This window comes from Notolabrus celidotus, chromosome 21 (genome assembly GCF_009762535.1).
Source record: "Notolabrus celidotus isolate fNotCel1 chromosome 21, fNotCel1.pri, whole genome shotgun sequence".
In the NCBI taxonomy this organism is placed as follows: Eukaryota; Metazoa; Chordata; class Actinopteri; order Labriformes; family Labridae; genus Notolabrus; species Notolabrus celidotus.
Genome location: NC_048292.1, coordinates 6217772 through 6289860, shown reverse-complemented (window position 1 = coordinate 6289860; position 72089 = coordinate 6217772). Strand labels below are relative to the sequence as shown.

Below are 72089 nucleotides of genomic sequence, written 5' to 3'. Positions count from 1 at the left end.
GGTTGCTTCATTGTAGATGTTCCTTATTTTATTAAAAAAAAAAATTAAAAAAAATTCTTACTTATTTTTGTGTATTGCCTTTACACTGCTTGGCAGTACCTGCACCCAAATTGACTTGAAGCACTGTGTTACTCTTACTGATCTTGTTTCCTCTTGTCTAGATCTTTGCTTGTGTTGTTTTTGTTCTTGTATGTACCTCTCTTTGGATAAAAGCATCTGCTAAATGACATTGTAACATTGTAATCCTGTGATGGACTGGGAGCCAAATATCTTAGCCTTTAAAAAGGCTGTTGAATGAATATGTCTGTCTCTATGGGGCTCATAAAGTCCAAAGGTGTCAGACCTTCTTGTGAGTTTTTGCAGGTGAAATTCTGAGCTGGTATTGTTGCAGCTGCAGGTGCAGGACAGCAATCAGTCCAAAGCTTGAAGCCAAGCCGGTAGCTCAGGTGAGCTACATCAGGCTCTTTGTGGATCTCTAGGATACCACTGAGTGTTTGTTTTGAGGTACCCTTTAGTTTTTCAAGATTAAGGTTAGCTTAAACTCTAATGGTGCTCTGTAGTCTCGGCCGCTCCCAGCCATACAGACTCCGATACGAACAGTACAATAAAACAGACTACCTTAAAAATTTGCACATTGTACATTGCACATTCAATTGCACTATGACATAACAACTCAATCAGTCCATGCACAATATTTATATTTATATTTTTATATTTACTACTGTTGTCTTCCTTTTTAATTGTGTGTTCTTTGTGGCTTCATGCAGGCTCTGAGAATCGAAATTTCGTTCCATCTCATGCGACAATAAAAAACCTTGAATCCTTGAAAAGTTTCTTTTTAGGCTTTCCTTAAAATTCTTCGGGCCCCTTTCTAATCTAATTTGTTTTAGGTTACCATTTAGCCCCTTCATTGTTTGTTTTAAGGTACCCTTCAGTATCAGTTTCAGGTTACCTTCTATGTTCACGGTCCCCTCAGGTACCCTTTGGCCAGCTTTATAAATCCTTTGGTCCCTTTGGCCTCTTCAATACCTTTTTGGTGTTCGTCTCTGTGTACCCTTGGCCTCAGTTTGGCGCTACCCTTAAGCATAAATTTAAGGTGCATTCATAATTGGTGTGAGGTTTGCATTTGAGCTCATGTTTAAGTATTTATTGAGCCTAACACATGTCATTAATAATTAACATTCAGTCTAAATAGTAGCATGCTGCTATATGTTTGTCCATTTGAATCCCATCGGCAGAATCAGTCTTAAAATAACTTGCAGTTTTTGCCAGGTGTGAACAGCTGATGTTCCCAAAGTGAAGAAAAGGTGATTGAGTTCAGGAGTGTTTAACAACCTGCCTCCCTCCTCCTCCTCCTCCTCCTCCTCCTCCTCCTCCTCCTCCTCCTCCTCCTCCTCCTCTCTCTACTCCTCCTCTGCCTCCCGGTAGCCATCAGCAGCCTGCAGCGGTTTGTTAGAGCAGAGCTCATTTAGTGTTTTACACACTTCTTTAAATGACTTTGAGCCTGGCTGGTTTCCTGTGAGCGACCAAACCCGCCCATGGAGGCGACAGCTTCGCCCTGCGCCTGTAACCACAACACCACAACAGCAGCATGAGTCACTCTCAGGCTGCTAATATGGATTCCTCTCTATATGAGGGCCATAAAGGAGATTAAAAACAACACTTGACATGTTGTAGTTTCAGTTATGGTGTAGACAGGATCTGAAACTACCAATAAAACCTGTCTTGGGGCAGAAATTGTTGCCACGTTGGGATGTTAACATGAACATGGAAGCTCATCCCTGACTTTCCTATTTAGAGAGACCACATCTCCAAGTCTTCCTCTGTGAATGGAGCTCACTTGGCGGCTTTCCAGAGATCTGAATTTAGAAATTCACTTCATAATACAGCAGTGATTCAAGAGCGTCAATTAGCCTCTGTTTTAAGGTACCCTCTTGAGTCGGTTTAAGGTACCCTCTTCCATCTGTTTTTCAAGGTGTACCCTCTAGGGTCTGTTATAAGGTAGCTGATACCTTCTGTTTCAAGTAACCTTAAGTGTTTGTATAAGAGTACTTTTTAAATTCTGTTTGAAGGTTTTTTTAAGAAACTATTTTGAGGAACCCATTAGCTTCTTTTTCAGAGGACTTCAAAAGTACTTTTTTAAGGTACTCCGTAGCTTCTGTTTTAAAGTACCCTTAAGCCTCTTTTTTGGTTCCTTTTCTATGTGTGTCGTAGGTTACCCTTAAGTCTGTATTTAAGCTAGTCTGTCACCTATTTTGGGTTGGTGTTCAGTGGGTGTCTTGAGGTACCCTTTAGCATCTGTTTAAGGGTACCCCTGAGAATCTGTTTTGGGGCCTTTATGCATTTTTTTTAACTTTGTTTTAGGGGCTGACCTTTGGGCTGACTCTGGTGTGTTTTAAGGAACCCTTTAGCAGCTACTGTCTGGAACCTATTATTTTAAGGTTCCTGTTATTCTCTGTTTTAGAGAAACTCTTTGTGTCTTTTTTAAGATAACCTTTTGAAGGTAATCTGTAACCTTTATTTGTGTACTTATTAGTGTATGTCTCAGAGTACCCGTTTTCATTTTTAAGGGTATCCTTATAATAATAGTAATTTTAAGCATTTGCAAAGAGACACTATTTTGAAGTACCAATAAGCAAATGATTCAGTCTCCCTCCAGTGTCTGTTATTAGGTAACCTTAAGCATCCGTCTCTAGTTACCTTTAAGGAATCTTGTAAGGTCCCTAATAACTTTAAGCCTGTGTTATAGTTGCCTTTAACATTTCATCTAAGTTACTCTTTGTGTCTGTTTTGGGTACCCTCCATATTGGTTTTAATGTACCCCTTGTGTCAGTTTTGCTCCTGTCTAACATGGTTCATGAACAGAAATGAAATGCTTGCAGTTTCTTCATTCTAACTTTCTTCAGATTGAGTCCACTTCTACGTTTCTGTTGCCCCATAAAAACATTTTGGTGTTTGTTGGTGCTTTTGACAACTTTTTCTTGAAAGCAGCTGAAAGCAACTTCAGAGGCCTTACCATCAAGCATTTCCTCAGCTTTCTTTTATCAATATTGTCATTTCCAGGTGTTTTCATTTGAGTTTTTCTAATGCACAAATATAAAAATGTGCATTAGAACCTGTGTGCAGAGACTTGATCTGAGTCGTGAACGTGCTGAGTTTCAGCATCATGGTTTCAGTGCAGGTGTGGCAGGTTGTTGAGGGCCTCATGCTGTACTGTTTGCTTCAGCAGGGCCATGTGGGGGAAATGCCCCATTTGTAAAGTGACCATCAGTCATAGTGACAGGCCTGAGATGAGTGCAGAGGCAGCTGAGTGAGGCCAGTCAGGTCACCGTGAGAGGAGCGAGACACAACCATCTCTGTCTGCAGCATTGACGGATAAACAAGTCGTGGGCTTTGGCCAGCGCTGCCTTCTCACCACTTCAGACCTCACACACCAACCAGGAAAACACACACCAACCAAGTAAACACACGGCAGTAGGTTGACATGCAGCTGTGAGACATAGACCCAAATCTGAATTTAAATAAAGGCAGTAAAACACAGAATCCGTTAGGGTGGATTATTTAATCAAAGTTCAACATTATGTATTTCACTGATTCTTTTGGTACCAAAATGTAGACACAAAAAACACGTACTGATCCTTTACTTCACTGTAGGCTACCTGACATGTCTCCCATTGGCTTAAACCTGTCTTGCTGCAGCACTATGAACCAATTAACAGACAAAATTTGACTTCATGACTAAAAAATAGGTTACAGGGATGCTGAAATGTATCTACACCATGAAGTGGATTTTTGTAATTATGTTTATATTTTATTTTTATTTGGAAAGGGTAACAATGCAAAATTTACAACCCTTCGATAATTGTATTAATCCTTTTCCAGTCTTTTATATGCATATGCATTGGGAGAAAAAGTGTCCACATAGCCTCTCAGTCCTAAAATGTTTCTGTCCTCCATCTTTCAAGGTGAATGCATCCATCCATACTCTTGACACTGAAACACATACATATACATTAATCCTCACCTCCTCAGTCAGTAATCAACACTCATTTTCCTGCATACATCCATTACACAAACCATCACATATATAACTATTTACATAAGAACTAGGGGAGCTTACATTTATGTTTTATTCTCTAAGGAGGGGGAGGGTAAATACATTGTTGGTGGAGTTATACAAAATCTGCTCGCACTGGGGTTTTAAATTGAATCCGCTCATTCCAAATTTGATAAATGTGTCCTTTCGGATCCTCATAGAGAAAGTCAACTTCTCCATTTTAAATATTTCCAAAATTATTCCAAACCAGTCATCCACTGTTGGTGCTGCTGGTTTAATCAATCAATCAATCAATCAATCTTTATTTGTATAGCGCCAAATCACAACAAACGTTATCTCAAGACGCTTTTACAAACATAGGAGGTCTAGACCACTCTATGTCAAATTATGAACAGAGACCCAACTTCAAGACAGGGTAAGACTCAGTCTGACCCCACCTTAATCCATCATGAGCATTGCACATCGCAGTATTTAGCTAGTTACAGTGGTGAGGAAAAACTTCCTTTTAACAGGCAGAAACCTCGAGCAGAACCAGACTCATGTTAGACAGCCATCATGCCTCGACCGAGTTGGGTCTGGAAAGACAGATAGAGGGGAGTAAGAGAGAGAGGTGATAGTGATGAGACGAGTCGTAGAAGCTGTTGCCGCTGGAGTCCGGCACGTCCGTATCAGCTGGAGTCCAGATCGTCCACAGCAGGAGGACGTCTACGGCAGCTTCTGGTGATTGATTTTTTTACTGGCTGCTAAAAGCACTTGCAGCAGCTTTGTATCACTCCTCTCTAGTACAGAGCCTCAAAGGTCATGGGTACTTGAGAACACCTTGCCTAGCGTCTTGTGGATATCATTCCAAAAATAAACTAAGTTTAGGACAGTCCCAGAATAAATTAAAATGATTTTCCTCTGTTGAGCCACATTGTCTCCAACACATCTGTCCTGTATCCCTATATTTTTCTTGGTATGGGGTCTTAAAGTACCTGATGATATTTTTCCAGCAATGTTCTCTCCAGTCTCTGGAGTTAGTGGAAGACTAGAAATCTGCTCCCAAACCTCCAAGTGGATTTTAGTTTTTTTTATAAAGTCATGTTTTGTAAGTCTATCTGCAAGACAACAGGCAAACAACCCTTAAAATGCATGTTTCTTTAATGGAGTTTGGTTTAAATGTTCTGATTTAATGCCGAAATGACATGAGATCTGAGGAGATAGATGCTAAGCTTTTGTGACACTGTCCTAGAAAATGTTAACTCATTTTAGACTAAGCAATCTCAATCTATATTAACTTTTGCATTGACTTTGATTTGAATTGTGTGCATTGAGGATTGGCTCCATTTTTCGTGTCTACAAAGACCTTAACAATTCTGTGGTTTGAATGACTCCAATTCCACGACAAAAGCTGTACTATCAGCTGAAAACCAGAGATGTCAAACCCCTGATGGTGCTAGAGGAAAATACAGAGGAATTTCAAATTCAGCAGGATTCATTCTCCCGAGACGTTTAACATCCAAATAAAATTTCATGGTGATCTGTCCAATGGTTGTTTACAAATTTCAGTCTGGACCAAAGTGGTGCCATTAAATTAAATGACATTCTTCTACTGTCCAGACAACATAAAAAGTGGGTGAAATAAGAAACCTCTAAAAATAGATCTACCCACAGTACCTCACTGAACTGGACCACAAAAAAAACACAAAGAGTCAGCAGAGAAACACACAGATCTCTAATAACCAGACAAACACACAGCAGAGTTTATACCCAGAGAAATAAAATGTAATGGCAGTGGTTGTGCCCTGTTTGTTGGCTGTGGTGTTGTGGTGTGTTCCCTCATTAAGTCTCTGGACTCTGCTCTTCACCGAGTCGGCTCACCCCATCATTAACCTGTCAGGTCTGATGAGTGTGTGGCTGCAGACTGAGAGCTCCTTCAGAGCGCGCTCAGAGCGAGCGGCTGGAGCTGAGGCCGCAGAGCAAACCGACGGTGGTCCGAGCTGTGAGACCCCAAACCACAGCTTCAACTCCAACCGCCCTACACCTCCACCTCTGACGGGAATACACAGCACCTGCCACAGTCAGCAGAGGCTACACGCACGAGTAAATACACACAGACACACAGCAAACAGTCTGTACTCTACAAACATACATGTATACCAGAGAGAAGTAACAGAGGACAGCTAATACTGAACTTCTGTACTGTAGCTAACATTAGCCTTGAGCTAGCATTAAGAAGTAAGGCATAAATGTTCTTCAGTTAACCCTCCTGTTATGTTGCGGGTCAAATTGACCCTTTTTAAAGTCTATTTTAGGTAATGTATGCCTTCCAAACCAGCTAAATGCAGCATAAAAATCTGGGCAGCATGTGACAGAAGAGGTGTCGAGTTAATTTATCAACATCTCTTCATAAAAATAAAAAAGAAATAAAAATGTAAAATAAAATACATTTAAATCTGTGTCATGCAAAACTATTGTATTTATATTAAATCTTTCCAATGTACATTACATAAAGTTTTAACATTAATTTTAATGAAAAACAAGTGAGTTATCCTCATTGAACCATGATCTGAGAATTAAAGAACACCAATGGACTAAATCTTGATTTAAATGGTTAGTAATGGAGTTAAAAATTAGATTAAAAGAATGTTCATTTGGGATTGTTTTTGGTTCTGACACTTTTGGATAATTGAATATGCCCCGGGTCAAATTGACCCAGGAACATTATTGCTGTTCCAGAGAAACAAACATAACAGGAGGGTTAAAGCCTAAGTTGATATTAGCTAAGAGCTAAGACAACTTATCGTCTTCTCTGCACTGTTATATCATAAAAAACATTGGCTTGGATTTAAAGTTGCATTGTATGTGTTGATAAGTAAGAATGTTCTTTGAAAGTTAAGCTAACATTAACTACAGCTTGGATTTAGTTAGCTCAGGCAAGTGAAGATGTCCCTATAACTTTTGCAAGTGAGGCTCATGTTCACTGAGAGCTAGCATTTCAAAAACGTGGATGTTCTTTAGATAGCTTTAGTATAAGTATATTGAGTGATAATATTCTTTAAAGAGTTAGTGTTTTACATTTAAGAGCTGCTTTAAATATTAAACTGAAGCTAACAGTAATGTTTTTAGGAGTCCTGAGGAAATGCTATATTCAAATTCATGCTAGTTTTTCCGTGACTACCAACCCTAACTTTAAAAGTGACCAATGAGTCTTTTTTAAATTGCTCCTTATGTTTAACATCCCTGGATGGGTTGGAGATTGAGTTTGTTGACAGTTACAAATACCTAGGGATCTGGCTTAACTGCAAACTTTCTTTCGAAGCACACATCAACACACTGCTCACTAAGGTCAAATCCCGCATTAGTTTTCTTTATCGCAACAAATCCTCCTTCACACACTCTGCTAAACAGCTTCTGGTTCAGATGACAGTCCTCCCTTCTACACTCTCCTTCACAAACTGGATGTCATTTACCAAGCTGCTATCCGTTTTGTCACTGGAGCCCCGTTCACCACTCACCACTGTCACCTGTACTCTCAGCTGAACTGGCCTTCACTCCACTCTCGCAGACAAACACACTGGTTTCTATTCATTTACAAATCCCTCACTGGTAAAACCCCGTTATATCTGCAGTCACTAATCAAACTTCACAGCACAAACCATAGCCTGCGCTCAAGTAGCCTTATCAAACTCATCCCACCCAAAGCCCGGACCTCCTTTGGTCGCACCTCTTTCCAGTTTTCCGCTGCAAATGACTGGAATCACCTTCAACAATCCCTAAAGCTGACCTCTCTCATTCCACTGGCCACTTTCAAAAAACTAATACACCCCATAACTCAACATCACTGCACTTGCTTTTAAATTGCTTTTAAGTTGTTCACTGCTGTCATATTTTTGTATTGTATTGTTCTGTCTCTAGGTTTCTCTGTATGTCCTCTCTGTTTCTTGTTTTGTCTTTTATGTATTGTCATGCCACCTGTGTTGCCTCCTCGCCCAGGTCGTTATTGCAAATGAGAATTGGTTCTCAATTAACTCACCTGGTTAAATAAAGGTTAAATAAAATAAACATGGTTTTTAACACAGAGGCATTTTACAAACACATTGTTTAGAAATATAAATAAATCATTTCCTGGCGTTAGCAGCAGCTCTACACCTGGATATAGAGAACTAAAAAAAACATGGGATGAGTTGCTTCTCTAGGATTGTTGTTTATAAAGTCGATGTTGGAAGATTTGCCCCCCTTGATTCTGATTGGTCAGTGAAGAAGTCAGGAAACTGTGCAGTGAAAACTTTGACTTGCATTACTTTAATGTATTTATGTTGAATATAGGCGCTGCCAGCACAATAAACAAAGTTAGTAAAGACCCATAAGCAGTGGGTTGTGGGAAGTTTCTAGTTCTGTAGACAGTTAGACTTTAAGCTAATGTTAGCCAAGGATCTGCAGTGGATTGTTACAGTTTACGTTCAGCTTGGCTAATAGGTAGCATACTTCTCAAAGTAGCACCAAATGTGGATTAACATGCTTGAAAGTGGTCTAAACAATTGCACTAATTCCCTCTTTTGATATAAACTCTCGTAACCAGCTGTTTAGGAAATAACTGTCTTTAAATACCTAAATTAAATGTTTTACATGTTTTTTTAAGGCTTACGATTTTCAGTAGGAATCGTGAGCTTGTAGCTGAGGTTCAGGAAATAGGAAAGTATTGAAAATCTGATCTTATTAAGAGTTTGTTTGTAGAACCTAATGACCCATAATCCTCGGCGAGGCTGAATGTGTGGACTTCCAGCCTTGAGCCTCAGTCTGGTTTGATGTTTGCAGGGTGGAGTCTGCTGCCTGCTGAGAGCAGAGGAAATAGGTTAACAGGATTCAATCACACGCTGCAGCCAATCCAATTATGTAGTTAGCTGAGCTCAGGTGCACCTGGCAGCAGCGCGAGAGCAGCTCCTCGTCTGTGTTTGGAGGAAAGAAACATGAAATGGAGAGAAAGTTTGGCGGTCTTTTACATGTGTGTGAACCACAGCGAGACCCTGACTGACTGTGATTGTTCAATAAACAGCCGGCTCTAAGAGACACTTCTGGTTTTACTGTGTCTGAGACGATAAAACAAACAGGTTGGCAGGTGAATTGTGGTTCTGTGGACCTCAGATCAACCCTGAGGTCTTTCCAAAAGCTTTGTAGTTCATGCTTGCTCAAATGATGCCACTTTGGTCCTGACCACTGACTGTGTTTAAAGATGGAGTCTCCACCTTCACCAGATGTACAGAAATGGAGCTCCTGCAGCTAGTTTGACCCATGCCACGTCTGTTAGCATGAAAAGTCAGGCTTTATGACCTATGCTGCAGCCAGTCAAAAGGAGAGAGCTTTAAGTGTTTGGCCTCAATTTTAAGGAGCTGTCACGTCGTCCATCTTTTAAACAGTCTGCGGTCAACACTGAAATATCACAACAACTTTTTTAATGTTTGCCCTGAAGATGTTTACAGTCAATCATGTTCCCCAGAAGATGAACCCTGCTTACCATACCATACCATGCCATACCATACCATCTTCTTCCGCTTATCTGGGTCCGGATCGCGGGGGCAGCACTCTCAGCAGGGAAGCCCAGACACTCCTCTCCCCGGCCACTTCCACCAGCTCCTCTGGGAGGATACAGAGGCGTTCCCATGCCAGCTGAGAGATATAATCTCACCAGCGTGTCCTGGGTCTTCCCCGTGGCCTCCTCCCAGACGGACACGCCCGAAACACATCCCCAGGGAGACGTCTGAGCCACTGACCAGATGCCCGAACCACCTCATCTGGAGCCTCTCCCAGATGTCTGAGCTCCTGACCCTCTCTCTAAGGCTGAGCCCAGACACCCTGTGGAGAAAGCTCATTTCGGCTGCTTGTATTCGCGATCTTGTTCTTTCAGTCACAACCCACAGCTTGTGACCATAGGTGAGGGTTGGAACGTAGATTGACCAGTAAACGGAGATCTTTGCCTTCTGGCTCAGCTCTCTCTTCACCACGACAGACCGGTACAGCGTCCGCATCACTGCAGACGCCTCCTGGTTCCGCCTGTCAATCTCGCGCTCCCTCTTCCCCTCACTCGTGAACAAGACCCCAAGATACTTAAACTCCTCTGCTTGGGGCAAAGACTCTCCTTCGACCCGGAGAGGGCAAACCACCCTTTTCCGACTGAGCACCATGGCCTCAGACTTGGAGGTGCTGATCCTCATCCCTGCTGCTTCACACTCCCAGTGCGAGCTGGAGGTCACTGTTCGATGAAGCCAATAGGACCACATCATCTGCAAAGAGCAGAGATTGAATCCTAAGGCCACCAAACTGGACATCCTCCGCCACTTGGCTGTGCCTAGAAATTCTGTCCATAAAAGTTATGAACAGAACCAGTGACAAAGGGCAGCCCTGGCGTTTCTTTGGCGTTGCATTTGGGATATGATTCACATAGACTGGTTGTCACAAAGAACGTGTAGGCCAAAGGTTCAAGTTACAGATGTTTAGCTAACCTACATTTTCCCCACCTGTGTGAATGCCCTGGAAACCGGTGTGTTGTTAAGTTAGAGCTGCACACACGTCATCATAAAATCAGCAGTAGCAGATAAGATAGAGTTTGTTCTTTGGGTCGTGACATCTGTAAGAATCTGCAGTTACCACCGGAATGATTTGGGGAAATAAACTTTATCTAAACTTGACAAAGGAGCGACAGAGTATCAGCCTCCTGACTGAAACCTGCAGTCTGAACTGAGGGCAAAATGTTTCACACAGGTATGCAACACTGTGTAACGTCAACTGTTCACACTGTTTATCAGTTGACCTTAAAACCACTCAGTGACACACATAGATCTGATTTAAATCACTTCAATGGGATGTCAGACTCTGTGCGTCAGTATGTGGGTCTACGAGATAAACTTGATCCCAGGTGACAGGAGGAGGTCACTGTGTTACCCAAACACTGATTGTCTACATGTGCTCTCTGCTTTGGGTGAAGACAAAAAACTTATTTTATAATGTTGAATGGTCATTTTAGGAATTGAAAAAATAAACACAAAATTAACTAACCAGTTCTTGGGCTGAAAATGAATGTTTAAGGAATTTAAATTATGGTAAAATCTGCATCTGTTTCTAAGATGCAGTCTGTTTTTAGAGGGTTCTTGCGTGAATACTTCCCTTGCAATTCCCTGCAGCAATGTGCAGTTTCTATGCAGATGTGTAGCACCACCCTGCCAGTTAGTAGTCAACCTTAGCCCACAGTGGTGCTGATAGTTATGCGTTGGGCTAATGGTGGACCAACTGCCTACAACCAAGTCTCTGAGACTCATGCCAGTCACTGAGGAGTCTTTTCAATCGAACCAGCACTCTACAAGGTTTATGCACTTAACAGTATACCACTGTTTTCTTTAGTATATCACTGTTTCCTTGCAGGATTATGACTTAATGAGGGAGAAAAGAGTGAAAAGGTGGATCCTCCATACTGGAGCCTCTTTATTTATTTGACAAGGACCATGCACAACACAACTGCTTAGCCAGATTACAGGAGCTAATTTACTGCTGTACCTCGTTATGTTTCCCATATAGGACAATTTACCTTTTTGCCTTTTATTAAACGTAATTTTTTGTAATTTATTTAAATATAAAATAATTATAAAGAATAACTATGTAATTCAATTAATTCAGTAATGTATAATTATTATTTAATTTAATTTAATTAATTTTGTAATTTATAAATAATAATTATTAATTGATGGTTTAGCTTGTATAGCAATGAAAATAATTCATTTATTGTATTTTGTTGTAATTTATACATTTAAATTTAACCTCTGTTTTTGTAGTAAACGTCTGTTTGAGGTCTTACATTACTATTACATTAGTGCTATAATAATGACATCAACAATTCTTTTTTAAATTGTATTTTATTTACTGTTTGTTATTTAAACTCTGTTTGTTTTAATGATGTAAGGTGACTTTGAGTGTCAAGAAAGGCGCCTATAATTTATTATTATATATTATATATATATTATAATTTATTATTTATTATTATTAACAAAAAAAAACTTCCTTTTGGTCCTCAGTCATTAAAAAGTAGATGAAGTGAAGGCTGTTTAAGAGAATAAAGTTGTCTTAAAGGCACCTTTAAGTAACTAAGCAGGAGCTAGAAGCAGAATAAAAGAATAAGATTCAGTATAAATATGATAATGACAATAATACCGAGCAGGAAATGTGCTTCTTCTGCACAGTACTGTTCTGCTAGTTTGCCTCTGTGTGGGAGAGACAGACAGAAAGCAGAAAGCGGACTGGCTGCAGATCAATAGTCACATCATTCACAGACGATGTGAAGTGTTGAAAGCAGGAAAACTTGCGGTTTGTGGCTCTCCTTTAAAGATAAGCAATTTAAACATTAGACAGAGTGGCTGCAGTGTGTATTAGCCTCATTTTCAGGAATGTGTGTGCAGTGAAAACAGCTCAAACACTCACGCACCGTCGTCAGCGCTCCCTGCCAGCACCGACGGGCAGCCTTGAGATGTTTCCAGAGCTCTGGTATGCATTATTGTGGAGGACGGGATCAAGGCGGTTTTAATAAGACGTGACATTTAACCAAGTTGTTAGTTAAAGAAAAGAAAAGGCTCAGAACAACAGCTTGTTACCATACTGAAGAAATATTTCTTCATTCAGAAGAACAAGGTCACAGCAGTAGAGTTTACTTTGATTTCATAACGTACTAACATTTTTTACCCCCACAGGTTTTTTACGAACCTTCTGAATGTGTTTCTAATTCTTTTCTGCTTTAAAAAGAAAACTGAGACTTGATAGTTGTTCATAAAACTGAATGAGATCCTGTAAAATGCCCCCAGACTGTAAAGGCCTCCCTGCAGACTACAGTCTAACTGCAACCTGCAAACAATCTTTCCAAATGTCAGTATTCCCCTAACTGTGTCAGAGCTTTACGTTTTTCTTTTTTGGACCCACACCCATCTAAGCGCTGTCAGAGCCAATCCCAACATGCCCACCATCCAGCAGACAAGAGTTCAAAACCAACGCAGAGCACACAAACAATACAAAGAAAAGTGCAGAGGAAAGAGGTGAGAGGTGTTCACAAAGCAGCTGAACTGGTTTCTGTCTTTGATCTGGATCCTGACCCGCGGTTCAAGCCAGGAGCGCTCAATAAAAGTGATGAAAGCAGACTCAGCTTTACAAAGCTTACTGTCAGATTTATAAATAGAAGAATCGCAGCTTTAATTGAAGTCACAAACTCACTCAGCGTAACACAACTCAGCTTTAATCACTGCAGACTGAAACATGTTTGTCAAGTCCAGTGAGGAGTTCCCCTAGCTGAACTAGACTGGTCTGGACTTGACCACATTGGCCTTGACATGATTGGACTCATTGCCCTGACTGGACTTTACCTAAATGGACTGTTCCAGAATAGACTAAACTTGAACTGACTGGAATCAACTAGATTTCATTTGACTTGACCTGACCTGCAGGTCTCACTTGAGCCGACTGGTTTTGACCTAATTGGACTCATCTTGACCCTGCTGGATGGGCTCTAACTGGACACTTCCCTGACCCTGTCTTCACTTGACCTAACTGGACTTGACTGTGATCAGATTTGTATCCAATTGGACTTTGACTCCACTGGATTTTACTTATGTGACCTATCCTGACTGGACTCAACTTGACCCAACTAGTTTTGACTTGACTGGTTTTGACCTCCCTGGTCTTGACTGGACTTGATTGGATCAATCTGACCTGACTGGCCTTGACTTTACTGGACCTGAATTGTTTTAATTCAATCTCATTAAATATACCTGACCTAAATGGACTCAACTTGACCCACCTTGACTTGACCAGTCTTGATTTGGCTGGATTGACCTGACTGGACTCAGTTTGATCTGGCTGAACTTGGCTGAGCTGGCCTTGAACTGACTGGACTCAACTCCACCTGACTGGATTTTACTTGACCTCACTGAACTTGACTGTTCTGGTCTGACCTGAATGGATGTAGATCTACTGACCAGACTGGATTTGTCTTAAATTACCAATCTGATGGGCCTTGAGCTATCCAGACTTTGCCAGGACTTGACTCAACCTACCTGGACTTGACCTGAACGACTCAGTTTGCCCTTCAGTGTCCTGACCTGACTTGACCGGCTTGAAGTAATTGGACTAATTCTGCCAGACTGGACCGGACTGGACCCAACTTGCCTGAGCAAGAGTTGTCTTGACTGGTTTTGACTAGACCTTGTTGGCCTTGACCTCGCACAACTTAACTTGAACTAACTGTACTGGACCTTATTGGACTTGTTCTTAATTAACTCAACCTAATCTGACTGGAGTCAGCTTGCCCGAACATGACCTAACTTAAGTGACCTGATAGGACTAGATTTGACCCTGCTGACTCAGCAATCCTTGATCTTTGCATGACTTGCTTGAACTTGACCTGACTGTAATACTTTTGATCTTACTGGACAGGACTTGACCTTACTGGACATTGAATCCCACATTGTACAACAACATTTCATTCTTTAAAAGTGGTGTCAGCCCTGGAATAAACACACTAAACATAGAGCACGCTCTAAAGGAAAACAGAACACATTGGACTCTGTAGTATTTGGTTCAAGTAGTATCTCTAATCATGACAACATGAGGGAAAAGCAGATTCTGTTTTGCTGGACTCAGCTGGATCAGAGCATCAGAGAGAAACTCTCAGGAGAATCGTCGGCGTCTCTGTCGACTGCCGACCTCCGGCTCTGATGATCGACGAGCTGCATCATGGAACCAACATGTCAAACATGACGTCAACCCACTGAGGCGTCTCCAGGCCCCGGGTGGAGACTCTCTGCTGTCTCAGCAGTCTGGCCCCCAGTTACCATCTCTGAAACCCCCCACCCGCCCCCCCACATAACAAACACACCACCCAGGATCATCACACGACGGGACACCCAGAGTGACGGTGTGTCTAGAGAGCAGCTCAGATGTAAACAGTCCAAACACAAACACAACATCAAGACGGAGTGAGGTCACCACTGATAGGGATCACACACCCCTCCCTGTGTTCAAAGCAGAGACACACACGGAAATACTCACACACTTACAAGAGGTGTCCTCTTTCATAACATACAAAGTGAGGTTCCACCCAAATCTGTCGAGAACATTTCATGTTTGAGTTTGGTTGTCACATAATACATAAAGGGTGGATCACATGTTAGAAATGTTCCATTATGTGAGGCCAAAAACTGTTTTATTGTCTGGCTTCAAATCACAGGACAATACAGAGACTTCACTCAAACTACTTGTAATTATGATATAAAGGATTTTTTTCTGATTGATACTCATAGTTTACTTAAAGACAAAATTTTTGGGCCTATTCTCTTCTGAGTTTATATATTTCCCCTGAAGTTCTGCATATGAGAGTGGGGGGGTTTGTCTTTTAAGATTGCAAGGGGCAATCCTTCCTGTTCTCCCTCATTTCTTTGCATTTTTCTTTTTTTTTTACAATATAGTTTTGGGGTACTTTTGCCTTTTTTGGATAGGACAGCTGAAGAGAGACAGGACATGTGGGGAGTAGAGAGTGTGGGAAGACATGCAGCAAATGGTCGAGGCTGGAAGTCGAACCAGCGACCTATTCAACAAGGACTATAACTCTGTACATGGGGCATGCTTAGACCGCTAGGCACCAGCGCACCTCCCTTTTATTTTCAAAGCAGTTCATTTTGTAGACTTCTGAACTCAAGTGGTGACTAATTATGCAAACATGTATTTGTCTGTGCTTCCACATATAAGTCTACAACTGCACTAGTGGTGTTCCTCAAGGCGCGATTCTGGGTCCTGTATTTTTTTATCAATTAACAGCTTCACCTTGGCCATGGGATCAGGAGACATCTTTCGATTTTGGTACTGACAACGTGCAATTATTTCTAGCTTGTCATCTGCATAAAAAGACACTCACATCAGAATTCCCCAGTGTCTAGTTCAAATTTTTGGGGTTTTTGATGTTCTTCAAAAAACATACTTGTGGTGTGCCCAAAGGCACGATTCTGGATCCTTCTCTTTTTCATTTGCATGTCACTTAAACCGGCATGCTACATGCTTTGGCCAACAAAACTAGACATATTACATTTTTCTGAAAAAAACAATTTGCAGACAATATGCACTTATTTCCAATTGTCCTTGACCAGGTCAAAATGCTCCATTGTCAATCCAGAAGTGTTTCACATTCAGCTTTAAACCCTTTTGAACTCTCCACCCACTCAGAGGTTGAGATGTACAGAGTTTGCTGACAGGTGAATTAAGGGTATAGTGGTTACTCCATGTGACCTGGTTTCACTTCAAACACGATGTCCCTTTCAGACTGTGGAGACCAAACTGCAGGTCAGCTCAGGACAGGACAGGTCAGGACATCAATGTTTCCAGTCTGCTCAGCTTTGGACTTCGCTCTCTGTCTCCTCTAAGTCCTCTGGCTTCGAGTCCTCGTCTCTCAGACCTCCTGAGAAGACGCCGTTGCCTCCAGCTGGCAGATTTCCCAGCAGCCCCTCCTTGGTTGATGTCTGGGGGGTCCAGATGCTGCTGAAACTCTCGCAGGCAGTTTGACAAACTCCTATGTGAGGAATTTAAAGCAAAACCTGCAGGATTAGAGTCCTGACTGCTTAATCATTATGAGACGTCGAGTCTACGTTTAAAAGGGCATCAAGCGCAGTTTGTCTTTTACAACCAAATCTACAACTAATTAATTTCACATGTGACTCCTCTGCTGCAGAATCATGAGGTCCTGTTGGTGCTAAAAATACACTGAAAATTAGTATATAAAGACATAGTTCTAAATGTGCACAATGAGAAGGATAAGCAGCATTCACAATTAACTTTGTTGCATTTTTTGTAATGTCCATAAAGTTCACATGATCACGTGAGGATGCGAAGTCACACAAATGTTCCAGATTCTCCTCTGAATGTAGAAGCAGCTCTTTTCTAAATCTTGACCTGGTGGAATAAGTTGCAGGACTAAATCTAAACCAGACATTAGTTGTAGCAGCATTATGAGTTTGCTGATGTAAAAGAGCTGCGAGAAGATTACATTTGCAAGATGATCAGAGGTGGGTTTACTGCGGCTGATAGACCTTTAGATTTTAGATCTGTTTTATCTTAAAAAAATATCCCTCCATGAGCCGTTGCTGAGCAGAACAGCTGGTTGTTTTTATCTCTATCTCTTTCAGATCAGTAGCTCCCAACATGTCAATTTTTGCTGTTATGTGTGTGATTGACAGAGACAGCTGCAATGAACTGCAACGTCCTCTCTTCAAGTCCTGTTGGGGAACTCTTGCATGTTGTACAACTTAAGATTTGTTCAAACAGAAGACCTGCAGATGGCTTAACCAATATGTCTGGTTCTGTCTGATGTTTCTGCCTGGGAATAAGACGTTTCTTCATACCATTAGTTGCCAAGTATTTGCTCACTGGTGGATTTATGTCTAGACTGTGGAAGTGTTCTGAGAAAACTGTTATTGTGATTAAAAGCGATAAAAATACCAGTGACAGTGACCGTCTGAGAGACAGAAAGAGAAGCAATAAACTTTCAGAACATTAATGTTTACGACTGTTAATCATGACTGCAACACAAAAACAGTCTGATGATTTTTCAGCTCTGATTGATGATGAAATGTGTAAATATCTGAATTTAACAGTGTTCTCTAAACAACAGGAACTATGAGAGTCTAATGACAAACTTACAAACTGGCCCTGAGGGACCGTTGAGATTTACTCTGCTGCTAATTGTTGAGGACGGTTCACACGGTTCTTATTTATTTCTCACGTCCCCAACACCCTATTTGCTTGTCTTTTCCTTACAACACAACACAACAACACCAACACGGCCAAAACATGTGACAGCTGAACATTCCCTGGATGATCTTTATTTCATCCTTAGTGCTGGCCATGGTGCAAAAATGGCGTCATAGAAGTTTTCTCATCTTACTACAGAGCTAACAGTTCACATCTCTTAGGTTTCCTGTTCTTGTCATTATTCTTTTCTTATTTGTGTCTTTCTTGGTGGCAAATTTGGTAGTCCCATTTCGCCAGCACTCTTGCTGGCTTCCTATTTTGCCTTTCAGAAGTATCCTCATGGCTTTGCCTGTCGTGCATCATGGGGTTATGTCAGATTAAGAAAAAAGGGAGCAATGTGACCTGCTGCTTAAAGAACTCTTAAAGGCGAAGATGGTTTTTTGAAGTGGGGTTGTATGAGGTACTCTGCAGGTGCAGGAACACATATGTGTCATGTATACTGCTACAACAAAGTGGCTCTCTGACGGCGAAGTAAAGGGCTGAAAAATGTCCAAATGGAGTGTTCACTTACACCGACATCAGTGTTTGGGTCGGATTGTCATTTGCATAGCCTCGCTTCCTTTCTGGTCTGCTGACCGGGATCCCCTTATTATTGACAAGTACCTCATACATCCACACCTCTAAAAAGAAAAACAACCGTCCCATTATCATTGTGTGATTTTGGTTTGTCTGAAAGTTTGACGGTTGTGAGAAGAAATCTGTCACCTTCAGTCAGAAGAGTCTTATCTTTCAGTGACACTTGGTACTTTGGCAGCCAGAGCAAGCCGCACATATGACTGCTGCTACAGCCCACAAAGTCAATCCAACCTATCAGCATAAGATGATGCAGGAGCCTCTGACAACATGTGCAAAACAGGCATAGAAGTGCCAAAAACTACAGTTCCTGAAGTGTCCACTAGAGGCTGTCTCCAAACGTGAGACTATCCCCATGGAGCCCCATGTTAACATGTCCAACTTTACAGCACAAATAAAGGTTTTAATTTTTATATAGCTCACCTGTTTGAATATATATATCCAGGCTTAGAGTTGTAAATTAGGGGATTGGCCATGGGAGCAATTTCATAATTAGCACTCTAGTACCCCTACTGATGGTCGGCAACTTGTCGTAATATCTAACCTTCTGTCTCAGGAGCTCAGTGTTTAAATTCATAAAGACATAAAAAACAGACAAAATATTGACCTCACAGCCTGAAACTGATGTGGATTTATCTGTATGCAGATGATTTGATGAGATTTATCTCACACTGTGTGCACGGGTGACTCCAGGGCTCCTCTTGAAATCTGATTGGGCACCCCAAAAATAAACTATGAGTGGCCTTTGTGTGATTAAACACGAAACGGACTCTTCCTTTGCTGTTGTACATTTTTTTGGAGCCCAAACACGGCAAGAACAATCCATGTGCGCAGGTGATCCACTTACTCTTAATATAAAACCATAAAGGCCGGACAAAATATCCTGCATACACGTCAATGAGATGTATTTAAAATTTTTGAGCACTTCTGCATCTCCACAGCTATTTAAAGTAAAGTTCAAAAGTTTGAATGCAGCTTGGAAATATTTAAATGTGAATCAGGGACATGTATCTCTGAGCAGTGCGTCCCTCAGGTCTGAATGTTAATGTAAGCCGTGTCTCAGAACTGGTCTGAGATCAGACTGAGAGTTTGCAGAGCGACCACAGAGCCGCGCTGGCAGACGCTCCGGCCGTGTTGGTAAGCCCGGGCTTACTCTGAGGCCTCTGACGTGAGCCAGAACTGTATTCTTTGCTACTTTGGTATCAAAACAAGAGAAGCTCTCTGGGTTTAGACCCACACCACACACATTATCCACAACACAACGCCCACTGCTGCTTTTAATAGCACGCCTGTCACATAAGCAGATTCACCATGAAGGCCCTGCTTGCTCGCTGTGATCATCAGGGACATTCAGGACGACAGGCTGAGGTAATGTGATCAAGACTGAGAGTAATTCAGCTCAATGAGACACAGTTTAACTAAACGTCTAAATAAGAGTGCAGAAGAAGAAGAGATGGCGGCTGTGATGTAAAGAATCTGGACCACATGCAGAATTCCCATACTGCACTGGGCCATGTCCCACAATGATGACACAGCGGCCTCCACCAGCCCGCCCACACCAGCCAGCAGCCAATCAGCGCGTCAGAGCCCACGGTCTGACACTGCGGCCGCTCCACAGACGATCCGCTGACATCACAAACACAAAGTGGAGTTTTATTTAGCAGCGTGTGGAATCCCGCCTTCGTCAAACGGCGTGCGGCCCCCGCTCGCAGTGTTTACAGCGAGCAAAGGCCGAGTGAGAGTCAGACTCGCAGCTTTTTTGCTCTGTGTTTATTGGCAGCCGCCGCGGGCCATTTGTGGCCGTGCTGAGGTTTGGAGAGCAGTGGGGGCTGCTGGGAGCTCAGAGTCTGGTCTGTGTGGGCCTCCAGCTGGCTGACACTAGGCACCCAGGAGAGAACAGGAGGGCCTCACTAAGACCAGGGGCCCCCGGGGACCAAACACCGGCTACTGTGTAGGTCCATAGACTTGAACCATGTGAGCACAGCTGGACCTGAACCAGCAGCTGCCGGAGAGCCTCAGGTCACACACATGCTACAAAAGTGAAGGCAACTCTGAAGACCCAAAAACTGCAGTCCAAAGCTCATGTCTCTATTAAGGATAACTGAACTGGATTAGATTTCATATAAGTTAAATCATTTTTTAAAGTTTTGTAGGCCTATTTTTGGGGGTGTGGCCTCTTTCAATCAATCAATCAATCTTTATTCGTGCAGCGCCAAATCCCAACAAACGTTATCTCAAGACGCTTTTACAAACATGGGAGGTCTAGACTGTACTCTATGTCAAATTATGAACAGAGACCCAACACCAAGACAGGGTAAGACTCAGTCTGACCCCACCTTAATCCATCATGAGCATTGCACCTCGCAGTATTTAGCTAGTTACAGCGGCGAGGAAAATAATCCTTTTAACAGGCAGAAACCTCAGGCAGAACCAGACTCATGTTAGACAGCCATCTGCTGAGACTGAGTTGGGTCTGGAAAGAGGGATAGGGGAGAATAAGAGAGAGAGGGAGCGGTGATAGTGATGAGACGAGTAGTAGAAGCTGTTGCCGCTGGAGTCCAGCACGTCCGTATCAGCTGAAGTCCGGGACGTCCACAGCAGGAGGACGTCTATGGCAGCAACTCAGAGGAACCTACGAGGCAAGGGAGCTCAGGGACTCCAGAAAGGTCTATGGTTAGTAACTCTCAATGGGACAGGCAGAGCTAGTGTAAGTGATGGGGGTATGGGGGTAAGGGGGTGAGACAGGATCCCAGTGTGCCAGTGTGTCAGTTCCCCCGGCAGTCTAAGCCTATAGCAGCATAACTAAGAGCTGGTCCAAGCCTGAGCCAGCTCTAACTATAAGCTTTATCAAAAAGGAAAGTTTTAAGCCTACTCTTAAAAGTGGAGAGGGTGTCTGCCTCCCGGACCCTGACTGGTAGATGATTCCAAAGGAGAGGGGCCTGAAAACTGAAGTCTTTGAGTGACAGGTGGGAACTGCTAACTGTCTGCTAGGTGTCTCTTAAGCTAACTCAATCGGCTGTATTTGACTGTATTAAACACTAATATTCTTCATGATCCTAAAGCAATGGTGGAAAGTAATCAACTAACTGGAGTACTTGTTACTTTCCACCTCTCTTATGAGCACTGATTTAAGCTCTTTCCTCCATGTTTGAGGTCAGCTGATCGTTAACATCTCCAACAGAAGCCACAAGGTGTTGGATCTGTTTTTGTCATTTAAACTGTAAGTTATGAAAAAATAATTTTGGTCATTTCAATAATCCAGCAGAAACACAAGTAGACATTTGTTGGATTTATGAGCCGATTTTCACACGGTGGACTCCCAGATTACCGAGAAATGAAACGCTCTCATGATGATTTTACTGTCAGCACAGAGGCGTTTATTATTTATTGACCTGCAGGATTTTATTATCCCGCCGTGTGAAGACTTCAGGCTCAGCCAGTTTGGGAGCTTTGCAGTTTTTTTTTAATGCAGAAATAATTGAAAACATTAAAAAAAAAGAACTTTTCTGGGCGACTTGAAGTGAATATAAATCTGCCCGACGCCCTCTGGTCTGTTTGGCATGACGGAGTGTGAACTGTAAAACAGGACAGTAAACATGTCACGGAGGGAAATACATGTTCTTAATGTTGCACCAAAGTATGAGAAACAATCAGAGTGAATATTAAAAAAAAAAAAAAAAACAGGAGTCCTCAGCGGCCTTAGAGGAGAGGAGGGTGTTGGGTTTGATGAGTCAATCTGAGAAGAGACTTTCACTGAACAGCTTCAGAGTTTGAGCCCTGAGTGAAGTCGAAAACTCAACGATGACCACTTGTGAAGCAAATACCTGACTTATATCTGCAACAAACAAATCTATGTTACTCCATTTTATCCAAACTAGCATGTTTTCATGAATACAAAACTCACCAGCAGCTCAAAGAGGCCACGCCCCTAGCAATGCACAACTTTTTCACAAAAGAATCTTAAGTAATGTAAAAATTCAGTGGCATGCAGTGTGTATGAAAAAATAAATAAGCCATAAAAACCAAAGCTGTTTTTGTACCAGGCTGTAAACATGTTTAATTCTGCTTTAAAGTCAGACTTTGTAACATGGGGCTCTATGGGGATTGACTCACTTTTGGGGCCAGCCTCTAGTGGATACTGAAGGAACTGCAATTTTTGGGACTTCATTTTCCCAGTCCCCAGAGCATTACTGTAGACGAACATTTTAGACTCCTTAAAGTAAATGTCAAATATGCTTGTGATTAAGGGTGGGAATTGTTGTGATTTTATCATTGCCAATGCCTTTGTCCCTTCTGCTTATCAATCCAATTTCTTATCAATTCTCCTAACGATTCCTGAGTATTTTTTTGAGGGGAAAAAAAGTAGTTCTACAGTCTTCTGCACCAAAAGGAACCATTTTACTTTTTCCAAAATTATGTCTGCACAAGACTGAACATGAACATATTCAACTTGAACATACTGAACAAAAGGTTGACCTCATTCTCTGCCGCATGAGTCCGGATGTGGCCCCTCTAGACTAGATGAAAAGACTTTGAATTTGGAGAGGAAAAACCTCCGGGGGTCAACGCAGAGGTATTTTACCCACTCTTGGTGCCTCATTTTCGGCCGTGTGAATCCGGACGTGGCCCCTCGAGCCTGAGGGAAAGCGTCCCCACTCCGAAAGGGGAGAGGTAGGCGGGGGTTCGCCTCCCCAACGGGAACATGTTCACATGGAACCCTTCTCCACTTCGGCCCGACGCGAACCCCAAGCTTCGAGGCCGAGTTGACAAATGATTCAGCATATTCAATTCAAGATTCAAAGGGTTTTTTTATTGTCAATTTTCACTGTATATACGAGACATACAGGAAAAAGGAGATGCTGTTTCTCTCTTCCAGCTTTTAAATATCTAAAATATCTAAAATTTAAATATAAAATACAATAAAATACATTTTTATAAAAACAGCCTATGTGTTATATTTGAGGTATTTGCACCTTTACATGAGATGACAGCATTGCACTGATTGCACACGGCATTGGTCTCATCTCTTTTACTAAAATGGAGCCACGCTTTAGACCGCTTCTTCCTCTCCATGTTTCCTCGTTGTTGAAGGAGTTGTGCGTGGCAGAGTGTGTGAAGTAATGCAACGTATCGTGATGTTGTGCTGGGAAATGAATCTTTAAGAAGAATCGATAACATCTGAGTTGTACAATTTCGATGGAATTGATCAATTGGAACCGGTTCTAAGTCGGATCCAGTTTTCAATTCCCTCCCCTAATTGTGATTAATTGAGTTTTTTGTTTCTTGTAGTTTGTACGATAGAAAAACAAGTTGCGTTTTTTTCTGTAACCAATGATACACAGATTATTTTTCATCACAGTTTCTAACCAGGTCACAAGTGCAGAAACAGAGTGAACATGAACCAGAGTTCCTTCTAAGTTCAGCAAAGTTAAGTTCTTTCCATCCACATGTAGCATCTCCAGAGACCTGCCGTCATTATGTAACACACCTGCGCACTGAGAAGCCATTTTAATAATACACAATGGTGTGCAGAGCTGTGAGCTGCCACACTCAATCACAAATGTAAGTACTCAGGTGGGCTGCAGAACCAGGCGTCTCTCAGCCTATTTATGACCTTTCATCGATCATTACGCAGAGAATCATCTGAAGACTAACTTGCGGTTCGGTAAATGAGTCGTAGCGGGGGGGCTGTTTGTCTGGGCCCTGAACAAGCATGAGCTCACTCTCACAATGTCGGCCTTGTCACCCATCAGGAGAGTGTTTTACTCACGATGTGGGCTTCATCTCATCGTTAAGACACATTATAGATCCCATCTATAGCCAAACACACGAGCGAGCTGAATAACACAAGTTTCAATACTTTACATGGGAATAATGTGTCTTTGTGATCTTAATGTTGGAACACAGAGGGTGTGAAGCACTGGTTTGTTTCGTACGCTGAAGTTGCATGCCTCATTGACCCCCATACTTAAAGGAAAATAGTGCAGCCACACATTCCTGACCTCAGTCCATGAAACATACATGTTTAAATCCACTTCATGTAATCTGTTCTGGTGAAAATGTCAGGACCATAAACCTGCGAGGAAAAGCAGTTATGATCCCACATTTGTTCTATAAAGCTCAGGACAAAGTTGAATGGAAGCTGAAGCCGACAAAGAACAGACAAACCAAGATAAAGAGTGTGTCCATCAAAAAGTTCTTTAAGATTCAACAGACAACTTACTTACAAATCTTAAGTAAGCGTCAGGGGATTGTGATAAAGGAAGCCAAGGGAGAGCTAGAAAGATTAAAACAGATGTTCCTGACTGAGTGCAACAAACAAGATCACATTCCTCTTTCTATATCTAAAATTTAGCCATTGATTTGCTAAACGGTGTATGCAAAAGCGCAACGCCAGCTATAGCTAACATTGGCCTAAAGGCTGATTTATACTTCTGCGTCATCCCTGCACAGCAGGGACTGACGTGGACATTAGCACCACATACTTGTGCGTCGATGTGTTCATGTCGCGCAGCATTTCTCCACCAAAACGCTTGAGGGCAGTGTGGTCTCCGATACCCTTTGATCTCTGTTTACTTTTCCACAGCGGTTCAGAGCGTGTTATGTTAATCCACAGCTGATGCATGTTGCTGTTTATCAAACAGACATGATTACATGAAGAAAAGAGAGGAGGAGATGAAATACATGGCCGATGTGTGGCCAATGAGCGGGGATCCCGGAAGTGCTGTAAATATGGGAAACACAATGCCGCAGGGCTTGCGGTCTGCGTTGATTCTACGTGTAGTTACATTTTGGAGGAGGTGCACGTCAGCTACATGCGTAGACCTCTGCGTAGGTACAGGAGCTAACCGGACCTCCGGCGTAGGCTACACCGTTGATTCGATTCAGAAGTATGAATCAGCCTTAAGACTAATCTCTATTAGCAGAATCTGTTGCTAGGAACCAGATATTGGGAGGTGTTCTGGTCTTGTTTGTAGTCCAAATATTATGACCCAAAGTCTTGAAGTATGCGTTGGCTGTATGCAGAAAAACAGACTGCAATGCTATCTTCTAACGCATTGTAGGACTAACTTATGTTCCACGTCCAACACCCATACAGATACGGAGCCTTCTGTCTGTGCTCTACGTTCTTTTGGTCCGCATCTGTACTTCTTTTCTGGAAACTTGTAGATATGGACGCGCGTTGCAGTACCACTGGTAATCATGGGGGCAGTGTCGAGCAATGTAGCCAACTCTTCAAAGCCGATGTTTTTCATAAGAGGTCAAACAACTCTTTTAAAAGTGTCCATCTCAGAAATAAAAAATTCACATATTCTCTATTTTCTGCCTTCTAAACATCTTCACCATCATTAAAATGTTAAAACAGGTTTAAACAATGAGCATCAGCAGTGTGCATGCCCTTAAAAAACAATTGAATAATATAACAAAAACATTAAAGAGTAGAGTCTGTGATTCATCCTCTGAGAGTCATGAAATCTGCAAACATCAGCAGTTTTTTTTTTAGATACTTCTGTCTGAGTTTAGTAACTTCTAACCTTTAAATGTTTGGAAACTCTGAAAATAAACTCCAACGCTCTGACACACTGAGCAACTCTGATTATAGAAACCTGTTTCTAACTTTGGCTCTTTGACGTTTGGGGTTGATCTGAGACTCTCTCTCCTGCTCGGTGACACACTGGAGGATTCCTGCGTCACTCCTCCTTTGGGAAAAGCCCCAAAAGCCAAGCGGGTGTTTGGAGCTGTGAGGAGACCAAACCACGGCGGAGGCTGGGCTCGGATCAGTCTGCCTGCGGTGCTCCTCAGTCTGCTGTGTTATTATAATATTATCCAATCAGCCGCGTCTGGCCCCGAGGGATTTACCCCCGATTTTACACAGCTTGTTCGTCTCCCCCCACATCACAAGAGGTCAGCCTGTGAGACGAGCTGATGAGCTGTGATGTGGACGCTCGGCGTGTTAACGAGGCGGCCGCGCAGGTTTACGGGAACACGACTTTCCACTGCAGAAACGTGTCACTAATGATACGTTAGCAGAGTCAATCCCACAATAAATAAATACATGTGGTGAACATATAGATGTACAGAAGCTATTTGTCAAACTGAAGACAAAACCTATTTTCTACAAATTGCCTTTCTTTGCCACAGAGGGGAAAAACTTGTTTGAGGGTCATTTTCAAATACTTCTGCCACCCACGGCTGCTGCACGTCACTGCCACTTAAATAAGCAACATAACTCTGTATATTTTTACACATATTCTATGTGTTTAAATGCAACATTAACTAAAACATAAAGATGTTATCTCTGGCACTAAGGGATTGGTCTTACATAAAGTTCTCTGAAGTTTCTCTACTTTTCACTGAAGTTTTTTCTGGCTTTCCAAATGTGACTTCCATGTCCTTTAGACCTAAATTCACATTTTCTACCAACTTCTAGCACTTCAAACTACTCACATGGTTTCATTTGTATAATTGTCCAAGGATCAAAGGGGTAAATGAATCCAACATTTTACAGAAAAACATCAAAGATGTGAGAAAAGTCGAAACAGATCCGTGCATCAGGAATTCATTTGTCTTCCTTCCTTTCCCAATAAAACAGTAATTCTCCTATTTTTAAGACTGGGCCTTATTTGTGAATATTTATTCGATTACAAATAGAGGCTCAGATTGTTTTGTTTGTTCATTTTATAACAGGAAACAGCTGTTACATCGCTCTCTTTAGGAGAACCAGACTCCATTGATAAAAAACAGCAACTTTACCTCATAGGACTCCAGAGCTGCTGGTCTTGTGCTCCTTCTATTGGTTTGATTGGGTTTTTTTAATCAGACAAATATTGTGTTTAATCTGATGTATTCATTGAACACATCTAAATCACAGAAAACACGAACATGTTGAAGCAGCAGTTGACCAACAGCTGCTGTGTCCCGTGTAAGTTGAAACTGCTGTTTTTTTCAGTGTAGTTTGGTGTTTGTAGAGAGTGATGTAACGACACAACTCATCTTCCTCTTGAACAAAAGGGTCTCTCTCTGTCGGGATAAGGGGTGGGAATTGATAAGATTTTATCAATGTCAATGCCATTACTGATTCTGCTTATCAATCCAATTCCTTATCAATTCTCCTAATGACTCCTGAGTATTTTTTTGAGGGGAAAAAAAGTAGTTCTACACAGTCTTCCACACCAAAAGGAACCATTTTATTTTTTCCAAAACGATGTCTGTACAAGAATGAACATTAACATATTCAACTTGAACGTACTGAACAATAGGTTGACCTCATTCTCGGCCGCATGAGTCCGGACGTGGCCCCTGGAGCCTGGAGGAAAAGACTTTGAATTTGGAGAGGAGAAACGCTTTTCCTCCAGGGGTCATCGCGGAGGTATTTTACCCGCTCTCGGTGCCTCATTTTCGGCCGCATGAGTCCGTACGTGGCCCCTGGAGCCTGGAGGAAAAGACTTTGAATTTGAAGAGGAGAAACGCTTTTCCTCCAGGGGTCATCGCGGAGGTATTTTACCCACTCTCGGTGCCTCATTTTCGGCCGCGTGAGTCCGGACGTGGCCCCTGGAGCCTGGAGGAAAAGACTATGAATTTGGAGAGGAGAAACGCTTTTCCTCAAGGGGTCATCGCGGAGGTATTTTACCCACTCTCGGTGCCTCATTTTCGGCCGTGTGAGTCCAGACATGGCCCCTGGAGCCTGGTGTAAAAATACTTTTAATTTGGAGAGGAATGTTTCCTCGTGGTTGAAGGAGTTCTGTGTCGCAGTGTGACATGACATGATGTCATGCTGGGAAATTAATCGTTAAGAAGAATTGATAACATTTGAGGTGTACAATTCCGATGGAATGGATCAATTGGATCCGGTTTTCGATTGCCACCCCTAGTCAGGATCCTTTCTGTAATGTTGTCAGACACTTAGAATAACAATATTAACCTGTAGGGGACAAAAACAAGAACTTTTAGGGGACTCATTTTGATCCATCAAGGATTATGTTGCAGCCATTACAGACTGTACCTGCCGCAGCATCAACTCATCTACCGGAGATGCAAGTCATTAGACACAAAAATGAGCTAAAAATGGGACTCAGGTTTAAATATACCAGGATTACCATCTCATTAAAAGATACAAATACCTTACACATCAGTCCTTTCACATTCATCTATTCAGATTCAATTATTTTTCATCTTTGACATTCATCCATGAGGAATTAATTTTTCAAGGGGATGCATAATCAAAAATGGACCATTAATAATTAATTGCATTGTAAAGTGACACTCAGTACTCTGTAAGAGCATCATGTTATTCTTTTGTTGTTTTTTATGAACTTCAAATTGAGTACAATCAAGTAAAAAATCAGGCTTTACATCCTGCACTCACTCCATTAATGAATCTGATGTTATGACTCATCAGACATGCTCAAACCGCCTCGTGCACATCCGCTTAAATCAACACGCTGCACTCTGTTATTAGCTGCAGTACTTTATGGAGCTATTTATAGTAGCGTGAGCTGTCTGATTCGCTTCGTGTGGCGGAAAGTCAACTTGGAAAACTGAAGCTAAGTGAATCCAGGCAGACGTCTCCGTGCTGCACACACACACTCTCTCTCTCTCTCTGCTGTCCAACAGATTTATCTCAGCCTGATTCATGAATTTATATCAGTGTTTTGGTGTTCACCATCACCTTCCTGTGTCCTCATTTTCGACATGGAAACATCAGATCCAGGCGGCGCCGAGCTCTGCAGCAGTTAGCTTGGCGTGTCCCTCGCTGCAGTGGAAGAAATGCGGCTTAGGTTACAGAATCGTAGGCGAGCTTAATCTCCCAGGACACCTTTGCACATGGAAACTACAGAGAAGCAGCCACAAGAAAAACAGCTCATCACACATGGACAGTAAATATTGTAGAAGCTCGAAGATCTCTGCAGGAGATTAAAGCTCAGAAAAATGTACAAGCAGTGATGGAAAGTAACTAAGTATATCCAATTTGTGCCACTTTGTTTTTCTACTGAACAACGTTTTCTCAACAGCTATGGAATATTTGAAACTGCATACAAAAGTCAAACCAGGCCTGCTGCTTTAGGTTCTGCTTTTATATTTATGTTTTTTGGAGCATGAAGTGACCATATTTGGACAAGAGGGCGGAGCCTCAGCTGAGAGGGGTTAAGTCTGTAACTTAAATGCTTCTTTCAGCTATATAAAGAGGCTATAATTTAAAAAAGTTACACACTAAACAACAAATTGTGCTTTTTGTGGAGTGCACCCCATGTACAGAGACTGCAGTCTTCACGGTGCTTTTTATAGGATCGATTCCTGATTCCTGGCATGATTTGGTGCATATCATCCGCCACTCTTTCCCCGTATGTCATGTGTCTCTCATGCTGTGTGGTCACTACAGGGAAAACCATAGACTGTATAAATAATGGACGTAGTATCCGTGATGTCACCCATCTGTTTCTGAAGCGCTGTTTTGAAGCCAATCGTCGGTGGCAGCCATATTGGAACTGTTGAACTCCACATAACTTCTGTTGAGCGAGTGTGACGTAAAGAGGCGGGCTTTGAGCCTCCTAGCCAACAGCTACAGTGTTCCTGCCTGTCAATCAAGTCAGCTGTGACCCTCATATTGGAAAACTCGTAATCTCAATATCTTCGAAATTGCTGCGTCAGTGTGTGCCAATCCAGAAATGAGCTATCCAGACTACACTCATCTTTTGAACCAGGCTGTAAACATGTTTATTTCTGCTGTAGAGATCGACTTTTTTGAATTGGTGTGTATGTGGTTTCTGGTACTTCTGGAGCCAGCCTCAAGTGGACACTCAATGAACTGCAGTTTTTTAACACTTCCCCATTGGCTTTAATTCTCTCGGCTGGAGGTTGCCGCTTGGGCAAAAACCCCCTCAACCCTGCCACGCCCCCAAATACTACAACTTTACTGTTTGTAATAAACAACGATACAAGATGGTAGCTGGATTCTTTTTTCGTTTGGTGTGATTTCAAAGGACTTCAGGAAGTTTTCAAGCATTTGTTTTTGTTGCGGATTTGCCAGAGTGTTGAGCTAGGAAAGATCTGAGTTTAGAAAATGCTAAATTGAGGCTAGCCTGGTGCAGATGCTTAGTTTGTTCGTGATAAAACAATGCTAAACAAACACAACACACATGCACTGGACAATGACGTCCTGACTCCCAAGATTGTTTTTTAGGACAACAGTTTTTTGATTTAGAAAGATTCAGCAGTTTTCACAAATTATGTCCAATAAAAAATCTTCATGTCTCTGCGTAAAACAGAAACAGACTTTCAGCATTTGTTTTTGGTGGCTTTCTGATTTGCATACAGACCCCACATTCAGCAGTAATCCTGAGTGTAACAGCGTGATAAAAGAGATTTCTTGTCATCAACATGTTGTGGATGATGAATAGACGTCACACGATACTCATTTAACTTTGTTGTGATTCTGCAGGATGAGGCACTTGTGGAACGTTTCTTGTGTTCCCTGAAGAAGAAGAAAAAAAAAACTCCCCGACTACACTCTGCATGAAATGTGACTGAATTAAATTATGCCTTTAAAGTGGAACCATATTGGGAGAGATGAGAGGGCTGACAGGGGGGATCAGGACAGTAATATATGCTCACTGAGTCAGGGGGGAAAATGGATTCTGGCAGCAGAAACAGAAGAACATTTTAATGCCACACACTCACTCACGACCACTTCTATGGATAAACATGTTTTTATTGTCAAAGAGATGAAAATGAGAGATTATCTTTAAATTCATTGCCTTCAGAGGACTCAAAAGAAGCTTTATTTAGCTTTTTGTCACGTGATGAAGAATCACTGGTACTTAAGTTTGGATGGAAAATACCAAAAGTGTCTGTTTACAGAATGTTATCCTCAGATTGTTCTAATAAAGGCATTAAGGCCTTCATGTCCATGCAAGTTTTTTTTAGTTAAGTCAAAAATCATCTAAATAGCTCTCCACCCTAAAATTACATTTACTATAAGAAGTTTTTTTCTTTTATCTGACAGCCAGAGGAGTGAAGGTAATATGAAGAAACAGAAAATGTTGTTTAACACACAACTTTAGAAACAAGCATCAATGTCCGGTGCAAAAAAATTGAACCAATGGAGAAGTACAAGGTGCAAGTCCCAAAAAATGCAGTTCCTAGAGTGACCACTAGAGGCTGCCTCCTAAAGTGAGTCAATCCCCATAGAGCTCCATGTTAAAATGTCCAACTGTGCAGCAGAAATGAACATGTTGGGATGCCGTTGGCCTAGCGGTCTAGGCCAGGTCTAGGCGGCTATGGGTCAGTGGGTAGAGTCAGTCGTCAAACAATCGGAAGGTTGGCAGTTCGATCCCAACTCCGGCAGTCACATGCCGAAGTGTCCATGAGCAAGACACTGAACCCCGAATTGCTCCCTCTGTTGATCTGAGGTGTGGGAATGTAAAAGAATGAGATTATCTAACACTTATGGTCCCTTACTGTAGCAACCTCTACCATCAGTGAGTGAATGGGTATGAATGGGTGAATTTGACGAGTAGTGTAAAAGCACTTTGAGTGGTCAGAAAGACTAGAAATGCGCTATATAAGTACAAGTCCATTTACCATTTTTACCATTTAGGCGTGCGCCCCATATACAGAGACAATAGCCCTTGTCGCAGAGGTTGTAAGTTCGATTCCAGCCTCGACCATTCACTGCATGTCCTCCCCCACTCTCTACTCCCCACATTTCCTGTCTCTCTTCAGCTGTCCTGTCCATTAAAGGCGAAAATGCCCCCAAAAATAACTTTAAAAAACAGAAGAAATTAACACGTTTACAACCTAGTACAAAATATACTGTTTAACTTATAATTTTGACTGCATTAGGGCAATGTTGTGTTAGTTGGTATTTCCAATATAGCAAACTCCAACTTCATCACACCTCCTCAGAAACCAATGGATGATGTCACTGAAACTACAGACAGATCTATACAGGATATGCTCAGGACCTAAAGACCATTGTCTAATAATGATATGTCCTCTCTGTGCAATGGCCAATTATCAGGGCTTCCTGTTAGCGATTAAGAAGACATCTTAACACATCTTTCCTTTCAGTGTGATTTGCATTGTTCACATCTGACTAGAATGAAGTTGGTGTTAAGACATGACACTTGATTGCTTACTGCACTTGGGTGCAGATCTTTAATTCAAGCTAAATCATGGTTAAGTGAGTGCTGATGGGTTCAATATTGCATTATAGTGGTTTGCATTACGCCTGCTCCACACAGACTGTTTTCATACAAACAGCCAAAGCCTGATGAAAGACAAAGGGATAATACCATTAAGAAGAAAGAAACCAGAACACTTGTTTTCAAGTTTAATTTGGGGCTTTCATGTCTTTACTCAGAGAGGACAGTGGAGAAACTGGGTTGAGAGTGGGGCATGACATGCAACACAGAAAGGCCCATGGGTAGGACTTTAGCCTCGGTGCATGGGGCAAACCATTTAACCGCTAAGCCAAAACAGCACCCCAAACCAGAGTGCCTCTGATACCAAATCCTGGTTCCATGCTTACAGAGTCTACATTTTAAACAACCTTTGTTATACAACCTTTACGCTTTAGTTTGTTCAGAAGTCTTTGAAACTTCACGAATACTTCATACCACTTTCTCTGACTATCTCACAAACTACTTGATCCTGTGTTGTACACATACAGATCCACCCAGGCTGTCATGAAGCATGTGAGATTGTTGTATTTATCTGTGCCTGATGTACATCTCATCTACTTCCTATATCCCGGATATCTGTGCGGCTTTATAAAATGTTAAATTACACCAGCTGTGGGAACTCAAAGATGCTCCAAATGAACCGGACTCACCTCCTTTCCATTAGATCTTGTGCTCATCTCCGTTTGACTCTCGTAACCTAATTCAGTCCGTTTGCAGCTCATTTTAACTCACGTGTGGTCTCTCCCACCTTGGAACAGTTTATCACACCCATGTGTAAATAAACCACTTTCTTCTTATTCGTGTCTTTGATGCACTTTGTTTTTATTGGCTGTGAAGAATCACAAACTTTCAATTAATCCCGAGTGTCTCAAGTTAATGAATTAATCCTGCAGCGACTTCAAAAAGAGATTCATTAGAAGAAGAAGACAGTCGTATCTGCGTTCATATCTTTTCACATCCCCACGATAAACTTAACTGTTTACGCATGTGGAAACATTTTACAGCACCATTTTCATCTCAGTGTGTTCATAAAGAAGAAAGACACTAAATGAAAGCCACACTGTGCTCAGTGATGCAGAGCAGAATGTCTCTATAATAAATGTCCTCTACATTATCTCATTAGCCATGTTAGCGCCTATCTTTAGCCTGCTGTTTGATATTAACATAATCAGACATGAGCCGGACATTTCATCAAGAGTAATCATTTAATTCTGGTTCATTGATGACTAATGCTCCTCTCGCACAGTAAATTGATGTTTTCGTGTTAAAGCTGAACTGTTTCAACGTCCATCATTACATAAGAGTTCATTTCATATCCTGCGAATTCTCAGGATCACGGAAAAAACCAGCTGACGCAACGTGAAGCAGTCAAACAAAAAACATCATGTACTATATAAAAGATGGGACATGGTATCAGTGAAGAAAGCGTATTAGGGTCCAAGGCAAGCGGCAACTTCCGGTCTAAAAATGAGTCCAATATGGAAGTGCTAAAAACTGCAGTTCATTGAGGATCAGCTTGAGGCTGGCTCCGGCAGTACAGGAAACCACATACACACCAATTCAAAAAAGCTGATCTTTATAGCAGAAATAAACATGTTTACAGCCTGGTACAAAAAACGAGTGTAGTCTGGATAGTTCATTTCTTGATCGACACACACTGTACGGGGGGTGAATTTTTGTCTTCCAATGAGAGGCACAGCTGACTTGACTGACAGGCAGGAACACTGTAGCTGTTGGCTAGGAGGCTCAAAGCCCGCCTCTTTACGTCACACTCACTCGACAGCACCACCGACGATCGGCCTCAAAACAGGGCTTCAGAAACAGATGGGGGGCGTCACGGATACTACGTCCATATTTTATACAGTCTATGGTCCAAGGTGGTGGTCAGCATATTGAAAATGTCGACCACAAATTACTTTGTGCTAATCCAGTGGAGCTGAGGTGTGACTTCAGCCTCTCAGCAAACAGATATGATACGCCCACCTGTCAGTGACATCAACTGCGCCCCTGCCTTAGCCGTAAAATTATCAAAACCAGTAAGTTATTTTAAAATATCACCCTCTGGACCGTTATAAAAAAATATTGTACAGTTTTACAAATAGAGAAAGCGAAACAGTTTTTTGTCCCAGGCTGTAAAGTTGGACAATTTAACATGGAGCTCTATGGGGCACGACTCACTTTAGGAGACAGCCTCAGATGGACACAAAGGGAACTGCAGCTTTTTGCACTTCCACATTGTTTTCTTTCTTCTTTTTTTTTTTAACAGAGCTGCCATTTGTCTAAAGTCTTGAGACTGGTCTACCAAGACCGGTCTCGAGACCAGTTATTTCAGGTCTCTGTCTTGTCTCGGAATCGAAAACCTTTTCACTCGGTCTTGTCTCGGACTTGGACTGGGCGGACTCTGTGTTTTATATCAAGACTGGTCGAGACCACCACTGATGCACTCTGTGTCCCTGTCATTACTGTGATAAGAGTAAAAACGAAACTTAAGGAGTCAAAAGAAAGGCAACAAAGACAAAACCAAACCTTGTTTGTTGCTGTCAATAGTTTTCAGAGCAAACTTAAATAAAATAAACAGAAGTCTTTTATTTTGTTAACTTTCATGATGATTTTTCATTGATATATATGGTCTTGGTCTTGTCTCGGTCTTGCCCTGCCTTGGTCTTGGTCTTGACTCGGTCCCTAAATGTCTTGGTCTTGTCTTGGTCTGGGTGCACTCTGGTCTTGGACATGTCTTGGTCTCGGTTAATGTGGTCTTGACTACAACACTACAAATTGAGGTAACAAGCTTATTTCACTTAACGTAGCACTGACTTTTATCTAAACTGATCAAGTAATACCAAAGCCAGTAAAATGTTATGTTGTCTGGTAGGTCATCAAGGTTTTTCCCAATTTTTTTTTCTTTTGACTAGAGCCCTTATTAGTAAGTAATCTTCAGAGCGTGACTGATGCATAGACTACTCTTCACGTTTATCAAGATTGAGCAACTCTAATAGATGGAAATGTGAGTAAATTACTGTTTTTTGCAGTTTTTCTCTGAAACTTGGGTTAAAGTTTGGCTAAACTTTGGGTTGAAACCATGTTACTATTACTCCAGATTTAACACCAGTCCTCAGGTGATCTTAATTTTGCTCAGGTGTCTTTTGGAGCTTCTACTATCAGGGTAACTGTACAGGAAATAGTGCCAGCTCTGGCAGAGTCAAAACGTCAGACAGGCAGCTTCTGGCTGCGACTCAGTCCTCTCCTATGAAGGAGTGTTTGACCCGCTGTTCACAACCCCAAAAACCACGACCCTCTGCTAAACATAGAGAACCTCAGACCACATGGCACGGCTGGAAACTGGAGCGCTTTGCTTTCGTGTTGGGAGATTAGCGGGGATGCTACGCAAGCAAGGAGGAGGCGTGACGAACAAAACCACTACTACCATGTTTTGGAGAGGTTTTTCTTTTTTTCTCCTTACCCCTGCCTCTGGTCAGTGAAACACCAGTCTGTCAGCAGGGGGTCATTATCTAATGGAGTAGAGTTAAACTGAGACAAAAACAGAGCCGACAGACAAAAACAGAGACAACACCGCCCCGAGACTGTTTTCATAATTGGCTTTTAAATGATCACATTAATCTGCCCAAGAAAAGTTTAGGTAGGTGCAGAAACAACAGTGTTACGGTTGAATTTAACATTTAGGTTTTTCTGCCATGCCTCAGTGACGTGAAGAAAAGTTAAAAACACTATGAAGAAGACCGATCTGTCACTACCTAAGAGAACAGAAACCATGAAAACCACGACACGAAATTCTGCCATCCAGACACATAGCACAACAAGGGGCTCGCACACGTGTCATTAGTTTAGACTCAGGATTATAAACTCAAAGTTGTGGTGCGTTTGAGTGTTTTTGTGAGGGTAGGAAAGGGCGAAAGGAAAGGGGATGTGGGAGTGAGGGAGGAACAGATAGAGTGAGTAAGTTCATCCACCTAATTACCGTGCAGCTCCATGGACTCTTCTTCTACCATGATGATGCTGATGACCACGGTGTGATGTCAGCAGGAGGGCTTTGCTTCTTTTAAAAAGGTTTTCGAACCTTCACAGCAGAAGCAGAGTTCAGAGACTCTCAGACAAACCAGAGGAGCTGTTCTCTTTAGAGGAACAACACTTCAGACAAGAAGAGAGAGGATTTTGATTTTTGACTCGACTCTTCAGTGGATTCTTAACACACGAGAGAAGCACAGGCTCAGATTCAGGTGAGTACATAATGCAAGTTTCTTTTTTGTGTGTGTGCAAAAACTGAAGTTGGATTTGCTGATTACAGATTTCTGAATCTTTAACTTCCTGTACAAACTTTTTCTAGAAAGGTTACAACTTTTTGTCTTTTCTCTCAGACATACTTTTGTCTTCATACATTTCACTTGACTCTCAGAATTGAATATCTTTTGTAGCATGTCAAAGTCTTGTCTTAGCAGATGGTTCTGCTTGGCATCGCAGGACTTGTTCTCAAATGTGAATTAGTCTGACACTCCTCAGTTTATCAAGACTCAAAGGTTTTGTCAATTTTCACTATATATACGAAGACATACAGGAAAATCAAGATGCTGTTTCTCTCTCTCAACTCTTATATAGCAAAAATTTAAATATAAAATACAATACGATTATAATAAAATACAGTTAAAAACAGCCTATGTACACAGTGCAGGTAGTGCTGTGCTGTGACAGTTTAAAAATGGACAAATGTAAATAGATATTAGTGCAAATGATATTAAGGTGCATACAGTATTTGAGATACAGTAAATTGTTTCTATGATTTCTACTGGAAGTTTACAACAAGTGCAGGAAAATAAAATAAAAATCTGTATCCTACAAACATTTAGAGCAACTTGACATGCATGTAGGTACACTGCTAGGCTGGGTAGCGAAAGTTACAACAATATGTACATATGCATTTCATTCAACGTAACACACCGAATATTGGCACGAAATAACTGTCCAGTATTAGCACTACTAAATGTTTTCTGGATGTAAAACTTTGGCTTATAAAGTCAAACTTATGTATGAAATGTTTTCAGATTTGCAGTTTTTTTTGAATGGCAACTCTGGAACAAAAAAAAGGAAAAACAAGTCTTGAAATTTTCCATAAGCATGATGCAATTTTTTCCAAGGGTGAACTACAACCAAGTGTTCCCATGAAGTCGAACAATTTTGGTTCGCCCAAACAGCAGAAGTAGAAAACTGTTCCATTAAGTCAGTATAGTTTGATGATTCCAGTAGTGATGTGTGGATCGATACTGAAATATCAATACTTCAGATACCAGATCTTTATGCTCTAAAATCGATTCTCAAATCAAAATATCAACACTTCTGATACTTCAGTCAGTTGAGGCAATGTATATCATTAACAGGAACATAATGGAAAGTAACTAAACCATTGAGATCTTGTCTAAATGATACGCGGTTGGTGGGAACTACTAGTTCTAGTTCTTAATAACTAAATGGTTTTATTGTTTTACTTATTTTCCTGTTTTTAAGTGTTTAAAACAACATTTTAACATATTTTGTATGATTGTGTCCTCTGTTTGGTTTTTCTGTTGTATTAGCTCAGCTATATTGTAAATGAGGCAAAATGAATAATTAATAAATAACTCAGAAATACTACTATGAAATACTATACTACTTTTTTTTAGATTTACCAGACACATTAGGTGTATTTGCACAAAGTATCGGTATTGGATCGGTATTGCCGATACCAGCATGAATTTTACTCAGTATCGGATTGTAGAGGAAATCGGTGGTATTGAACATCACTGGTTTTCAGTGTTGTTGGATTGAAAAAGTTTGTTGCTGTTATCAATTTTTGATGTTTCATGTGTTACTCAAAACAAGATGTTTGTGCCTTGTTTTTACGTGTTCACAGACATGCTAGCATGAACCAGAACAGCATCATTTCTTAATCTCAATTAATACAGACTCATTCTATTTTGTAGTTTCATGTGAGGGTTTGGTTAATATTTTTTGTGTTGCTTAGTGGTTGACACAATTCAAGATGTTCTTTAGCTGTTTGCTGTCTTAGTGGTGTTAGCCTTTACAAAGGGCTGGATTAAATGTAGAGCAGTATCCCTACATGCTAGCACCTTCTTCACCTTCTTAGTGTGTGGTTCAATTCCATGGATTTGGAGAACATCATATGTCTCTTTATGGGTTTCTCAAAACAAGATGGTTATTAGTTTGTTAAGTTTGTTTTAGTGTTAGCATGATGAAGAACAGCCTAGCTTTCAGAATGATGCTGTTCAGTATAACTTTTTTCTGTCATTTTGTGAGTTTTCTGTTCTTCTTAGGTGCCAAAGCTAGCTACTAAATCCTTCTCCTATACCCCAAAGTAGAACCAGGCTGTGGTTTTTCACTTTTCAGCATGTCTTTGCTGACAAATCAAACACTCAGCGGGTGGCAAAGTGTTGCTATTCGCTGGAAAACTTGCAGAAAAAGTCTGTTCTAAATATTTTTCTGAGTCTCTCTTTAACACTTAATCAACTCGTGAGCCTAAAGCCATAAAGACTGCAGCAAATGTCAACTGTTTAGAAAGTCAATACAGCTTAAAACCACTTTCTGTCCCTCTACATTTTCTAATCCACTCTGCTGGCACAGCAGTGTAAACCATAATCAGATGTAATTGAGCGCGGGGACTTGATTGCCTCGGTGGGATCCAAGAGTGACACACCAGCAGATTATAAACAACCATCTGGTGACATCTGCAAAAGTCACCCAGAGACACTCAGCCAGGGACAGACTGTAGGCGCCTTTTACTCTCCTCTCGACACAGTACAGTGCTGGAGCTCCACACTACACTAACATGCAGCATGCTGGGAAAGCTCACCCACTGCTGTTTTATGTTAGCCACTTCTGCTGACACTTACTATTGTACAGTATTTATTACTCTGCGACTGATGTAACTTTGGATGACACATCTATTAGGATAAGCTTCAACTGATGCTGGTGACATTTTCAGAATGCTGATTTGATATTGAGGCAAAGCTTCTTTTTTTTTTTTGTTTTAAACTATCTGCAATTACAAACTTTTTTTCACTAAGCACATTGGGGGGAAGTGAAGTCACTCCTGTCATGGTTCACACAACAGAAACCTTGGAATAATAATCTTTTGGACCAACAAAACCTAGACATTGCAGAATTTGTAAAAACAGATAACTCTGTTTTTATACATTTTCAAAAAAGCACATTTCTTTTTTATATAGATTCCCAATTAACTTACATTTTCAAGATATTTTTGATAAGTAAAGTCATTTTGACTTAGTGAAAGCCACTTAACTTCAGGTGATTGATCATACCAAAAGCTAGAACTAGAAAAAAAATATGTTTTTTGAAAAAAAATAATTATTTTTCAAAAGTGAGTTAACTGTTTTTGCAAATTAACTCTTCAAATATAGAATAAATAAATTATATTTATTTAATAATAATTAAAGAAAAAATATATTTTTTCTTTTTTATGTGAATTTCAACTTATTTCTGACGTTTCAGTTTTGTCTTAGGAATTTTCCACTTTGTCCTCAGCCTGCAAAAAAAAGTTAAAATATTACATAATACATTTTCTCCTCCTTTTTTATTTTCAGTAGTCTAGCCTAAATACTAAACGGCAAATTTTCCTGTCCTTTTGACTTCATTCTTAATTTTTTTATTCAGCTAATTAAAAAAAATTCATGTGTCTTTTTTTCAAATCTCTGACCTGAATCCACTACATTCAATCATAATTATTTTAAGCGTTACTTTAACATTTTGTATCTTATTTAATGATTTATTTATCTATTTATTTATTGTATTAATCTGATCTTGTTAGTGCTACCTTATTTTTTAGCTTTTCTTTCCACTATTACTTATTTTATTAATTTTACTGTATTGAATTGATTTGATTTTTAAGTATTTTATTTATAATCATGCCTTTTATAATTTTACCATTGCTGTTTTCTGTCTCTCTGTTATTCTGTGAAGCACTCTAGGTTTCATGTTCTTATGTATGAAAGGTGCTATATAAATAAAGTTGAGTTGAGTACATACATAAAAAATACTTTAGTTTTAAAACCATTAAAAGCAGCTTCATGTGGACTTTTTTCCAACTTTTACACATTAAAAGTAATTTTAAAAAAATCACACAGAGAAAAAGTTAAAGATTTGGAATTTTCTCTGCTCATAAAGCGACCCTACATGGGACCCAACCCCAGAATTGAGGCTCTGTTTTTGTGGGCTGCACATTTCAAAATATGTCAAATGGTCACAAGGTCAGACTGGGGAGCAAAATATGTCTGGTGCAGCTTTCAGAGCAGCGTTAGCCTCCTTAAAATTACTATGAGTGGTTGCACAGCGGTGGTGAGCATGTGTTTCTGTGGTGGGCGTGTGTTGTATAATCTGAATGAGAGTAAAACACCACAGAGAAGGAAGAGAGAGGAGGTTTTTTCTCCATGGTGCTCAGAGTTTCTGTCCAACCAAACAAAAAAAAAAGTGCATTCCTGAATTCTTTCGATAAAATATGTCGCCACTGAATGAAGAGGAGGAGGGGGGAGGTTGGATGGAAGGTAAGCCAGAGGTTGAAATGAGCAAGAGGAAGGCCACCCCTGAGAGGAGAAAGAGCGTCTCACGGTCTCTTCATCATCCCTCAATCATCATCATCCGTCAACCCCCCCCCATTCCTCCAATTCCTCCCTCTGTGCTCGTAGTTTTCCATCACTTCTCTGTAAGTCCTCCATTCTTCACGGGAACTCTGTGATTCACTGCGACTCACACAGCTGCCATACGAACCGCCATCAAGTCTGTTAACTCAACTCTAACAGTCACTTAGGAGTCCAGGAATCCCTTTCAATTTTTGCAATCAGATTTTTTTAATTCATTAATTAAGTGAAGCCTACGAAGCCCTCTTGATGTCAGCTGAGAAAAAGAGCCACATGTTTCCGTAGCTCTCGCGTGACGAATCTGAAAGTACAGTCTGTAATCCGGGCCCACATTTTTAGTGCCCTATGACTCGTAAACTGTGGGCATGATTTGCACACTGGACACGGTCCTGATACTTTTCATTGAACTTTTTTTTTCCTTTTTCTGCAACATTTTTACATAAACTGTGTCGGCTAACATGCAATCCGTGCACACAGTCTCACAAGATGAGGGCACTGATATGTGAACATGATTTCAGAGAACAAAGAATTAACCATTTCTGACGTGACCACACCCTCCACGTCAGTCCGATTGATCTGCTGGTTTTGGATTGATTGAATCAATACGTTATTTGGCCTACGTGAAACTTAAAACTTAATAAGCATTTGGCCTTCCCTTAAATAGATATAATGAATTTACTTGGTGTGCGTGGTTGCCCTCAAAATGGTTTAATCCATGGATTACTGCAATGGAGTCCTGTTCGGGGTACCCAGCAATGCCCTGGACAGACTCCAATACGTGCAGAACTCAGCTGCCAGGGTTCCTAGCAGCACATCACCCCCACTCTCATTCACCTCCACTGGCTCCCTGTAATGTACCCCATCACCTATAAGCTCCTCCTCCTCACTTACAAATCCCTCGCCCCCCCCAATACCTGGCTGACCTCCTCCACCACCACACTCCATCCCGGAACCTACGGTCTTCGGACCTGGGTCTCCTCTCCATCCCCCGGACTAAGCTGCGGACCTTCAGGGACAGAGCATTCAGTGTGGCAGCCCCCACTCTGTGGAACTCTCTCCCTCCTGACATCCGCAGCGCCCGAAACCCTGGACACTTTTAAGAAAGCAATCAAAACGCACCTTTTCCTCAAGGCCTTTCCCCAATAGATAGTGTTATCCCCACCTACCCCCCCCCCCCCCAGACCCCCCTACCTGACCCTGTGAAGCGACCTTGGGTTTCTTGAAAGGCGCTATATAAATATCAGTTATTATAAAATAATAATAACAATAAATAATATTTATTGTTATCATTATTTTCTGTATTGTTGTAGGTTGGCTTTAAGAGCAGCACAGCTCCCTTTTTTCTCTCCATGACCTGTTGGCATAAAGCAGGGGTTCCCAAAGTGGGGGTCGCCACACACTAATTGGGGGTCCTGAGATGTATTTTTGTTTTTAAGTAATCTAAAATGTTGCATATTGTCCATTACTGAAATTATATATATTTGAAGTAATTTAATTTGAAATTGAAACTGTGCAAATACATTATTTTCATTATTTTCTGCCTTTCTTTGTTGCTACATCACTCCTAAATTTAGGGTTAGAGTCAGGGTTAGTTAACAGTTAATCAACAAAAGCATCAGTAACAGCAGTTAATTCATAACAACACAGGACACTGAGACACATGTGCATAGTTGTAAAATGAACTGTGAAGTTACTTCTAATCACTTTGTGGGATAGTAGGGGTCACAAGTCTTTGGCACCTAAGGCAGAAAAGTTTGGGAAAAAAGAATAACTACAGTCACAATTTACTCAGGATGATTCTGTGTTAATCAACAGTGGTAATGCAGTATTTTCTATTTTACCTTCAAAATATAAAAGCAGTTGTTGATTCATTTACATTTGGCTGATGGAATGATCACACCGGCTCCATTTTTAAGATTTGTGGAGTTTATGTACGTCAGAATTAGGAAAAATAAGGCTGGCCATTTCTTTAATTTGTCCTCTAAGGATTATTTATTGAGACTTGTGACCTGATAGCGTTGACCTCCTATCTCTGTGGCGATGGCGTGAGGGCCTCCGGAGTGAACGGGTGGCACAGTCCGGACCTCTGCTGGGGGGAGAGTGAAACAGTACGAGCCTTTGTGAGGAGAATTGTTTTTAAAAGCAGAGAGGCAGGAGAAGCAAGGGGGGTGCAGTTGCAAAGATTAAAAGCGGACATTTGTTTTGTGTATGTTGAGCTCTGCCAAGACGCTGCAATTTTCTATGAATCTAAAACAGCTTTCCTGGCTCGGACCCCACAGGCTGCCCACTGCCAGGAAAACACTTTTTTTCCTTCTTCTACCTGTTTATGTGCAGGTAAAGTAGCTTTCAGGGGGGATGAGGACATGAGAGTTTAGTTTCCAGCCAACAAGGTGGGCGTCTGAGGAGATGGGAGGGGCGACGACAGGTAGTGTTTCCCCCCCCGCTGGTCCCTGACACTCCTCCTTTTGTTCCAGTGTTTCAAAATCAGCCTGGACTTTGTGTTCCTGAACCGACTCCAACCAGAGGAGCTCATAAACTGGAAGGAACTCGACTAATTTTCAGACACGCTGGGGAAAAGTACTCCCATGATTCTCCCTGGCACCAATCATTCACCATCAAAATGTAGGTTTCTTTATACGCCGATGATGATGATGGGTTGGAAAGGAACAATGGATTCTGTTTATAATCCCTGATGAATGAAAGGAGCAGCAGGAAGGTTTGTTGCATCAGCACATGTTGGCAGGCTGCAGGTTTAACAAATAATGTGTTCATTGTGTGCGTTTCATGTTCATACAGTGACCTTTACAGTGGAGCTGCTATTTCTGGGTAAAAATCAAGGACGCATCAATAGACCACAGTCGCCAGGACTGGATGTTTGAGATAATTGAGTAAATTGAAAACACAGCCTGACTAAACTCCGCCAGTTCACTTACTGTGGAGTCAGAGTACAAACTGTAGGGAAGTCCTGATAAATATCTATATCCGCGCTTTACGTATAGGATTTCCCCCCAAAGGAGAAAAGTCCTCATTCTTAAAGGGCTTTTTTCACCCGTCTCAAACCCCCTGAAGACCTGCCGTTACGTTAGCTAAACATTTAAGAAGTGCACGGTGGGCTGACCCTCGTGCTGCTCTTTGTGCTCAGTGTATCCCCACTAAGAGAAGACAGGTTTGGCTTTTAGTCTGATGAAAGTTGTCCCAAAACAAACCCCAGGTCCAATTTTTTGTGTTTTGTTTCTGGAGCAGAACGTAGTGTGGGTCTCTATTTGAAGGGTGTGCAGCCTCTCAGGGACGACAGCTGGAAGGAGGGTTTGAATTTGAGTGTTTTCACTGCATTGTTTTGGACAGATTTATAGTTGGTGAACAAAGAGGAGCATTCAGCAGGTAAAGAGGCAAATGTTACCACAGGAACAATTCTTAAGTAAGTAAGTAAACTGTATTTAGTTCAGCACCTTTCACAGACATAGTCACAAAGTGCTTTACAGAGAATCAATGTTAACAAGACAATACAAGGAGCAATAAATAAGATAATGAAGAGAGAAGACAAAATGACAACAAACTACAACAGAAGGTCGAAAGCCATAACAAATAAATGAGTCTTAAGCTGCTTTTTAAAAGTCTCAGTCGAATCAGCACAGTGCACTTAGGGTGGAAGACTGTTCCAGAGAGATGGAGCCACATGCTCAAAGGCATTGTCACCTTAAGTTTTAAGCCTCACACAAGGCACAGCAAGCAGACTCTGATATGAGGATCTGAGGGGTCTACTGGGGATGTAAGGGTGGAGTAGGTTGGAGATATAAGAGGGTGCTTGATGATGGATTGCTTTGTAAGTTAATACGAGGATCTTAAACTGTATTCTGAATTTGATTGGTAGCCAGTGTAAGGAGAATAGGGTGGGAGTGATGTGGGATGCTTTACTGGACCTGGTTAGCAGTCTTGCGGCAGCGTTTTGAATTAATTGTAGTTGTTGAAGAGAGGATTTATTGAGGCTGGTGAAGAGAGACTTGTAGTAGTCAAGCCGTGAGGAAATAAACGCATGAACAAGCATTTCTAACTCTAATTTCAGCTAAGTTTCTAAGGTGGAAGAAGCATGACGGGGTTATTGATTTAATGTGTTGGTCGAAGAGCAACTGATGATCAAAAGTAAAACTGAGATTTCTAAAATACTTTTTCACAGTGGTAGAGAGAGAGCCCAAGTAATTTGTGACCTTAGCTGCATAGCTGTCTGAGGCAATAATGAGGACCTCAGTTTTTTGGTTGTTTTTTTTTTAATAGCAAAAACTGGACGTTTCAACCATTATCCTTTATGTTTGTTGATCTAGTTTTTACCTTTCTACAAGTAATAAACATGTTGACATTAGTTTCCTTGCACACAGTATGTTATTATTATTATTATTATTACATAAGAGAGATGCTTCCAGCTGGTATGGTGCCATTCCTTTACTTTAACAATGTTCTATTTAAAGGAGTTATTACTTGATTCCTAGCTAATCCAATGGGACATATTTCAGACCCTTATGTTGAAGTTTACTGGCTTATAACTAACATTAATCACATGCTTGTTTGTAAACAAGCTTCAAACCCAAAATTGACAGTACAGTACACTAGGATTTAAAAACTTGTACAAATCCCCATAAATCTCCAAACATGTGAAATGTCATTACCACATGATTTCCACACCGATATTTTTCGTGGGCCTGAGTCAGAGATAAGAGCTTGTGTGTGTGTGTGTGTGTGTGTGTGTGTGTGTGTGTGTGTGTGTGTGTGTGTGTGTGACGCCGGTTTTCTCTCATAGATCTGTTTTTAATTGTGGAGGCGACAGCTGGAACACATTTCTGATATTTCAACACGTGTCAGTCAGAGCAGGAGGGGAATGGCGCTGCTGCCCGCAGTGTTTGTCTGACTTACTGATGTATGTTCTTTAGGACCGACTGTGAGGAGGTTAACTCAGGAAACTCGTACGCTTAACGTAAAATCAATGTACACAAGTTTAAGTGATTTTTGTTGTTCCAAAGGCAGATTTTTTTTATTATGGTAGAAAATTAGTCTCTTTGGGGGTCTGTGATCATCCTCATCTTGTTTTTAATGTACCTGCAAGATTGCTTCAAGGTCTGTTTTGATACAACTAGAAGTCCCAAACTCTGACATTTTAGACCCAAAAATTGAAAATGCAATATATTGAGACACAGAGTGAGGAAGAAAGTCTGGACACTACTTGCGTTAGCTAAAGTTAAATGTAGCATTCTATTTGAGAGTAAGTAAATGTGAGTTAAAGTTATATTTTTTAAAGTAAGGTTAGGATATGTTTCAGTTGTTCCTGGTCTTCCAAAGAAACACAGAAAAAATAGTCAGAGCGAGAAATACACATGGTACACTTTTTTCGTATGCTAACGCAACTTTTGGAGATTTTAATGGAAAGTAAATTAATAAGATGAAATGTTAAAAAATGTCATATTTTTTGTTTAGAATATTAAGTGTTTTATTTTGTTCTCTGTTCTCAAGAACATTGGAAATATTGCATGATAAATAATAGATTGAGGAAGAAAGTTGGTACAATGTTCACTTTGTGCTAACACCTCTTGTAGCAATAATATAGGAAGGTAATTAAATGTCATTAAATGTTCATGGATTTTTTTATTATTTTTTAAATCAGCTTTTTAACCTTCTGGTGAAAACTGGTAACACTGAATAGACTCATGAGTCACAGAGTGAGGAAAATCGACAACAAGCTGTTTTTGTTAGCTTACGTTACTTGCACTGATTTCATTGAAACAGAGATAACGCGACTCAAAGTTGCATAATTAAAGGTTCAATACGCTGCCTTTCCCATGACATCATAAACTACATCTTTCTTTGTGCTGTTTAGAAAAGCAGATAAACTATAATTTCTACATCAAAATCATGTTCGCAAGAATTGTCGTACGAATTTTCGATGAAGCCTGTAATATTTGCTTTTTACAATATTTTTGACAGGTAACATCAGGATTTGGGAAAGATTCTGAGAACAAGCTGTAACATTGGTTTACACCATTATCCCAAAGCATACAGAACACATCAAATGGCGTATACGCAAGGTTACCATTAGTATAAGAGCAGCTGTCAGGATTTACTTTTCCCATAGTGGTGATACAGAAAGTTGATTATTTGAATATGCAGAGGTCGAATCAATCTGAATTGGAAATGAAGTAATGACATGTTCACTTCTGTGCAGTTTGGAGTGAATAAACTGGGTTATAGCATAGACTGTAAATAAAAATGGACAGCGTTGCTCCGCCTCTTCCCGTTGTACGGTTCTGAAGCCAAAAAGTCCCGCTCCTGGGTGCCGCCATTGTGCAGCCAGAGCCTGTAAAGCCACTGTAATAAGCTCCGCCCTACAGCGTAACGTCACAAGGCGCTGTGTACCCAAGTTTCGTTCTATGGCGGCTGTGAGTCAAAGGAAACCCGGAAGTAAAACCCCGTTTATTAAACTCTAATAACTAACGAAAAAGAAACTTTTCAGGAAAAAGAGGCCTTGGACACAAAACAGTCAAATACTAACTACATATCACCACAGCATACGGATGTGAGAAACATTCGTATGACGTGTATTTATTTTTTAAAGTTTGACTGCTCCCCCATTCAAATGAATGGGGGAGACGGATTTTTTTACCTATACTGCAGCCAGCCACCAGGGGGCAGTCACACTACTGAAAGCCTCACCACCAGCCACCGGAACCTCTCCCTTGGGTTATAGCCCCATGTGTGGTGGCTCACTGCTGCCTCTAGTGGCCTGTAAATATATAAAGAAGACTACACCTTTTCCAGAAGTAGAAGTTACTCTCATTTTTTAGTAAGCTGAGGGAGAATAAGTGATATATATCATAGTCTATATTTAATCATGGATAATGGTTTTGCGGAAATTTGTGCTCCTCACTTAAAGTTAATAAATATTTCCAAGAACCGAGTCAGTTCAGCTGTATTTAGTTCTTTTTACGGCTTGAGGTTAAATACAGCCCAGTATGAGAGGTTACATAAGAGCAGAGAGACAGAGTGCTGTGACAGTGTTGGTGGTCTGAGGCTTTTAAGTGTGAAGCTGTTTGATCCACAAACGCAGAGACGGTTTCCACCCAGAGTCACATTAAACTAAACTAGATTAAATCAGATTAAATCAGATCCTGTAATCGACTGTAATGATCTGCTGCTGAAGACGGAAATATGTGTTCAAGAACAGACTGTGGAGTTAGAGATGATGACACTTAATGACAATGAGGGAGCAGACTGAGAGCAGCGTGTCTGCTGATGAAGTGGAGGCTGGCGTGTAAACGTGCATCACATCACATTATCTGGTGCTTGATATGTACGAACAGTAATCTGGAATAATTGATTTGAATGTTGAAGGCTGTAAAGGAGGGCACACACTTCTCCCTCAGAGCTGATCAGAGTAAAGATCAGTTTGGTCTCAAATGAACGAAGTCAGAGTTGATTTTGAGGATTGCTTTTTTAAGAGAGAGCGACCAGAAGACGAATATTTATTTCTGTTTATCTCAACCTTTAATATTTCACTTTAGTTCTCTGTAAGTCACAATTTTATTGCACAGCATTGGATTTATTACTACTTTCTGACGATGTGTCTGTCCTGAAGGATATTTGTGTTCCAGTATGTTGTTAAAAAGATTGTCAGAACATTTTTTTTTTAATTTTTAAGACACATACAGTATCTCACAAAAGTGAGTACACCCCTCACATGTCTGCAAATATTTACTTATATCTTTTCATGGGACAACCAAGCGGCAAACTCCGGTCTCAAATGATGAAGCCAATGCGGAAGTGCTATAAACTGCAGTACATCGAAAATCCGCTTGAGGCTGGCTGCAGAAACACCGGAAATCACATAGACATGAATGGGAAAAAGACGATCTTTGCAGCATTAATAAACATGTTTACAGCCTGGTTCAGAAAACGTCTTGGCCCTACAAAGCTAATCTCTCTAATGGCACACACTGTACAGGGGGTGAATTTTTTTCTAACGTGACGGTTAAGAAGATATTAAGATTATGAGTTTTGCCCAAATAAGGACATGACTGACGTGACTCCCGGTCGGGAACACACAGCCATTGGCTAAGAGGCTCACACTACGTCACACTCTGCCTAGTTGAGTTCCGCATTACCAATATGGCTGCTGCCGTCGATTTGCTTCAAAACAGCTCTCAGGAACAGATGGGTGACGTCACAGATACTACGTCCATATTTTATACAGTCTATGGGGACAACACTGAAGAAATGACACTTTGACACAATGTAAAGTTGTCATTGTACAGCTTGTCTAACAGTGCAAATTTACAGTCCCCTCAAAATAACTCAACACACAGCCATTAATGTCTAAACAACCGGCAACAAAAGTGAGTACACCCCTAAGTGAAGATGTCCAAATTGGGCCCAAAGTGTCAATATTTTGTGTGGCCACCATTATTTTCTAGCACTGCCTTAACCCTCTTGGTCATGGAGTTCACCAGAGCTTCACAGGTTGCCACTGGAGTCCTCTTCCACTCCTCCATGACGACAACACAGAGCTGGTGGATGTTAAAGACCTTGCGCTGCTCTACCTTCCGTTTGAGGATGCCCCACAAATGCTCAATAGGGTTTACGTCTGGAGACATGCTTGACCACTCCATCATCTTCACCCTCTGCCTCTTTAGCAAGGCAGTGGTCTTCTTGTGGATGTGTTTGGGGTCGTTATCATGTTGGAATACTGCCCCTGTGGCCCCGTTTCTGAAGGGAGGGGATCATGCTCCGCTAACATAGGCGTTTCTGGACCATTTTTGGGGGTGCTGGAGCACCTCTAAATTGAATCCCAGCACCCTTAAAATTTGAGAGATTTTTGAATTTTTTTTTTTACTGTATGTCCTTTTTAACCAACTAGAAAAATTTCAAAACCATATAGTACTGGGTTGAAATTTAACAACAAAAATACAGCAGCTCCACTGTGGTTTACATGTTGTGCATTTCAAATCAAAGTCCAAAAAATAACTCCAATGTCAATTTTTGGTATTTTTAGTACTCACTATAGGAGGCTGGTTTACTCCAGAAACATACATACTGTTTATGTGTATGTTGACGAGCTGCTGTATCAAAATGAGTTGTCTTTCCCCAGAAATTAGGATTACCATATTTCTTATATGATTCCAAGACATTTCTCTTTCGCTGTGTCTCAGCATTTAAATATCCTTTATCAGATTTGATGGTTTAGTCACAGACTTTCCCAAAATGTGTTATACTTTTCTTTCACAAATGTGGGAATGAAATTGCGTTCAAATGTACAAAACAGTGAAATGTATCTTGCCCGGCTCAGCACCCCTAAACATCCGATCCTAGAATCGCCCCTGATTATAAACCTGGATAAAAGTCAACTTATTCGGGGTCTAAATGACTGATAGATCTCTAACATTTTGGAATTGCTGCGTGTTAAGCTTTTTTTTTTCTTCTTGATCCAAACAAACCAAATTGCCAGACAATAAACTCACAGACTAACCAACCAAATAAGGAAGTCTTGGAGCACTAAGTACCATGTTCTGTAAGCTAAAATTACTGGTTTTGTCAATGGAGTCTGGTGTCTTTAAATTCAACAAAGCAATGTCTTTTGATGCTTTTGATGATTAAAAAAATCATCTTCTCCTCTAACAAAAGGTCTATCTCTGTGCAGATCCTTTTCTTTAATGCTGTCACACACTTAAAATAACAATCTGGGACAGTCAGTGACTAAAACAAGAATTTTAAGTAGACATAATCAAAGAGATATTACATTTCAGCCAGCCTGTTTCGTGGCTGCTAGCTGAAGAGATATAATTGAGCAATTCCAAAGCCTTTTTTGTTATAAGTCATGTAGCACCCAAAATATTTTAAAAGTACAACCCATATTGAAAAGTACCAGAAGTCTCCTTTAAGGATATTCAAGCTTTAGATTTCAAATGTTGAAAGCAGCCCTTCCTCTTTTTGGAGATTTCCTATTTTCTGTCGTGTGTCTCCGCTCGTCTTGACATTACTGATGGTTCAGAGTTCAGCCTGCCAGACTTCATCACCTCCCCTCAGACTCATATTTGTGTCCGCAGGCTGAGAGTTACACCTGTGAAAGACCACCTGTCTGTTCAGGTCTGCAGCGGGTGTCCAAAGGCCAGCAATGGCCCGAAGTCAGAACAGCGACTCCCACTCAGACCTGCTGTCACTGTGCGTCACACGACAAGAGCTAAAAACTAAACATACCTCCCAGACTTCGTGTGCTCAGAGAGTCAGCTGAAAAATTCAAATACAAGTAATGCAAGCTGATACTTCTGCTTTAATACATGTTTATAAACACTATTAATATTTGGTCCTTAGAGACAGTGCTTCCAGTGAGTAAGTTAAAAGGTAATCGATCTTTTTTTAAGTCTGTGCTCTTAAGATATCCTGTGAGTTTTCAATAATACTCAAAATCTGAGCTTCTTCCAAGATGTCAAATAGTTTCATTTGGTTGCCCTTTTTTTTCAGGGGTAACATTAACATCAGAGGATATGTCAAAGTGGGAGAGCTTTTTATGTTAGCTTGAGTTTCGTTAGCTGAAGTTTCGTTAGCAGCCATTTACTTACAAAGAAGTCAAATCGTGTGGGAAAAAAACAAGAAAAAACTCTACTTGACTAAAATGTAATAATGTGTCATCAACTTCTCTGTGTGTTACATTTAAGGAATAAGGACAAGTCAACTAAAACATAATTTTTTCTGCCCCTTGACCTTAAGAGGACTTGGTGAGGGTTATTACGTGAAAACATATTAAGATTGTAGGTATTAAACTTCTGCTGGAAAACCTTTCAAGGAAAAAATATGTATAAAAAAATGGAAAAGAAAGTCCAAAGTTTGTCAGAATAAATGTTTCTTGTCTTGTCATTTATCTCAGGGGTTATTAGACAGAATACCATATATACAACTTCAACATATGAAGAGTTCATTTGCAAAAATAGTTAACTCACTTTCTCGCTTTTGGTATGATCAATCAACTGAGGTTGGGTGGCTTTGACTAAGTTAAAATGTCCTTACTAATCAGAGATATCTTGAAAATGCAACTTTATTAGGAATCTATATAGAAAGGAAATGTGTTTTTTGAAAATGTATAAAAACTGAGTTATCTTTTTTGCAAATAACTCTTCATATGTAAACATTTCTATACAATAAACTGCTTTGGAAAAACTTATTTGTAAAAGAAAGTAAAGAAGTTTTGGCAACAATCGCCCGTCATGCTTTGACACCTGTCTTCATTTTAAATTTTTTTTTGCTCTTTTTTAAGAAAAATTTGTTTGTTTTATTGTTGAATTGCAGCCTAAATGTAAAACATAATATAATGTTCTTAGTTGCGACACAAACATAAAAACAAACATAAAGTTGACATGTTGTTTGGCAGTAAATAACCTCCTTAGCTTGAATGATGATTTCAGGTTGACTGAGTTGGATCATAAAACATAAACTCAAGCTTATTTTATGGAAAGATAAACAGCAGTTTTTTTCTTCTGCCAATTAAATATTATAAATTATTTTTTCTTAATCTTCATTTTTAAATTTTAACATTTATTGCTGATTTTTTTTGTTTGTTTTTTGTTTTGTTATTTTGTTCTTGTTGTCATTTGTGTTTGTAACTTGCTGCATCTTTCACACATTATTGTGAATTTAACAAGCTTGGGACTAAATAATTGGATGTCTGGTACTTTTTGAAACTAATTGACCCTCCTATATTCAACAAAAGTTTTAGGTTAACTCTGAGCTGGACAGTGAAATATAAAAAAAGTCAAGGAATAAAATCAGTGAACAGCACTGTTTATGAAATAAATCAGCCGCTTTAGATTTAAAAAGCAAATCATTTCTTACCTTTATATATTCTTTTTTTCTTTTAATTTGTTTTTCTTGTCAAACTTTGTTTTATTCTTTTGAGGTCTTATCTAAAAAGTAATTTCCCCTTGCTTTGACACCAACATACAACAACCTCTGGATCAAACAAGTAGCTGTATTCATTTCTGTCTCTCCTTGACCCTCATAGCTCCTTCAGAGGTCTCAGGTCGTCTCTCTGTATGCGTCTCGAGTGCCACCTTCCTGCCGTTCCTCCTCCTCCCCCTCTTCTTCTTCTTCTTTACTTTTTTCTTTATCTGACTCCTGCTCCTCCTGTGGGCAGAGACACGGTGAGGAGGCCCTCCTCTTTGTTCATAAGTCCTCCCCTTCTCCTCTCCTCTGACCTGCTCAGACACTGAGGCAGCATGCAGCACTCGCTCCCATCAGACCGACCTGCAGCAGCCGCCCTGACATCACTCTCACCTCTCGCTGCGGGACACCTGGACGTCTGCTGGAGTCACAGCTGGACTTCTTCTTCTACTCTTTAAGGAGGAACATAAATACAGCTTTAAAAAGAGCGAGCTCCTGGATGTGTTTTGGCTCGCAGGGATTTTTTTTCCCTCTCGTCAAGGTGTCATCACCTGGATTTTGTCTCCTGAGAGGTTCTTTATTTGTGGTTTAAAGTCAGACTGGAAAGTTTGAGACGGGACTTAAGTGATTTATTTTTTTATCTTTTCCGTGTGGGACAGACGCTGCTGTGGGAGAGTAAGTTTCCCAACAACTTTTTGTTCTTCTTCTACTTCTACTTCTTCCTTTTTTTTCTCCCCCTCCTCTCTGTTTTGTGTGATTGCAGCTTTGTTGTGGTTTAATTAGCTGGGAAACATGCAGGGCTGGTTTCTGCAGACTTGTCTGCACATTGTAATCATTTCAAACCACTGACAAACTGCCAGAGTGAACTTAAAGATGCTTTAAACCTGTAGAAAAAGATGCATTCTCATCTGATGAATCTTATCCTCTTGTTTTCAGGACCATGTTCTGCTCCAGGAGAGTCCTGCAGCAGTGGTGCTTTTCCCTGTTCCTGCTCTGCTCTCCTGTTCCGCACTTTGGACGCCCAATTGATGCCCTCAGCCACAGAATGTAAGTCTTGATTTCTGCACATTTTTAACTCCTTTTTCTACCTCTCTATCAGGCACAAAAAGTGGACTTCACTTCTATTTAACCTTTCCCAGACATTTGCTTATTTCTCTTCATTTATTTTCATGTATTTCCACCCCCCTCCCTGCCTCCCCCCCTCCCTGCGAGGTGGGCGAGCAGAGGCTGGAAAATGTGTTCATTTGTGAATCGTGCCGGCAGATGTTTGGTTAGCGCTCGCCCACCTGTGTGTTTACCTAAAAGCAGAAAGCGTCTCGCTGTGATAAACTCCCAGCAGCCCCTGTCTGAAACGCTCGCTCCATCAGACGCGTTCAGGGCCTGTCAGACTTTCGTACGCTGTCCGTCTTTGTGTTTAGACTCTGCAGGGAGATGAATAATGCTGATGTTCGGCTCGGCCCGGCACCAAACCAAACCTGCTGCTCCTGCTGAGGCGTCCAATGCCAAACAGAGTCAATGTTCCTCTAAGAGAGAAAGTTAAACACACTTAGAGAGCTTTTGGAGCGAGGATGAAACCTCTGAGAGGTTGGATGTGATCAGTTTTTAATGACTCAGTGGGAAGATGCTCTCAGTGAGATTTTTCCCTCTGAACTCGCTGACTGAATGAAGTCTCCGGGGAGTCAGATCACATCTGAAATGCATTTCAGAGGCTCCAGTGTTAAGTTTGGAGTCTTCATGCAGGTTTAAGAACAAGTTAGCAGCAGTGTCTCGTTCTTGTGTCGGGGGGGAAAGGGAGCCACAGCCGCAGTGTGATGAGCTCATGATAGGATTTCAGGACGGGGTTAACGCCACCTGAGGGGGAGTGAAAACAGGAGCGCGATGAAAAGTGTGAGGTTAAGAATCACAGAGAGAAGGGAGCTGGTGACCTCTGACCTTTCTGCATCTGCTGCTGTCGGCTCTGCCTGAGAGGAGAGGATGGGTTTAGGATGGAATAGATGTATTAGGCTCATGGGAAATGAGACTACGCTGATATTACTCAGAGAGGAAAAGTTTTAGAGAAGGTGGAGAGGTGCTCCTGAAGTTTCTGAGCTTAAACTCAGACACATGTTTAATGTTTGAGAGACTAAAAGAGATGCAAAAAGGAAACATTTGACTGATCTAATCTATTTTACTGATGATTTAACCCTTTGAGCCAAAAATGCAGAAATAATTTTGCAGCATTCCTGTTTTTATTGCTCTTATCTCTGAGTAAAGTGATCATTTGAGGTGTTTTGAATTATTGGTCCTGCAAACAAAGCACTGAAGACTACACCTCAACCTTTGGGACAATCAGACAGGCATATTTTTTTCACTTTTTCTGCATTTACATGATTCAACATCAAGAGGAAAAACTGGCAACAGATACTACAGATTTATAAGTTTGAAACTTTGAGAAATGTGCTACTTTTTCCAAGAAATTCTCCTTTTTCAATTCGTCTCAGCTGCCAAAATGCTTGTGTACAGAACCTAAGTGTGCAACAGTTTCCTGCTAAAATAAAACAGTAAAAAAAAAGGCCTTATGTGGTTTAAATCAGAGGCTTTGCAGTCGAAGAAGTGTTGAATCTGATCAGACTTTGAAGCTTAAGTTTGGTTACCTTCCATCACATTTCAGCTCCTGGGAGTCGTAGTTTATTTTGAAGTTTATTTGACATTTATTTCTAATGCTTTCTCTTCCTTGTGGTTTGAAGTGTTGCAGACATTCTCCCCGAATCAGAATCAGACGAGAGAAAAGACTCTCAGAGGAAAAAGTTTCAGCTTAATTCTGTTCCAGTCAGTGACGACGTGATCAGAACCAGAACGAATATCAAACCTAAGAGGAGGCAGGGTTTGTGTATCTAAAGCTTCAGGCCGCTGCGGGAGGTGACACTCCCCTGGTTTGAGGAAACTCTCCTCTTACTTCATTCGTCTCCTGCAGAGAGAAACGATTAACGTCTGCTAAAATCTGGAGCTCTGCCTCCTCAGGATGTTTCAGGGCCTCCTCCTCCTCCTCCTCGGCCTGTTTGATGTGAGCGTTATTAAAGGTAAAACAGAGCTGGATCACTTTTCAAAGACCCCGGGAGTGTGTGTTTTTTCTCTTTGGGCTGAGATTTACAGGAAATATCTGTATGCATATAAACAGAAGCCGCTCTCGGGGGGCTCCCTCTGAGTTTGGGAGGCCAGTTTAGTTCAGGATATTTTAATTATTCTGCAGAAAAAAATACAGTTAGACTCAAAGAGAGCCGAAGAAGAGAAGCGTTTTAGTCCTTTGCTTCCTTCTGTGTTTGTGTTGATCCAGTAAAACCTCCAGAAGCGAAACACTGCGGAGCTCAACACCCTGCAGATTATCTGTCCTCTGCACAGGCAGGAGGAGGAGGAGGAGGAGGAGGAGGAGGAGGAGGAGGAGGAGTGCATGATGGGAAACCCTGACAGCTGTGGCAGGGCAGGGCTGTGCTGTAATCAGCCGCCGGTATCTCCCATTGAAGGTGTTGTGTTTGTGTGCTCAGACACCTGAAGTGTTTGTGCGGCGTTGCTGCTCCGCGGTTCCCAGGCTTGGAGCTGAGCGCTCGGCCGCTCTGTTTGTGTAAGAGTTAAGACTCTGAGTAACGAGACACCGCGGCAAAGCAAAGCTCCGATCCTTCTGCTGCTCTGACTCTACCTGCAAAGACAACAGCTTGTCCATCTGGACAGAATCAGAGCTGATGGAGAGACGCGGCTCCTCTCTTTCTCTGCTGTCAGGCTCAAGTGTTAGTTTAACTGAACTTTATAGATTATTACATCTGCAAACAAGGCGCGTGTTTTCAGTCCTCTCTCTCTTATCAGGATTAGTTTAGATTAATTTCTGCAGAGGAATCACGACGGCTCAGAAATGAAACAAATTTCAGTCAGGTTTGGTTTGGAGGTTCAGCCAAGTGCTGAGTGTTCGTTCTGGATTTCTGTGCAGAGAGCGACCCCATGTGGACAGCTTGAGTCAGGACACCACAGATCCAGTTTAGGAGTTCAAACCTGCAGACATTTCCCCTCAAAGGACAAACAGTTAATCCCAGTTTGTGTTCATATCAAATCAAAGTCACCTGTCTGAAAACTTAAGGGAGTTTGAGCTTCAATGACATGATGATTTAATCCAGATTTGGCTTTTTTCAAACAAGCAAACTTGCAAATTTAAGCTGTAATATATCTTACATCTTGATATCAGAGTTGCAGTTTTATTAAGCTTTTTGAGTTCAAACCTTGCACAGGGCTCCAGATGTTTTCCTTAAGACTACAAGTATTCCATCATAACTCATGCACAGATCAGGAGAACATCACACCTGCAAGTCACCTGCAGAAGTTCAGCTTGTAGCTGAGTGTTTCCTCTCAGGTTGCATAGTTTGAACATCACATGTCAGGAGTTATCCTCCAAGAGGTTAAATATTTAATCTTAAACACATCCACAAATTACTGCAAGTTATCAGGAAAAGTTCAGGGAATGTTTTGTCTGTTGTTGAGGTGTTAATAAATGTCGCAAAGAATATTTTTCTGCAGAATTTTTGCCCAATTTTGAGTATTTGTTCTAATCTTTTTTGCATAATGCAAAACTATTTTGAACCCATGTGTCGTGATTTGCACTCGAGGTTGGGAGATAAAATCCTGTAGATATATCCCTATAGAATAATAAATATTGTTTCTAACAATGTACAAATCAACTCAGGAAAACAGTGAAACATGTCAATACATTCAACAACATCTCACAAATGGAGGAAACTTAAATGAAGTTTGGTGTTAAATTGCCTGATTGCTCAAAGGTTTCCTTTATTTTTCATATATATATTTTTCAACAATATGATGAAGTAGTTTGAATTTGTCAAAAATGATGAAAGAAAATCAATGAGGTTTGCAGCAGGAGTTTTAAAGTGTTTCCTCCAGCACCACCATGTTGCATCCATGTGTGTTGCATTTATAAACCAGAGGTTGTGAGTTCAAACCCTGCACAGGGCTGCAGACCGGCCGCTTGTTGACTTAGTTCAAGTGAAAAATGTACCTACAAGACATGATTCACCAGTTTTGTTACACTTTAAATGAAATCCTAAAATTGCATGAATCTGAATGGAGTTTGGTGTAGGAGTTCAGCCAGGCGTGAAGTGTTTCCTTCTTCTCTTTCTGTGCAGACAGCACCCCCATGTGGCCTCTTTGAGTCAGGACATCATAGATCAGAATGGCGGCGTCCTGTTTCTTAACCAGAGGTTGAGAGCTGAAGTCCTGCAGAGGATTCCCTTAGGAGATTGAATATTTGATCTTTACTCATGCTCGTGTAAAGTTTGAGTGATCAGAGGAAAGTTGAGTCTGTAATTGAGGCAACAAAAATCTGCTAAGTAATTCAGATTAAACATCTTAAAAATGAAGCAAACTTTAATGATGTTTACTGAAATGAGCCAATGTCATTCTGTTGATATTTAATCCTTTCTTGACATAATTCCCACTTCTGTTTTTGATCTCATACAGCCTGAGTGTCTTTTCTGTGACTCAGACCAAGTAGCCACATTAATAAGGGCGTGGCTCAGCCTGATGTGTGTCACAGGGCTCCATAGCTCAGGGGTTAGAGCACTGGTCTTGTAAACCAGGGGTCGCGAGTTCAAATCTCGCTGGGGCCTGGATACATTTTCGAAAGCCCGTGCTGGAAGGTCAAAGGTCGTTGTTACATGAGCAGGCTCTCTGTGAGCACACTCTGACCTCACATTAAACCTGAAATACTAGATCATGTTTCGGATTGTGGGAGGAGTTATGGTGAAGAGATGTGACGTGGAAAACCTGATAGAAGTCTTCATGAGGGTTGGTGTTAAAATCAGACACTATAAAAGAGTTTGATGTTTGTTTATGAAACATAAAGTAACGCCGCATGAGTTTTACAAAGAGCTTATTAATGTTTAAGTATCAAGAGACTTAAAGCTCAGTGTATTTAAGAATGAATCGCTGTTTCGAGTCTGAAAGTTGTCACACTCTGATTTTTTCTAGCTGCTCCTTATCTTGCACAAATCAAATCCACGTGATGGCATTACAGCAGCAGGACGCTCTGCAGCATCACAATGACAAAAAATCAATATTCAATCATGAGGCTCAGAAACCACCTGATAGGATTTACATAATCCATCCAATCACAGTGCAGCCAGAGTTCAACCCAAACAGTCTCTGATTTCCTCCGTCTGCTGCGTTTCTTTTAGCTCCACTCTCTCATCCCTTCGAGATCCGAGGGCCATTAATCTGTCGGTTAACATTCATATTAATGAAAAGTGAAAGGCCAGAGATTTTTTATGCCACGGGTCGTATCGATGATTAACCGAAAGGATTAACTGGCACTACAGACAGTGGACCCCCTGGAGCAGGGTGGAGGAGGGCTCTGGTATCAGTTTTAACAACCCTGGAAATCACTCAGCTGCTGCGGTTTGATGAATCATGACGGTTCACTGCGCTGATGCAACACTGAGTTGTTAAACTGCTGATTTATTCCAGCTTTGATTTGACTAGTGCTGCCCTCTGCTGGTCAAGAGAGGGAAGTGCGCCTCAAAGAGTTGAGATACACTTTAATGACATCTGAAAATTAGGAAACATTTCAGGAAGTTTGGTGCAAAGTTGAGCCATGAGTCATGTTGTTGTGAAGACATACTTAAACAAACTTTATGTCATTATATTTGAAGTGAACAGGAAATGTACCACTTTCCCTTGGAAGGTCTTACATGACATTACGTTTGTTTGGTGGACACAAAACTAAAGCAGCAACTGAAAGATACCTAAAAAAGTTGAAAATTTCAATGAAGTTTGGTCCCTCTCTATTGTCTTTCTCTGCCCTCTCAGTTTTGATGTTAATGTACATGTTTATGTCATGATAAGTAATGAAAAGTCTTTTTGAAACGTGTCCTCTGTGTGATTTCTTACAGAAAGCGGACGGTGACTCATGCTCAGCTGATGCACGACAAAGGCCAGGCACTGCAGGACTTTAAGCGGCGCTTGTGGCTGCAGGCTCTTTTGAATAATGTCCACACAGCAGAGATCAGAGACATCCCGGTGCAGACCACAGCAGGAGGCGGAAGCAGCAGCGGCGCTGGCGTCGCGCTGCCAGGTGTCGGCCTAGGAATCCACCTGAGCACCACCGGCAGCACCCTGCACTCCAAACCTCCCGGAGGAACCAAAAACCTCCCAATCAGCTTCAAGATGGAGGAGGAGGAAGGAACCAACCTCCCGCAGGAGACCAACAAGTCTCAGACGTACAAAGACGGCGTGATGAAAGCGCCCGGCAAGAAGAAGAAGAAAGGGAGGTCCGGGAAGAGGAGGGAGGGAGAGAAGAGGAAGAGGAGGGCGCGCTCGCTTGGGTGGAGACCAGAGGACGAACCAGGAAGTGGACTCCACCTGGAGTGGAGGTCTCTGCTGGGCCTTCAGAGGGCGCTGCTTTAAAACGCTGTCAGTCTCTGACACAGGTGAGCTCCACTCTGACCTTAAAACCATGAGTCGTCTCTGTCAATGTCAAGATTTGATTCATGAATGAAATGAACTAAAAGCTGAATCTGAACTTCTGTAGCTCAAACTTTTGAGTCTTTTACCGACCCTAACGTGTTTTTCTCTCTGTGTGTTTCAGAAACCTTCGGACAGTCGGAGTGGACTCCTAAATGCTCACGTTACAGTTTCTGTAAAAGTGATTGTTTGGAAAGAAATTGGAAAATATTTATTGTCTGTAAATAATCTAAATATAGCAGAAATAGCAGAATATGACTAAAAAACTTATTTGATGCTCTGTGAGGCGACAGATTTTCATCTTTGTGAATCCTTGCTTTTTTTTCTTTTTTGATTCTGATTATGTCCGATTTTTTTGCGGTAATTTATTTCGTCTGAATGGTGTATTTATTTTGTAAATGTATCGAGGTGCTGCTGACCTTCTATATTTTTGTACCATATTGCACTTTAGATATATAAATATAAATATCTATACCATTAATTTTGTTCATTGATTTGTTTGTGGTTTATTGAAATGAAGAAAAAAATGACGGTCGTCATTCTGTGTTGTTTTTTCCGTTTGTTTTTTGGACCTTTGGCTGTTCACACGTCCAGTTTTTGTTTCTTTGCTGCTGTTTTTTCAGATGTTTGGTTTCTGATTGAAGCTGTTTGTTGTCTCACTTTGTGTTGGACTCTCCTGCTGCCTTCAGTGTCTCTGTTTCCTTCACGTCCTGCTCTGCTTCTCAATGCCAAAGTTCATCTGTGTACATACACGTCACGGCTCGATAGTGTTGTTTTTGGCACTTGCACTGAGATAAACACCTGTACTGAACAGATTAAACATTTGACAGAATGCTCCCTGCAGTCTCTTGTGTTTTTGATGTCTCTTTGTTCATTATATATAATTCCTCCAGTCATTTTACATAAGAAACCATGACCGAGCTCAGTGGTGTTCCCCAAGGCTCTTTCCTTGGTCCTCTAAAGTTTTAAAGAAAATGCCAAGAAACATCTTTTCTTTCCTTAAATAAGATCTAAAGTTAATATTTTTTAAATAGAACAGAATAGAATTAATGTTTGTTACCCTTTTCCACAGGTGGAGGATAGTACCAGTATATTAGAATACATGTGTTTCTCCTAAAGTCAGCTCTTTAAAAGTAGAGATTTTAGAAGGGTAACAAAAAATCATATGACATGGTCGTTAATCACAAAAATACACAAAAGTTGTTCACAAAATAGAAATACATTCTCAATAAAAGATGAAAGGAGACACTAAAAAATAAATAAATACATGCAGTTTTGTTTTGATCATTGTCACTTTTGCACATCATTAAATTACAACAACTTCTTAAGATTGCTGCAGGATTATTTCCCCACCAAAGTCAAGTCAAAAGGTGAAAAACACTCAAGTCCTTCATTAAAAAGCAACATTACATTACTTTTTAATAGTATTAATAAATAATATAATAGTGTATTTATGGTGCACACATCAAAATAGATGTCACAAAGTGCTTTCTATAACATCAAATATCAACACTATTGTTTGAAGTCAAATGTTGGATCAAATTCTTAGAATTTAAATGAGTTCTTGAAAACTAAAATAGTTATCTCTCAGGCTAAAGCTTGAAAAATGGCTTAAGTTGATACAAAATTACACCTGACACTATTTTTCAATAAACAATCATAATCTGCAGCTTAAATCAAACTGAATCAAAACGTCACGGTGTCCCACACGGCTATGTCCTGGGTCCTCTATAGTTTGCTGTGTGAATGTTAATAATGCATATTTTTCTTTAATTTAACACCTCAGTGAAAACTGAACATATCACGGTTTACTCTTTTGCATCCCTGGTAACTTTAGGTGGGGTGTGCATTGGTGTTGTATATGTTGAGGGTGATTCAGTAGCAATAGTTTCTGTGGTGTTTGGAAGGCCGTTTGGCTAGATTACAACTATCAAATGCCAAATAAAAATCCTAACACAATCTTTAAATACTAACAAAGTAATCCATAAAACACAAAGAAACACAGAAACTAAAAATACATCCATGCGTGTTTGTTCAACTGTTACTTTCTCAGTTCCTCCGTGGCTCTGAACGTTGAAGCGGCATCCTTCATCACATCAGACTCTCTCTGGGAGTCACTTTGGGTTCATCGCACTGACTCATGAAGCTTCAGAAACAAAACACTCAACACATCAAAGTTTCCAGTGAAGCTGGAGAGTAAATCTGGACCGAATCATGTTTCCAACACGGACTGAAACTCATCACTCGGCGGGTTTTGTTCATGTCACTGAATCATTTCAACTTCACTGCTGCCTGTAGAAAAATCTAGTAATCCCATCACACACACACAACCCGAATAAAACATAGTACTGAGTAGGGGTGACCCCAAATAGACGAATATTGGACGATTCGTTCTAATGAGCCTTAGTCGACTGCCAATCTCATAGTCGAATATTTGCATATGAAATGTGGATCATTCCATTCAAACCATGGGGGTGCTCAATGTCTAATTTTACATTATTTTCCAGTTTCCTGTAAAAACAGTGTCTCATTTTGCCTATTTTGATATAAATATAGACTTATTTAATGTAATTCTGAGAACAGCTCTTGAAGTGTTAAATCTCCATACAGTGGTAATTAAATCTCCCCTGGTAATTAAAGGTGGACTCTCCCATTTAGCGGGGACCTGTGGAGCAGACGTACCTCAGCTGGCCTTTAAATCTTTCTACGTTCATGGCAGCTCAAAATGTGAGGAAATAAAACTTCAGATGATCCTAAAAATAGTGATGAAGATGAGGAGCAGCTTCATGAAGAGGGCTGTGAGATCAAGGATTACCGGACCACACAAAAACTGTACGGGGCCAAAAGAACGAGGAGGGATACCCTAAACTGTCCCAAGCCTCAAAAACAATCCACAGCATCCCATCCACCTCCACATCATCGGAGAGGATATTCTCAAAGACAGGATTTACAGTCAACAAAGCAAGGAGCGCACTTCTGCCCGTATACATGATGGTTTTCCTCACGTACAATTTGAAAAGACTCAAGCGGACAAAGACGCGATGAAAGACTGTTTTAAAAGGTTCTGTTAAGAGATTTAAAAACCCTTTAGCTGGTTCAGGTTTGATTTTGAACATTATACAAATGTTTAGCCTTAAGTTGGACAAACTACCCTCCTCAGTGCTGCTCTCCACTGTGCGAACACTGTTTAAATATCTCCTGATTCCTTATTCTATAACGGAGCGTTGTTCCATGTTTAATGGATGGTGGCCTTATTTGAGTTTTCTCTCCTTCATCACCTCGTTGTTTTTGCAATAAAGATTTAAAAAATCTAAGTTTTATACTTATAATATTCTGTTGACCCTTTTACTTTAAGCTACGAGTCTCTTAATTGTAAAGGGTTATGTGTAATATTGTGATGCGGTCACCATCATGCAGACTTTGGGTCAATAAGGAAAAACAACAAACATTCGACTATTCGTCGACTATGGGCAAAATCTGATTAATCAGATTAAGCAAATCCTTAGTCGGGCTCACCCCTAGTACTGAGTTTTAAAACTACCAACAAATTCTGCAATGTAAGATTAGAAGTATGAGTGTATTATTAGATATATTAGAAAATAAGATTTCAAAGTTTTGGCTGACTTTTCTCCTGTTGAATCAGCTTTTAACTACATCTATCTGGATGCTACTTACGGATGTACAACCGACTACTTCAGGGCTTCTTAAGTAGTCAAAAAATCACAATAATTGATGATGATTCTTGCAGATATCTGCAAATGAAAGCTGTCACTATAGCCCTGAAATTAGACCAGGAGGTCATGAGGGAAACTCTAAGTACCCAGCTGTGAAACATCAGGACACACATGAAGCAGGGAGCCGAACTTTATTGCAATTTCTGGTGAAATAAATGTTTTAAAAGGCCTCTCAGCCCACCAACACATTTCTTCTTCTGCTGCTGTATTTCTTGTCATCACTTATTCTGTCCAGTTAAAGTCTGATCGCCATCAGCAGCCCGGCAGGAATTCATCCCTTCCGCAGAGTACTCCATTCAAATACCTTGCAGCAGCTTTTCAAAGCGTTTGCGCGAACAGCAGGAGAGAAAATTACAACTTTCCACTCAATGGAGCAGATGTGTCAACAAATTGCAGACCTTCATCATAAATTCCATCCAGGATTCAATTAGGGATGATCAACAGCTCTGGGCTGCAGAAAAGAGGCCGGAGGGATTTGGCTTTTTAGACTGGAGTGGTTAAAATAATTCCCACAGCTGAAGCTTCACGACACAAGGAGTTTGGTTTGGCTTCAAGTTGAAGAGCTGAGAGACATCAAGCAGAAAGAGGCGAGTTCGAGTGAATGCAGCAGCAGCTCAGCGACAATTTTTTATACATCAACCAAGAAAAACAAAAGAAGAAAGTCAGAGAGTCAGAGAGGAGAACAAAGAGTTTGGAGCTGTGATCTCAGCTGGTCTAAACTAAGTGGCGACCTCCTGCGTTGAAAATTGAAGCCAAGGTGGAAGTCCCAAAAAATGCAGTTCCTCTAGTGTCCACTAGAGGCTTTCTCCTAAAGTGAGTCAATCCCCATAGAGCCCCATGCTAACATGTGAAACTCTACAGCAGAAGTTAACATGTTTACAGTGTGGAAAAGCAGTTTTGGTCTCTTTAGCTCATTGCTCTATTCAAGACAACTGCACAAGGCAGAATTTCATTTGTTGCACGTATTAGGAAAATAAAAAGGCTACAAGTGATAAATAAATCTGGCGCTTATAGGTTGTGGTTGACTCACAGTTGGATGCTGTTTTCCAGGAGGCTAAAGGCCAATAGACTTTATAAGACATGGACGTAGTCTCAGTGATGTGACCCATTGGTTTCTAAATATAAGTTTTGAAGTTAAACTATGGCGGTTGTCATGTTGAAAATGCTAGCTTAGCATAACTAATAAGCAAGGTTTTTGAATCAGGCTGTAAACTTGTTTAATTTTGCTCTAAAAATTGGCTTTTAAAATGGGACATAAAAGACCTAGACCATCTATGGGGGCGCCAGACTCTCCTGAATTTATTGTGAATTATGCTGAATCAGACAAATGTGGTATCGATTGAAAGCTGAGAATGTCCACTGTAACTGAGTTTTCAAAGCTTGTTGATAGGATTAAGGGTTCAAAAGTTATCAAACATTAAAGAACAAGTAGCCGCCGGCTGCTGTCTAGGTCTTTGAGGGTTAATGGGGCTTCCTTGGGCTTTTGGATAAAGCCTCAAGTGGACACTTGATTAAATGCAGTTTTTGTCATTGATTTGATGTTTCAAGACCAGAGGTTGCCGCTTGCTAAATTCCTCATGACTCCGTCTAACCCCTCCTCCCTCGGAGCTCCTCCAAAACGACGCCCCCTCCGCTCACATGCACGAGCGCCGCTGATTCTCGACCATATGATCGTGACTGATTCAAAACCGGTCCTCACCAAAACATTCTCATAGTGAAAGTTAAAAACACAAACAAACATGGCTGCTGTTAGTACTCACAACTGTCATTCTAGCATTATTCAGTTGTACCGGTGACACGATATCAGGAGAAAAGTTATAACACATATAATACTGTAACAGCTCTACTGTTTGTTAAACGTGTTCAGGGTAGATGCTCTTAATTCCTACAGTGTTGACGGTCAGTGAAGGCATCAGGAGAGGTGTAGAGTGGGAGAGAGGAGAGGAGAAGTTTTTCATTCATTCAAACATTGATTGTTGTTTTGTTGGTTGGCGTGATCACGGCCGACAGTGACCGGTTATTAAAGATCAACGTGTTCACCAATCGGCTCGTCATCACTACAGCGTCCGGACGGACGCCACAATAAATATATATTTTCTGTAGGACTTACTGAACGTCATTAATTATTCTGCTTGTTGGTGAGAGCTTTTTAGACTCTGATCCGGACTACAGTCCTGAGCAAAGCACCTCATCAGGTCAGAGGGGACAGGCCCGAGGACGAGCGAGAGGGGCAGTGAGTAGAGTCAGGGGAAGTAGAGGCAGGAGACGGGGACTCGGAGGAGTGCACGCCGGGGAAATGTACGCGCAGGAGGAGGGCAGAACGGCAGGACGGGATTTGATTGGTTTAAAATTTGGGGAGCCAAAAAACGGTGATTGGTTGGTGTTTTCCCAGGTTTACTCCGGCTGTAGATAGCAGGTTTTTTTCACTCTTTTTTAGGAACACATTATGTATTGATTGCCATCAGGACATAAAGATCATTTTAACCAGTATGACAAAAAGTGTATCTAAATCTGATTGCCAACCCCAGCTTTAAGGTGTGTTACTGCCACCTACTGTGCTGGAGTGAAGTCCAGGACAATAACCCCAAAAAGGTTAAAAAGCAGATGGGAAATAAGCAGGAGCAAAAACAGACCCCCGGTGTAAGGTGGTGCATCGCGGGGTCAATATGACCCGACAATACATCACAGGGTCAACCCTAACCTTAATGAAAGAGGTTTTAATAATCGCAAAACATCCAGCCCCAAAACAGAAACTGATCCCAGACCCTCAGAGGAGCTTCACGCGATGTAGTGTCAGACATCATTAACACTGTCGTATTTTGTTTTCAGGATCCGTGGGTCAGAGTCTGCCCAGATGATTTTAATCTGTAGGGAGGAAAACTGAGCGGAGACTCTGTCCAACCCTTTTACTGTTATGGCTAAATCTGCACCGCTCCAGATGTGCACAAACGTACACACTGTCGGTTCCATGATATAATCTGCTCACTTCTGATCCTACAGTTTAACAAAGTCATCGATATTCCCTCTGAGTCTCTGAGAGCAGCAGCAGTGTGAGAAACTTCAGCTCCGTTTACATCAGCAGCTGATCCTGAGTCAGTGAGATCAGCTCACAGTTTATAACAGGGCGCTGTGGTCTGTAGTTGATAGAGGGGGTATTGTGCTCAGTTTCAGGCTTTATATAGTCCCTCTGATAGCTTTGTAGGAGCACTCTGGAACCCACCTCCACTGTTGCCATGCTACAGTTGTTTTTCTCTATTTAAAATGACAAAGTATGAAATACGGCTGTATGTTTTGGACCCCAAATCTGACCCTGAAAGTTTGGAAAGGGACAGTGAATGAACTACCCTGCTACTGCCAGTGTACTGTCACAGAAAACATGTCCGTCAAAAAACAGGGACAACAAAGGCTTTCTGCCACAACTTTTTAAGGCACACATCAGAGAACCACATCAACATACAGAATGTTCAGTTTGAGGCATATTTTCAAGCCGGAGAGTCTTAAAATAAGTATGTCTTCATTCAGATGACACAGAAACAGTTGTCCTAATTTCAAGTCCCAGTAAGGGCTTCAAATGTGAAGCTGTGCTTTTGTACAACTACGACCAAGGGATGAAATGAAAAGACAGTAAAAAGCATTCCTTGCCAGGCAGCTTGGTAGCGTGATCAATAGGGAGGTGCCTTAGAGTCTGAAGGTATGGGGTTCAAGTCTCAGTAAGGGCTGCGAATGTGAAGCTGAGCTTTTGTACAATTACAACCAAGGGATGAAATGAAAAGACAGAAAAAAGCAGGCCTTGCCAGAGGCTGCTATGTAGTGTGATCGATAGGGAGGTGGCTCAGAGTCTGAAAGTGTGGGGTTCAAGTCCCTGTAAGGGCTTCAAATGTGAGATGCGAATGAAACAATTTGCTCACAATCTGGTTGAGCTGTGCTTTTGCACAACTACAACCAAGGGATGAAATGAAAAGACAGAAAAAAGCAATCCTTGCGATGCAGCTTGGCAGCGTGATCGATAGGAAGGTGCCTTAGAGTCTGAAGGTGTGGGGTTCAGGTCCCAGTAAGGGCTTCAAATGTAAGATGCAAATGAAACAACTTGTTCACCATTTGGTTGAACTGTGCTTTTTTACAACTACAACCAAGGGACAAAAATAAAAGAGACAAAAAAGTAATCCTTGCCAGGCAGTTTGGTAGCATGATCAATAGAAAGGTGCCTTAGAGTCTGAAAGTGCAGGGTTCAAGTCCAGTGTAGGGAACTTTCAAGGTTGAGGCAGGGTCAGCACAAGGTTGAGGCAGGGAGTGTGGCAGTGACGGAAGAAGGATGAGGAAGGGAGTAGCAGGGCAAAAGGCATGAGGTCCAGGACAATAACCCCAAATAGGTGAAAAAGCAGATGGGAAATAAGCAGGAGCAAAAACAGACCCCCAGTGTAAGGCATGCTTTGGATTTACTTGGGAAGATGTTGTTGTAGCGGTTCTTCCCTCAATTCTCCAGCACATGGGAGACGTCCATCGTCTTCTTACATCCAACATCCTTTAGAACACAAGGCGAAAAACTCACCCTCCAAGGTCATTTTGTAAAAGCAAAAGCATGGGACAAATGTGAACATAATCAGTAAGAATTCTTCTATTTACCTCAAACTCCTCAGACAGCATGGTAGTTGGAGTCAGTCTGCAGTTTGCTTTGATAGGACTGAAATTGCAGGGAGACGGATATCACTTACAACTATAGTTATTTATTGACAGAAAGTGTAAAAAAAAAAAAAGGAAATAAATGGATTGTACTGACATCTTCTACTTCTTTAATGCATCACTATTTGTGTAATCTTAACATAAATAGAATCATTAACACTGATAAACTGATCAAACCTGGGATTCTTTTAAACAGAAGTTTAAAAAACACAGAAGCTTTTCATGTCAAACTACCAACAAGTAATGAGATGTACACAAAGTAACACACACACACACTAACACACAAATACACAGAGTAATTAACAGGTTCTGTAGAGTGTAGTGGGTGAGCGATGTGGTAATCAGAGAGAGAGGGAGCATTTTATTGGAAACTAATACTTCACCAGTCACATATGGACGGAGGAGGTATTGGAAACTGATATCTCTCTCTCTTTCTGTCACATACTGAAGATAAACAATTATTCACACCACACACACATACACACACACAGGCATGCACACATACAGTCTTACCTCCTGACACCCACACACAGTCCTGTAGATGGAACCTCCTTCCACATACTCATCCACACCAACGGGTTTTCCTGGACAGTCCTGCACACACTCTCACACACACATTAATTACTACATGAGAATTTGTAAACACCAAACAAACTGCATGAAGCAACTTTAGGTTATTCAATGTAGATAAAATGTAGTCACTGTATGGTTTTATGGTTGCATTTTCACATCCACCATCATACCGATCTGGAACATCCCAGCTCGTGATGGGAATTCCGGCTCTTTTTAGAGAGACGGTTCTTTTGGCTCGGCTCACTACAAAGAGCTGGCTCTTTCGGCTCCTGAGTGGCTCCTCAGATTTTTTCTTGTTTGAATGACTGTATTACCTAAAATAATGTAAAATTATATGTAAAATGAATTACTAATGTAAAAAACATACAGTATATGAAATGTGCATCATTTAAAAGGCTTTATTTATATTCTCAATGTGGAGCAGAGTTCTACAGAAATTAAATTATAAAGTACAAAAACAAGACCCATCACAATTAGACAAAAAGGTCCAATCTCTGATTGTCTGTATATTATTTATAAACTTTTAAACACCTTCATTAACAGCAGGTTACCTTGACTGTCTTTATTCTTCACTTATTGCACTGATGGATAAACACTTCTAATGTCCATGACCTGGATGACTGAGATCCTTCACAGACACTTCTAATGTGTCTTTGCAGGTTTTTTGTGGAGCCTGATTGATGACACTTTCACCTTGCACAGTCTACACTCTGCCTTTAAACAGTCTATGCCTTTTAAATGTGTCACTCGTTTTCTCACCTTTCCAGTGCGTTCTCTCTGTCGCGCACATTCTCCCTCTCGTCTCCCTCCTGTTGGTGTGCTCACTGTGCTGTCTGTGTCTCTGACCCCTCCCCTCACCGTTCTGCTCAATGTAGACACGTGATTGGTCAAGACGCCACCATGTCTTGACCAATCACGTGAGGCTTTCACAGAACAAGACGAGGAAAAATAACAAAAACGGCTCCCTGTCAGGAGCCGGCTCCCGTCGTTCACTTCAAAGAGCCGGCTCTCGTTCGCGACCGACAAATCACTAATCCCAGCACTCAAACCCTCGACAACCCCCAGTAAAGGCTCTGGAAGATAATAACTCACAGGGTAAAGACAGTTAGCTACATGAACAGAGACTCAATGTAAGAGGTAGGCTTGTATTAGAGGCAGGCCTTTATTTCTGCCTCACCCTTTCTTATAAGTTAAAGGCACTATGAGGAGTTTTTCACCAGCTGAGAAACAGACTGAAACCAACATTGATGCCTTTTTATGACCTACAAAAGCAAACAAAACCATAAACAACAACACTGATACCTTCTCTCAGGGTTCCCACGCGTCCTGGAAAACCTGGAAAACCTGGAAATCAGTTGACCAGTTTTCCAGTACTGGAAAAAACCTGGAAAATGGGAGAAAAAGTAAAATGTCCTGGAAAATCACATATAGTCCTGGAAAATGATTCCAACATGGCTGCGTTTGACCTGACCCTATTAACAAAACACATCCCCATTCATTGAAAGTTGAGTGCACGCTGTGCTGGTAAAGACAGCGACACTGCACAACTTTTTTCAAATCTTTTCTCCTTCACTTTATAATCATGCATTCACAGAAAACGGGGGTATATTTGTTTATGTTTTATGGTACACTTGGCTCAATTACCGTACTCTAGCTCAGTTGTTCTCAAAGTGGGGTCCTGGGACCCCTGGGGGTCTGCGAACCATAGCGTGGGGGTCCGTGAAATAATTTGAATACATTTCTAATAAATTATAAAATTGTGCTGTGTCATTAAAAACAGCATACACCATTGTTATGATACCATTTGGTGGCTCGAAGGGATATGTGAGTCTTGCTACTGTTAATTTTCTGAAAGTGTTTAAGATCAATTACTTGAAAAGTATAAATGCTGTCAAGGAATGAAATGACCCTCTGTTTTAAAGTATACAAGTTGTATTTACTTGATTCAAATTGAAGTGTTATCTGTTTATCACTATGGTACAGGTCTGAAGTATTTACATTGATACGTTTTACAATACAAATAGTTCCAAGGGCAACTAAGAGTGCAAATGGTAGTAAGCATGTGCTTTAGTGATGGGAAGTTCGGCTCTTTTCAGAGAGCCGGCTCTTTCGACTCTCAAATGGCTCTTAATTTAGGATCTTTTGTAGCCGTATATTTTACCTTAATTTTGCAAAAAATAATAGTTTGTGTTGAAAACCCTTTATGTACAGTGTTTTTATGAGAAGCCTTATAATGCCCAATTGTGTGCATTTCTTCTGTTACAAAATCATTCTCACCCTGATCCTAGGGTTAGGATTAGGGTTAGGATTAGGATTAGGGTTAGGGTTAGGGTTAGGGTTAGGATTAGGGTTAGGATTAGGATTAGGGTTAGGGTTAGGGTTAGGGTTAGGATTAGGGTTAGGGTTAGGGTTATGATTA

At 41.0% G+C, this 72089-nt stretch overlaps 1 protein-coding gene, 1 long non-coding RNA gene and 1 other non-coding gene across 6 annotated transcripts; 2 read left to right on the top strand and 1 right to left on the bottom strand.

Annotated features, from left to right (window-relative positions):
- Positions 1-35464: 35464 nt before the first annotated feature.
- On the top strand, positions 35465-61516 carry pthlha (parathyroid hormone-like hormone a). 3 transcript variants are annotated; one of them, XM_034673768.1, is made up of 4 exons: positions 35465-36854; positions 54123-54233; positions 60113-60649; positions 60808-61516. In XM_034673768.1, exons 2-3 carry the CDS (start codon positions 54127-54129, stop codon positions 60624-60626), a joined length of 621 nt encoding a protein of 206 aa, XP_034529659.1. In that variant the 5' UTR covers positions 35465-36854; positions 54123-54126; the 3' UTR covers positions 60627-60649; positions 60808-61516. The 3 variants fall into 3 exon arrangements, with proteins under 3 accessions (XP_034529659.1, XP_034529658.1, XP_034529660.1); XM_034673767.1 differs by lacking the exon at positions 35465-36854 and adding an exon at positions 43886-43898; XM_034673769.1 differs by lacking the exon at positions 35465-36854 and adding an exon at positions 53529-53861.
- trnat-ugu lies at positions 58759-58831 on the top strand. The gene has a single exon. It is a non-coding gene; the product is annotated as a tRNA-Thr (tRNA).
- Positions 61517-64529: 3013 nt separating the features above from the next.
- On the bottom strand, positions 64530-70477 carry LOC117805184. Of its 2 annotated transcripts, none has more exons than XR_004629363.1 (5): positions 70430-70477; positions 69611-69691; positions 69041-69098; positions 68858-68939; positions 64530-64980 (listed from the first exon to the last, which is right to left on the bottom strand). It is a non-coding gene; the product is annotated as an uncharacterized LOC117805184 (long non-coding RNA). The 2 variants fall into 2 exon arrangements; XR_004629362.1 differs by having other exon boundaries at positions 69611-69700; positions 70430-70463.
- Positions 70478-72089: the final 1612 nt, after the last annotated feature.

Coding starts and splice junctions, on each gene's coding strand:
- pthlha (XM_034673767.1), top strand. Junction 54,234..60,112: donor GATGCCCTCAGCCACAGAAT/GTAAGTCTTGAT, acceptor GATTTCTTACAG/AAAGCGGACGGTGACTCATG.